Source organism: Balaenoptera acutorostrata, chromosome 1 (genome assembly GCF_949987535.1).
Source record: "Balaenoptera acutorostrata chromosome 1, mBalAcu1.1, whole genome shotgun sequence".
Classification (NCBI taxonomy): domain Eukaryota; kingdom Metazoa; phylum Chordata; class Mammalia; order Artiodactyla; family Balaenopteridae; genus Balaenoptera; species Balaenoptera acutorostrata.
In genome coordinates, this window is record NC_080064.1 from 97,148,508 (window position 1) to 97,217,595 (window position 69,088).

General features: G+C 51.7%; 3 protein-coding genes and 1 pseudogene across 6 annotated transcripts; all 4 read right to left on the reverse strand.

The window, feature by feature from the left end:
• Window positions 1-3,076: 3,076 nt before the first annotated feature.
• LOC103006828 (glutathione S-transferase Mu 3) lies at window positions 3,077-6,340 on the reverse strand. Of its 2 annotated transcripts, XM_007169452.2 has the most exons (8): window positions 6,206-6,340; window positions 5,732-5,807; window positions 5,327-5,391; window positions 4,172-4,253; window positions 3,994-4,094; window positions 3,774-3,869; window positions 3,574-3,684; window positions 3,077-3,274 (listed from the first exon to the last, which is right to left on the reverse strand). In XM_007169452.2, the coding sequence occupies exons 1-8, from the start codon at window positions 6,251-6,253 to the stop codon at window positions 3,176-3,178; spliced, it is 678 nt and encodes a 225-aa protein (XP_007169514.1). In that variant the 5' UTR covers window positions 6,254-6,340; the 3' UTR covers window positions 3,077-3,175. The 2 variants fall into 2 exon arrangements, with proteins under 2 accessions (XP_007169514.1, XP_028019123.1); XM_028163322.2 differs by lacking the exons at window positions 5,327-5,391; window positions 6,206-6,340.
• A 2,151-nt stretch (window positions 6,341-8,491) lies between these two features.
• EPS8L3 (EPS8 like 3) lies at window positions 8,492-28,986 on the reverse strand. Its single transcript, XM_007169451.2, has 19 exons — window positions 28,931-28,986; window positions 20,045-20,098; window positions 19,822-19,886; window positions 17,926-18,084; window positions 17,492-17,641; window positions 17,348-17,403; window positions 16,793-16,932; window positions 16,590-16,705; window positions 16,195-16,327; window positions 16,048-16,109; window positions 14,572-14,646; window positions 14,103-14,251; window positions 11,044-11,125; window positions 10,774-10,808; window positions 10,086-10,269; window positions 9,772-9,900; window positions 9,394-9,467; window positions 8,973-9,105; window positions 8,492-8,721 (listed from the first exon to the last, which is right to left on the reverse strand). Exons 1-19 carry the CDS (start codon window positions 28,944-28,946, stop codon window positions 8,710-8,712), a joined length of 1,824 nt encoding a protein of 607 aa, XP_007169513.2. The 5' UTR covers window positions 28,947-28,986; the 3' UTR covers window positions 8,492-8,709.
• A 22,572-nt stretch (window positions 28,987-51,558) lies between these two features.
• On the reverse strand, window positions 51,559-52,547 carry LOC103006246 (L-lactate dehydrogenase B chain-like; annotated as a pseudogene).
• A 3,785-nt stretch (window positions 52,548-56,332) lies between these two features.
• On the reverse strand, window positions 56,333-59,031 carry LOC130704635 (uncharacterized). 3 transcript variants are annotated; one of them, XR_009005086.1, is made up of 3 exons: window positions 58,960-59,031; window positions 57,617-58,728; window positions 56,333-57,357 (listed from the first exon to the last, which is right to left on the reverse strand). XR_009005086.1 is itself a non-coding variant. In XM_057526949.1 (2 exons), exon 2 carries the CDS (start codon window positions 58,315-58,317, stop codon window positions 57,280-57,282), a length of 1,038 nt encoding a protein of 345 aa, XP_057382932.1. In that variant the 5' UTR covers window positions 58,318-58,728; window positions 58,960-59,031; the 3' UTR covers window positions 56,333-57,279. The 3 variants fall into 3 exon arrangements, 2 of the variants coding, with proteins under 2 accessions (XP_057382932.1, XP_057382935.1); XM_057526949.1 differs by having other exon boundaries at window positions 56,333-58,728; XM_057526952.1 differs by having other exon boundaries at window positions 56,333-58,675; window positions 58,960-59,025.
• Window positions 59,032-69,088: the final 10,057 nt, after the last annotated feature.

Below are 69,088 nucleotides of genomic sequence, written 5' to 3' on the forward strand. Positions count from 1 at the left end.
AGCCAAAAATAAATAAATAAATAAATAAATTTATAAAAAAAAAAAAAAATTTCTTATTGATGCTACTTGCACAAACCCATCACTAGTCTACTAGTTTCACACTTGCGCGATCTCTGTGCCTCTGGGATGATAGGGCGTCCACTTCCCTTCTTTGCTTGAAGGCAACCACTGTGCGAGTGTTCTCTTCTTGTCCGTCTTAGAATTAGAGTTAAGGGGCAGTTGGGACCTGGGGGAGCCACAGCTCCTGTGGAGTGCATCTGTTCCTCAGTGACCTTCTCTGCTTTCTTGGTTTTGGATAACCGTTAAATGGATTTTCCCTAACAAACATAATAACTAGAAAAATTTGGAACACGTGATTTTTCTACAGTCTGTCTGGAATTCAGGTGCAATATGGACCTATGCTTTTTTTTTTTTTAATTTTATTTATTTATTTATGGCTGTGTTGGGTCTTCGTTTCTGTGCGAGGGCTTTCTCTAGTTGCGGCAAGTGGGGGCCACTCTTCATCGCGGTGCGCGGGCCTCTCACCATCGCGGCCTCTCGTTGCGGAGCACAGGCTCCAGACGCGCAGGCTCAGCAATTGTGGCTCACGGGCCTAGTTGCTCCGCGGCATGTGGGATCTTCCCAGACCAGGGCTCGAACCCGTGTCCCCTGCATTGGCAGGCGGATTCTCAACCACTGCGCCACCAGGGAAGCCCCTGGACCTATGCTTTTAAAAGCTCTCCTTTACAATTGCCATGGTGCTCTCTTCTGTCATCACTTTTCCCAGGATTCTTTTCTCAGGGGACTGCAAGGCCAATTTCTCATCTCCTTGCCTCTTCCCTGTGGTGAACAGACTCTAAAATGGCCCTCATAATCCCACCTTCTGGTACTCACGATCTTGTGAAATCCTCTCCCCAAGTGTAGGCAGGACCTATGATTTCTTCTAATAAACTGCAGCAGAAGTAATGGGATGTCATTTCCTTGATTATAGTACATAGGACTGTAGTGTCCCTCTTTCCAGGAGACTCTTTCTACCTTACTGGGTTTGGGAAAGCAAGGTCATCTTTGTTGGGCCACAGGATATTTGAATTTTAGAAGATATTGACAAATTGTCCTCCAAAGTAGCTATACCAATTCACAAGTTCACCAGCAAGAAATCCTTATCAATTTCCCAAGCTTTGCCAACACTTCACAAACTTTGAATTTGTTCAGCTGAAAAATGGTCCTCTTACTGGTATAATTTGCAGTTTCTCGGATTATAAACATTTTTAAAACTTTCTTTGGCCATCAATATTTCTATTTCCATAAATCATCTGTTCATAGATTTTTGCCCATTTTTTAAAAACTGAGTTGCCTCCACAATGAGGTATCACCTCACACCAGTCATAATGGCCATCATCAAAAAGTCTACAAATAATAAATGCTGGCAAGGATGTGGAGAAGAGGGAACCCTCCTACACTGAAGGTGGGAATGTAAATTGGTGCTGCCTCTATGGAGAACAGTACGAAGGTTCCTCAAAAAACTAAAAATAAAGTTTTTTATTGATCCAGCAATCAATGATCCAGCAATCCCACTCCTGGGCATATATCCAGAAAAGGTGAAAACTCTAATTCAAAAAGATACATGCACCCCAATGTTCATAGCAGCACTATTTACAACAGCTAAGACATGGAAGCAACCTAAATGTCCACTGAAAGATGAACGGATAAAGAAGTTGTGGTAATATAGACACAATAGAATATTACTCAGCCATAAAAAAGAATGAAATAATACCATTTGCAGCAACATGGATGGACCTAGAGATTATCATACGAAGTGAAGTAATAAGTCAAAGACATATATATCATTTATATGTGGAATCTAAAAAAGATACAAATGAACATATTTACAAAACAGAAACAGACTCACAGACATAGAAAATAAACTTATGGTTACCAAAGGGGAAAGGCGGTGGCAGGGGATAAATTAGGAGTTTGGGATTAACAGACACTCACTAGTATATATAAAATAAACAGTAGGGACTTACTGTATAGCATAGGGAACTATATTCAATTAAAAAAAAAAAAACTCTGAGTTGCCTTAATGATCTGAGTTCTTTATATAGTCTCTATACTGGTCCTTTATCTCACTTGTCATTTCATTTTGTCCCAAAAAATTTTTATGTGGAATAACGTTGAATTTGTAAATCTTTCCCTTTATAGCTTTTTAAAATGTCTTAGAGAAATGTTTCCTACCCTATGATCACAAACATTCATACGTTTTCATTAATACTTCTAGAGCTTTGTGTTTAACATTGGGCCTTAAACTCCAGATGACTTAATTTTAGTGAATGGTATGAAGTATGGGTCTATTATTATTATTTTTAATAAATTTATTTATTTTTATTTATTTATTATTTTTGGCTGTGTTGGGTCTTCGTTGCTGCGTGCGACCTTTCTCTAGTTGTGGCGAGCAGGGGCTACTCTTTGTTGCGGTGCGCAGGCTTCTCATTGCGGTGGCTTCTCTTGTTGCGGAGCACGGGCTCTAGAACGCACATGCTTCAGTAGATGCAGCGTGTGAGCTCAGTAGTTGTGGCTCACGGGCTCTAGAGTGCAGGCTCAGTAGTTGTGGCACACGGGCTTAGTTGCTCCGTGGAATGTGGGATCTTCCCGGACCAGGGCTCGGACCCATGTCCCCTGCTTTGGCAGGCGGATTCTTAACTACTGCGCCACCAGGGAAGCCCAGGGTCTATTATTTTTAATTGCTAAGTAACTGTCCCACTCCTACATATTGGTTAGTCTACCAGTTTGAAATATCATCTTTATCACATATATAAGGGTCTGTTTCTGAACTCCAGTTCTGTTGAGTTCATAGTACCACACAGTTTTACTTATCTTCACCAGGTCTTCACAAGGGCTCTAGTCTCATTTAACACACTTGTCATCTACAGCTGTGCAATCTCACCTTTATTTCTAGTACTCTGAAGGGCTGGGCAGGAACCTCTAGCCCTTAAACTCAGGTGTGGGGTGGGGGAATGTCAACGTTGCAGTGATTGAAATAACATGTCCTTACTCTCCTTTGGCCTTTACTCCCAAGAGACATCCAGCTGGACACCAGTAGCCTCAGTGCTATTTATTGAAAAGAGCAGAGAAGAGAAAGTACAGGTCCCCTAGGGACAGGATGGAACAAGACAAGCAGTGCAAGTATGCCTCCTGCTCAGCATATTCTCTTGTTGCCCCACTGGGCCATCTTGTTGTTGATGGGCATCTTAAGGAAGCGGTCAGACTGCATGTAGGCAGCTATTTTCTCCAAGGCCTGAAGGGAAAGCACACCAAACCTTATAAAGACTCTAACCCAGCCAAAAGACCCATTCCAAAACAGCAACACTCACATGCTGCCTGACTCCACCCCCAAGCCCCTCACCCCTGCCATTTCTTGTAGACAATGCCTTCAAGGTATAGAAGCCAGGGCCTTCCCAAGACTTAAAGGCTTAGAGGTGCCCAACCTTGATCCCTTTAGGCAAAAGCTGGTGTTGGGCAAGAATCTACCACAATGGGGTCCCTCGGGGCCCGGGGGAGTCTGTTTTTGTAAGAGAAAGGTGCAGGGAGCATCACCTCAAAACGGCACATGAAAGCCTTCAGATTTGGAAATTCATCCAGGCACTTGGGCTCAAAGATATGGTTCTGATCTAACACATCATAGGTGAGGAAATCCACAAAGGTGAGCTAGAGGGATGATAAGATCATCAGGTCTGGGGAGTTCATTAACATCTGCAGAGATAGAAAGGGATCCCCTCCTTTTCCTTTCTTCCTACCTTTTCCCCTGCAAACCATGAGTATTTCCCCAGGAACAAGGAGAACTGTTTCAGTTGTCCAGGTAGCTGTTCCAAGTACCGAGGCTTCAGTTTTTCCTGGGAGAGAGGTAAAAGGGAAAGTGAGAATAGCTGTCATCATCTGTATGCGAATGGAGCAGAATTAACCCTTGGGTTCCTAAATGCTCCTTTTTCTTGATGCCTTCCTGCTAAGGAAACTCACGTGGTCAGGGTTGTAGCACAGTTGTATCAGTTGCATGCGAAAATCCATTATTTGGTTCTCCATCATGTCCACTCGAATCTTTTCTTCTTCAGTCTCACCACCTGTAGGCCAAACTGTCATTTGGCCTTATCCACCCCCAGGTGAGCAGCCCTCACCTCACCAGCCCTACCCCACTCACACATATTGTGCTTGCGGGCGATATAGCGCAAGATGGCGTTGCTCTGGGTGATCTTGTTCTTACCGTCCATGAGATAGGGCAGCTGGAAGGAAAAGGACAGGCCAAATGAACCACCCGACTCTCTCTTGCCTACCTGCCTCTCTCTCCTGAAAGATAAGACTTGCAGGGAAGTGAACAGTAGAGAGAAGATGCTGTGTCAGGAGAAAGAAGAGAGTAAGTAAAAGTTAGTAACTAGGTCTGCACCTGATTCTAGACAGGGGTTCTTAATCTCTGTGTGTGTGTGTGTGTGTGTGTGTGTGTGTGTGTGTGTGAGTGTGTATGCGTATGTGCAAGCCATGACACTTTTTTTTTTAATTATTTATTTTTGGCTGCATTGGGTCTTCATTGCTGCACGCGGGCTTCCCTTAGTTGTGTCTAGCGGTGGCTACTCTTCGTTGCAGTGTGTAGGCTTCTCATTGCGGTGGCTTCTCTTGTTGTGGAGCACGGGCTCTAGGCATGCGGGCTTCGGTAGTTGTGGCACATGGGCTCTAGAGCACAGGCTCAGTAGTTGTGGCCCACGGGCTTAGTTGCTCCGTGGCATGTGGGATCTTCCCAGACCAGGGCTTGAACCCATGTCCCCTGCATTGACAGGCAGATTCTTAACCACTGCGCCACCTGGGAAGCTCTGGACCCCTTCTTAGAATAAGGTTTTTAAATGCATAAAGCAAATTACATATATTTACACGATTTATATAATATTAAAAGAACAAAATTGTAAGAGCAATATGTGTCTATGAATGCATTAAATAACGAGAGGTAATAACTATCATACTTTCAAATTATGATAAGTACAAATAATATTTATAACATCTGCAACACATTAATATAATACAAAAATATCCATTTTCTACTAGTGACAAAGTCACAGGCATGGCTAATAATCAAGGTCACTGATTGCCTATAATCACATCAGAAGGAATTGTTAACTTTTAGTTAGTAGTTAGGGGAAATGAAAATGTAATTTTTTCTCCATCCAAGTTCAAGGACCCCTGAATTCTATCTATTCTACCCAGGTTAAGAGCCCATATTCTAGATCCCCCTAGAATAGAAAGGAAAGGTGCAAGGATATACTTGAAGGCCTTCCCTTCTGTACCCTCTTCTCCTGAATCCACCTACGTTAGGAAAGTCCAGGTCTAGTTTGAATTTCATATCCAGCCACTGGCTTTTATCATAGTCAGGAGCTGTAAGAGAGAGAATGAAGTGGTATCCAACCTCCTTAATATCCGACCTGAGGAGAGTGGAAAGATCTAAAGACACACCCTAATTCCAATACCTCACATACCTAGGCCCCCAAAGCTTAACCATTACTCATAAAGTGTTAAGACAGGGTTGGGCTATGGCAGAGGGAGAATCCCCAGCTCTCTCCCCACAATGTACACAGCAGAGAGCTCCCAGGTGATTGGGGCAGAAGTCCCACCCGACCTCGTCGTGATGCCACCCTCAGGGCAGAAGAAGACAGGGACAGTTGGAGGGCCTGCTCGGCTTAGCGCGGCGTCGCACTGGCACCCAGAGGGGCATTACCTTCCCCGCACGTGTATCTTTTCTCTTCATAGGCTGTATCCGTGAACTCCAGGAGCATGCGGATGGCATGCGCCAGCTGGGGAGTAAAAAAGCTCCCCGTCAGCACCTGCACAGCTCCCAACGGCACCCCCAAACCCCGCCCGCCAATGCCCCGCCCCCTTCCGGCCCAGGGTTGCCCAGACGCTGCATCCCGCCGAGGGGGTAGTTAAGCGGCTCCTGAGACCTACTCCGTTGGGCTTGCTGCTCTCAGCCCCTCTCCCCCAGGCCAGCGTGTCCAGAGGCGGGGCAGGGGTCGGCCTCCGCGGCCCGGGAGCTCGGCTGGGGCCGGCCGCGCAGCGTTAAGCGTCGCGGAGTAGGAGGTTTGGCCCCCGAGTAGAACCCCCCCTTCTCTCGGAGACCACTGACCGTGAGCCCCCGGCCACCTCCGCGTCCGTCTACCAGACCGAGCGGCTTGGCAATTGAGACGGCACTCACCCCGCGAATATCCCAGTAACCCAGAATCATGGTCGACTTCGACGACATCTCGATGCTGCATGCGGGCCTTCGCGGACTGGGGGTAGATGGCCAACGGGAGGGGCTTTATGTCCGACGTAAGTAGGTGGCACCAACGTGCGCGCCTGACTCCGCCCCCACCGTCGTCTTCCCCTCCCTCCGAGTGTCCGCCTGGCCAGGCGCATGCGCGACTTCTATAGTCCCTGGGGTAGGGGGCGGACCATCCCCGGGCTAGGCAGAGGAGGAGAGTGACCCGGACCTGGGTTTGGGTCTCTGCATTCTCCACGCGTGAAGCCGAACTGTGTTTGTTTACTAGTGCCAATTAGGGTGGGAGGAGCCCTAACAGCCTAGGCGGTGAGGGCCCTGGTTACCCTGGGAGAGTGCGATTCATGCCATAAATATTTATCTAGCGGGGGGTGGAGGGTTTCGGGGGAGGTGGGCAAGAACCAGGAGGGGACTGAGACTGACCACCAGGGAATCTCTATCTTTGGCGTGTGCATTGGGGGTGGATGGGGAGGAGTTCGGAGCTGCTCGTTAGGTGTCTGGCCTGGCCTCTACAGCACAGCCACTTAGAACACAGAGCCCCTGTGTTCTAAGACGCCCTAGCCTGGGTTTGGGAACTCACATTTCCCCCTTAGTTTGGCTGAAGCAAAGATGAGGCTTTTTAAAAGGACAGTTCACTAAAAGAAGAAAGGAAAAAGTACAAACACATTGGGACAGACGCATTTATAATGCCTGGATTTCTCTTCCTAAGATAACAGGCCAGTCACAAATTAACTTGTGTATAAGACTAACACTTGCGGAACACCTATGATATGGTAGTCAATAGTCTAGGTATTTCACGTATGTTACTAATTTATTGCAATTTAAGCTTCACAACAACTTTGCGAAGTAGGTTTTATGCCCTTTAAGATTATTGAGGCCTGGAGAGGTTGGGTGAGTTGCCTTCCTAGGTTCAAGTTTCCATGGGTGGCCTGGGATTCAAACCTAGGTCTGTCAGCCCAATTTGTGCTAGTTCCTTTGCGCTTGCATATCCAGACAGTCTCACCTCATTTCAGTCCTTGCTAGGAAATCTGGGGAGCATACTTTTTTTATCTGGTTCTGGAGGGTTTCCCTGTTTCTAGGACTCCTTCAGCTCCATGAAGCCCCAGAAGGCAATGTGTCAATATCTCCTCTCCCCTTTCCCCCAAATTAACTTTTCTGGTTAACTTTTGCCCTTGACAGTCAAACCTTAAGGGTCTCACTTTTGTTCTATTTTGTGAGGGAAAATGTTTGCTTTCTTATTCAGTGTTACTAGCTAAGAGAGATGATTTTCTGAGGCCAGGAACTTGAGGGGATGACATAGGCAGTCGAAAAATACAATATTCTGGCAGTGTTAGGGTCATGGACAAATTCAATTAAGAGAGACTAAGGGAATATCTTAAGGGCCCTTAATCCATAAGTACATCAAGCCTTATCTGTAGACTAAATCAATGAAAGTACAACCTCCGTTTTGTAGGGAGGGCAGTCTGTGACAGTTCTGAGATTAAAGAAGACTATGCATACTAAATATTAGAAGCCACAGACAGTCCAGGCTCTTCACTTAACGTTTGAGAGAAAAGGAAACCAGAGAGTGAAACGACTTGCCAGAGTTCACACAGGCAGTCCAATGTTGCAGTCCAGTGTTCCCTATGCTCTGCCACTAAGGAGACAAGCTGGGGAGGGGGCTCAAAGTTAGCTCACCGAACAGGAGGGGACAAAAGTATTAGAAGAGAAAGTTGCCAAGTAGAGCGTGGAGCACCTGACATGCTTTTTTTAGTGCGTCTCTGGATCATCAGCCAGTATGGCTGATCAAAACCTACCACTGTCAACCCCGGTACTCCTTGCTCCTGTGAAGTGTTGTGCCCTCAACTGTGCTGGGTGCCTTGGAATATACTGGAAGAAATGTACACAGAAGGATAAAGATGTTGAGTATAGCCTTATTTTGGAGTTTGTTTAGAAAGTAAGGAGAGCTTGGACCATAATTCTGAAATTCTGGCTCAGCTCCAGTGAATTCCCACTCACATTCAAACAGTCTGGCCCAGTGATGGATGTAGGCCTGCTGCTGTTTCATGCCCAGCGTCCCAGCTCTTCCTGACTCTCTGCCTTTGGCCTCCATCAGGGCCAGAGGAAGCTGCAAGAGAGGCGCGTGACAAGCTTGAAGATACTTTTATTGGGGAGGAGGGGGACTAAACAGAGTCCTGACAAACCTAGGCTTAAGTGCTCCAGGCTCAGGAAAGAGATGCAATAAATAGGTGGCAACTGCAGAGAGCTCTCAACACAGCAAGAAGGGGCACTATTTGTCTCAACCTCTGGGCTTGCTCATCTTCTTTGCTGTGTGAGCTGGGGTGTGGGGTTCGCTGCAACCTGGGGGCCTGAAAGAAGAATTCTTGGGGCTCTAAAGAGTTATCAGATCCGCCATCTTGCTTGTGAGAAAGTCTTGGTCTTGGAGGTGTTTGAGTTGCTGCCTAAGGGTTCATCTGAGGAAAGAAAAGGTTGAGGTGAGGCTGGTGGCAGGTGAGGGACCCCAGAGCTGACGCCAACAATCAGCTAGGAGCTTCAAGGCATGCCTGAGCACATGAAATCAAGCTCCTGGGGAACTGTCCTGTGGCCAGACCTGACACATTGAGTGCCACCCCAGGGTTGGGGCTGCTGGCTTGTCCACCTGACACTCTCACTCAGGGATCATCCCACATTTCCAGCGGGGGTCAGGATCCCAGGGTGGCCTCACCCCCAGCATCCTTCTGACAGCCTCCAGCCGTGCCAGGACCTGTGGGGCCTCCTGGGGACACAGCATCTGTAGCTCCCCAGGTCTCATGTGAAGCAGCTGGCGCCCCGTCATGGACCCGAGTGTCTTCACGGTGCTGGGAACAGAAACAGCAGAAACTGTCAGTGGTGGGGCGGAAGGACCCAGGCCTGGGTGTCTGGGTGGAGAAGGGGCTGTTTGGGCTTGGAGACTGGGGTGACAGAAGAATGCACGGAAAGGGTATCTGGAGGTCAGGGAGTAAGAGAAACATATTGGCTGAAACTAATTTCATAGCTCCTGAGGTTGAAGGGAGAAGTGCCCTGGAAGAGACTCTTGTGATGGGGAGGGGTGCCTGATTATTATCTGAGACGTTTACAGAGGTAAAGCCATGGGACTTGGCACTCACACAGTGCAGAAGTTCTCTGCCCGCAGCCAGGCTGTGACCTCCTCGGGCCTTGAGCTAAGTCGAAGCCCTGGGGCCTAGAATCAGGGGAAGTGGGGGTCAGAGGCCATTTCATCTCAGAGCCACCTACAGCCACCATCATCTGGGTCCCTTCTCTGGGCTTCCATCAGATCACTTGTCTCACTCCATGGTTCGCTTGTCTGATAGGCACAAGGCTTGTTCTCTGCTCTGGTCCCACGAATAAACTCAGGATACAGTAAGCGTGTGATAATACTGATTAAGTTGAACCGGGACCATCTCCTCCACTTGTCACTGAATCCTCCCTGCCCCCACCTCTGACTCAGGCTTTATAGCTTCTGAATAGTCTAGGCTGGGTAGTACCCGAAGGGGTGACTCGCTCTGGCTTCCAAGGAACCCCGACTGCAGGGGCAACAGGATGTTGCTGGGGATGTAGCCACTCCGTCCCACTTCATTCTTCACCAGCCACCACCGCTTGCTCTGGTCCAGAACCTGCCAAGAGTCACTCCAGCAGTGACCCGAGCCTCTGTCCGACCAGCCTTGCCCCTCCCCGACCAGGCTTTCTCCCTCCTGGCCCTTCCCCACCTTCTCTCTCCCTCTCTAGGCCACCCGCTCCATGCTCCCAGCAGCTCCCACCAACCACCACCTCCTTTTATCAGCTCAAGCCCATGCCTCACCTCCAGTACCTCTCCCCGGAACACAGTCAGTTCCCGTGGGTTCCTAGCTTCAAACTCATATAAGACTTGCATTTTCAGGGCTGGCTTGACAGGTCCGGGTCTGGAGGGCACTGGGTGGGGTCCATGGTTGTGTGTCTCCTCTTGAGCAAAGTGCAAGTTGCTCCCTAACCTAGGGCTTCCCCCACTACCCCCAGAGACAGAGTCAGGATGGCTGGAGAGTGGGGCCTCAGAGACTGGGCCCCTGTTTCAGCCCCAGAGCCCCAGATATCCCCCCGCCTTGGAGTCTAATGGTGACTTTTGGGCTTCCACAGATTTTGAGGGCAGGTCCTTGTTAGGTGGGCTTGGAGTGTGGGTTTCTACAAGCAGAAGGGGTCTGAAATGTTGATTTCTCAAGACTCTTCCAGCAGTGGAATTTTCTGTATCTGAGCTCTCCTTTGAGCACTTAATACTCAAGCTCTGGGAAATCAGAGGTATGTGTGGGGAGTATTGAAAGAAGAAGGGGTTGGAGCCTAGGAAGGTAAAAAACTGCCTTTTCACCCAAGATAAGGGAGGGGTGTGCCTGTACATGTACGTGCCTGGCTGAAAGAGAGCCCAGAGGTCAGTGACATGTAGAGTCCACAGATCCACAGGATCAGCCCTGTCCCTCCCTCCCCAGAACCATATGGTCCTGACTAAACCCAGGGCATACCGGAAGGAAGTAGAGTCTTGGTATCTCGAAAGTGCCTGTAGAGGCAGAACAGAGTAAGAGCAGGATGTCAGCCAGCGTGGTGGTAGGGAGGTGGGGTGTGAGACCACAGACCCACCTGCACACAGCTGCCTCATATCCCCTCACCTGTCTGCCCACCACACAGAACCCACCTACCACTTAGGTGTCATGTGACCATGGTTTGGACTGAGATAGTGGAAACCAGCCAGAGACTAGGGCTTTGAATAGGACTCTGTGCTAAGCTCCCCTTACCTGGTAGGAAGGTTCTGGAATCTGCCAACCATCATAGAATGTGGGTTGGTAGGGCAGGGGCTCACTGCCTGTCCAGTTGGCCCTGGGGAAAGAACAAGGCTGAGTCCACTCTGTGCCAGGCTGTGGGATGTGGAGAGGGCAGAGATGACAAGGCGTAGCCTGGGGAATCTTCTAGGTAGTGGAGGATGTGGCCCACGTGCACTGATCAAAGGCCCCAGGACACCCACATAGGAGCGAACAGCTAAGCATGTACAAATCCCACAGTGCAGGTATCCGTGGGCCAGCCTCACCTCGGCCCGTGAAAGTGCAGACATATCAACACCAGAAGAGATGAGTACTTTATCTCACTGATGGGGGGTTTGAATGAAAGTGGTAGAACCGCAGAGCATTAGGGCTGGAAGACCCCCACGGGGTCTAACTGGTTATAGTTCCCCAGCAGCAGATCTCTTTCTTTCTAGCGGGTTAGTATGTGGAACTCCCCCTTGTGATCACAGCAGAGCGCTCTGGCTGGCTCTAGGGTGGGAGCTGGTACTTGCCATTCAGCCTCCCCCTCACCCATCACCTAGCACGCAGGAGGAGCAGCACAGTTTGTGGTCTCCAGTCATGCTCTGCTTGCCGGCCTGGGGAATGCCAAGTCCCCTCTTCGAAGAAGTCCCCTCCCTACGTCTCGGAAGCAGAGGTGAATGCTTCCTCTTTGCATGCTGCTGAACTCCAGACACCCTGGATTATTGCTCCTCTCACGCTGAATTGCACATGATTCTCACATGTCTGTGTTTCTTACTTATGTTGAACTCCTTGAGAGCTGTATCCATAGTACAGTGCATGGGACACAGGAGGCAGCTAATTTATTCAACGGGGACAAGTAAATTATTCCCCTTTCTGAATCTTTTTTATTGGCTCCTTTTCTTTGCCCTAAAAACATGCTCAAGTCTTCCCTTGACTCTGTTACTGTGCCTTTTAAGCTGTCATTCTATTACCTTATCTTTGTCCAGTTTTTTGAGGATGTGTCCATATGCCCTGCCTACATTTCTTTACCTCTGGTTCTTTCATTATTCCTTGCAACCTGACTTTTACCTCTGCCATTACTCTGTTGAAACTAGTTCTTCTAAAGTCCTGATAATCTCCTGACTGCCAGATCCAAGGGCCTTGTATGGTCTATATCCTTCTGGATTACCACAGAATTTAGGGTTATTTATAGTTTGGGGTCAATTTGCCTAAAATCAAATAACCTGAATAAAATTTACCTGAAATTTAACTATTTTGAGAGTTTTTACAACTCTTTAGTTATTCTATTTTCTGTGTTTCTGTCTTTCATTTCATTCATTCGTTCATTTTTGGTTACTTTAAGAAATGAGAAAACATCTTAGGCCACATCTGACTTAATTTTATATTTAAAATAATAAACAGAGACAGAAAATAGAATAGAGGTTACCAGGGGCTGGGAAAAGAGAGGAATGGGTACAGAGTTTTGGTTGATTGTTTAATGGGTACAGAGTTTCTGTTTGGGATGCTGAAAAATTTCTGGAAATGGATAGTGGTGATGGTTGCACAACATTGTTAATGTACTTAATGGCATTGAATTATACACTTAAAAATAGTTTAACTAACTTTTATCCTATGTATATTCTACCACAATAAAAGAAATTGATTACATTAAGTTATAATTTATGGCTTTAGATGAATTGGACACAAAAATCCTTTAATGGGGCTGAATTGGAAAAAGAAAAACTGCTCATTAGGCAAAAAGAATCCTAGAACCACTGGTTTTTTCCCCGTTGATTTCTCTTTCTAAAACCCTCTTCTTGGACTTCCCTGTTGGCACAGTGGTTAAGAATCCGCCTGCCAATGCAGGGGACACGGGTTCGATCCCTGGTTCGGAAAGATCCCACGTGCCGTGGAGCAACTAAGCCTGTGCACCACAACTACTGAGCCCACGTGCCACAACTACTGAAGCCTGCGCGCCTAGAGCCTGTGCTTCGCAACAAGAGAAGCCACCGCAATGAGAAGCCCGTGCACTGCAGTGAAGAGTAGCCCCTGCTCGCCGCAACTAGAGAAAGCCTGCATGCAGCAACGAAGACCCAACACAGCCAAAAATAAATAAATAAATTTATATTAAAAAACCCAACCCTCTTCTCTCTTGGTTTTCATGCTTCTGCTTTTTTGTTTCTCCTTTTAACTCTCTGGAATTTCTCTTTGTCTCCTTAACCCTGTTTCCTTTCACCACCTTGAAGTTTCCCCAGGCCCTTCTCTCATGGGGAGAGCAGACCATGCTCGTTAAAGTGAGCTCTGGGGCTCCCACTGCAGTGCTTACCTCCAGGTGGCCCCAACTATCACTTCTGTACTGACTGTTCTCAAACTCTTGTAGCCAGGCCGGACCTCTCCCCCAAAGCCCAGGCCACTCTGTCTCTGCGAAGTTTCCACTGACACCTCAGCTCAGCATATCCAAGCTGGTTTCATCCTCCCCTCCCCACAGCTCTCATCAATTTGGCCTTGCCGCCCAACTGCCCATCTCATGGTTCCACCCGCGTGGAATATCTCTTTCTCTCTTAGCTCCTTGGCTGGTTGGTTGCAACTCTTATTGATGTTACATTTGCAGCATCTCTTACGTCAGTAATTGTTAAAATCTGGGCAGGAATTGAGACAGAGTTTTCACTTTGTCCTTGACAAAAATGAGAAAAATTTTAGTAGAAGGTTGCCAACTCTCCTTCCTTGGGAAGAATTGTTCTTTTTTTCTGAAATAATGCTTCCCTTCAGTGGTGGGTGATGGTAAGTGGTGGTTTTGTTTTGTTTTGTTTTCATTGTTTGTACTTAGCCTAATTAAAAGTTGGACACTCCAGGTAGTCCTTCAATTTGTTTTGAGATATTTCATAGAATAGAGGTTACCAGGGCCTGGGGAGTGGGAGGAATGGGTACAGAGTTTTGTTTAATTGTTTAATGGGTACAGAATTTCTGTTTGTTTTAAGACACAATGTAGAGCCTGCCACCTCCTGCCCTGTGTGTCCTGCCCTATGCCCCCATGTCCCTTGCCTCTGATTCATTCAGGCTTTGTTGTCACTTACTGGCTGGTGGTCCAGGCTATGCCCAGCCCCTTCCAGAGGTTACTCTCAGGTGGGCTTAGACAGGACTGCAGCAGGTCAATGGCCTTGGTGGTGAGGAGGGGTGAGATCACTTGGGCTGCTAGGCCAGGCTCAGGGCACTGCTCCAGGATCTGAGGAGGGACAGAAGGTTTCAGGAAGTCTGGGCTCTTGCAGGGCCAGACAGGAGTGGGAAAGGGCCCGGGGTCCCTGGCTTCCCACTTTTGCAATACCACGTTGCCCCAGGCCTGCTCCTTGCTGTCCCCATTGGTGTCCTTGGGGTCAAGGACAGTGCATAGTGGGGATGGTGTCTTGGGGTCAAGGAGAAGAATGTGCTGGGGTGAGCAAGGGGGAGACCCACAGACTCCCTCTGCCCCCTACCTCCCACCCTGGCCTCTGTCTGATCTTAACTTCAGCAGGTCCCTCTGCACCACCCTCTCCTCCCCCGACTCACGGAGTTCAGAGTTTGGAAGAGGAGGTGTACCAACACGGGGCCGCTTGTATCCTGCAGCATCATGGCCAGCTTTCCCTGAGGACACAAGGCGAAACCTGTTACCACCCTTCCTGCCACCCTACCTTCACCAGGACCCCAGGGCCCCATTGTTCTGGGCCTTGTTGGGGAGCCTGGCATTTCTCCAAAAGTCCCAAGGGTGGGGAGGGGTGGTTCCAGGGGAGAAGCTGGAGAAGCTTGGGAGCTTGTGTCCGTGAGACAAGAGAGGAGGGGACTGCTGAGGTGGGGCGGGGGGAAGGGCTGGGGAGCTTGTGTCCGTGAGACAAGAGAGGAGGGGACTGCTGAGGTGGGGCGGGGGGAAGGGCTGGGGAGCTTGTGTCCGTGAGACAAGAGAGGAGGGGACTGCTGAGGTGGGGCGGGGGGAAGGGCTGGGGAGCTTGTGTCCGTGAGACAAGAGAGGAGGGGACTGCTGAGGTGGGGCGGGGGGAAGGGCTGGGGAGCTTGTGTCCGTGAGACAAGAGAGGAGGGGACTGCTGAGGTGGGGCGGGGGGAAGGGCTGGGGAGCTTGTGTCCGTGAGACAAGAGAGGAGGGGACTGCTGAGGTGGGGCGGGGGGAAGGGCTGGGGAGCTTGTGTCCGTGAGACAAGAGAGGAGGGGACTGCTGAGGTGGGGCGGGGGGAAGGGCTGGGGAGCTTGTGTCCGTGAGACAAGAGAGGAGGGGACTGCTGAGGTGGGGCGGGGGGAAGGGCTGGGGAGCTTGTGTCCGTGAGACAAGAGAGGAGGGGACTGCTGAGGTGGGGCGGGGGGAAGGGCTGGGGAGCTTGTGTCCGTGAGACAAGAGAGGAGGGGACTGCTGAGGTGGGGCGGGGGGAAGGGCTGGGGAGCTTGTGTCCGTGAGACAAGAGAGGAGGGGACTGCTGAGGTGGGGCGGGGGGAAGGGCTGGGGAGCTTGTGTCCGTGAGACAAGAGAGGAGGGGACTGCTGAGGTGGGGCGGGGGGAAGGGCTGGGGAGCTTGTGTCCGTGAGACAAGAGAGGAGGGGACTGCTGAGGTGGGGCGGGGGGAAGGGCTGGGGAGCTTGTGTCCGTGAGACAAGAGAGGAGGGGACTGCTGAGGTGGGGCGGGGGGAAGGGCTGGGGAGCTTGTGTCCGTGAGACAAGAGAGGAGGGGACTGCTGAGGTGGGGCGGGGGGAAGGGCTGGGGAGCTTGTGTCCGTGAGACAAGAGAGGAGGGGACTGCTGAGGTGGGGCGGGGGGAAGGGCTGGGGAGCTTGTGTCCGTGAGACAAGAGAGGAGGGGACTGCTGAGGTGGGGCGGGGGGAAGGGCTGGGGAGCTTGTGTCCGTGAGACAAGAGAGGAGGGGACTGCTGAGGTGGGGCGGGGGGAAGGGCTGGGGAACTTGTGTCCGTGAGACAAGAGAGGAGGGGACTGCTGAGGTGGGGCGGGGGGAAGGGCTGGGGAGCTTGTGGGGAGCCACATACCAGGAGGTTGAAGCTGTACTTGATCTTCTGGAAGCAGTCGATGTAATGTGCCTCTGTTATCCCTACAGAGAGAAGTGGGAAGGTGGCGAGTCACAGATCATCCCAAAACTCTCCCCCCACTCCTCTCCCCTGGCCCTCAGCACTCACCCCCCTGATTCTTTATCTTTTTCTTCATCTTTTTCTTCCCCTGTCTCTTCTTCTTACGACGGGTGTTTGACTGGGCCTCCTTCAGCTTTCCCATGAATAGCTCGATGTCGCTTAGGATGTGGTTCAGCACCTCCTGGACCCCAAACAACCCATGGCCTGAGTGGGCAGTTAGGCCCACCCTGGAACTCACAACCCTGACCCCCCCGCCACCTCCTACCACAAGCCTGAGCCTCAGGCCCAGCCCAGGGTCTGACCAAGGCTCCGTGTCCCTCCTCAGCCCAGGCCCTGCCTTGGTCACCCTGGCACCTGGCTCGTTGGGGTGAGGGAGACGACTGGTGTCCTCCCTTGGGCCAGGACCAAAAATCCTCAACGATCCCAAGACAATCTGCAGTTACCTTATCCCGTTCTGGGTCCCCAGGGGATGGGGACCTCCTCGAAGGAGGCAAAGTGAAGGCACTTGACTGTTGGATGCTGGAGTGGTGTGGCAGGGGCCTTGGGGTTGGCGGTGTGTCTGCAATGGGAGGGGACCATGGCCCAGAACTTCTTTGATCTTTGATGGGAATCCTCTCCTCCCACTGGCCCCCACTCCCAAACTTACTGTGCTCTGGGGTTGTCCAGTGGTGCTGTTCTGGAAGGGGTCCACACTCCAGAGGAGGTACCTGCTCCTTAGGGATCGGCCTTTCCAGGAGAGGCCCCCTGCATCTGTCCTGACCTGGGCGAAGGGCTCCGAATCGGGGTCTGTGAGCACATGGTGGGGACACAGCTTTGACAGGGTTCTTGGGACAGAGGCACTGCCCACCCTTCTGCCCCAGGACCCGAGGGTACCACTCCCTGTCTCCAGGAGCCCGACCAGCCCTGCTCCCTGGTCTCCATCTGAACCCTTCCCTGACTCTTCCCTGCCTCATGTGCCTGCTCTCTGGGACCAGTTCATCCCACATCAGCCTCGGAGGCCAGCCTCCAGAATTCCCTGGGACCAGCCCCAGCCCCTTCCCCATGCCCATCTGTGCCCTATTTCAGCCTGGCCCCTCCCCAAGTCAATGACTATGTTATTGGGCCACAGGCTCCTGGGCTCCCCCAGATGTGGGGCAGGATCTGGCCCACCCAGACCTGAGCTCTGAGGTCCTGCAGGTGGGCTGGGGCAGAGGCTGCCTACCTTTGCTCTAGCTCCTCCTCCAGAGCCTTCTGCAGGCTGGTCTTCAGTCGCTCTGCCTGCAGGAAGCAGCAGTCAGACAGGCTGGGGATGGGGGGTCAGGGAGGAGTGGGGGCGTGATGGTTGTTGGATTCCACACCTACTCACCCCCACTTCCTGGCACTGGAAAAGCAGAGTGCTAGTGGCTCGCGGGCCTGAATCCTGCACAGTGATGGACAGGACAGAGTTGTAGGAGCAGGTGTTGAGTGCCACGTCCATGACCTTGATGCTGTCCAGGCAGTAAGATTCCAGTTCCTCCTGGGCCAGGCAGAGAGGTCAGCTGTGAGGTCACTGAGAGCCAGGCTGACTCCTGGGAGCTCCTGACCTGGGTTGCTCCACCCTTCTAGTGGTCTGGGGTGGGGCATCGTCTCCCCTGACCCTGTGCCTCTGTCCCCCGTGTCTTCCCAGTCCTGGGTATGTATTGTGTACGGGAAGGGGTGGTTGCCGTGTGGGACGCAGATCGATGGTGTTCATGCCTGGTGCTTGCTTTCCCACGGCCTGGGTCAGCTATGATCCCTTGCGGGGAATGGTGGGAGGCTGACCTTTGTCTCGATGTCCAGCAGCTGGAGCCAGCCATCCCTGACCTGCAGGAGCAAGTCCTGGCTCCACACCTGGCCCTGAGCATCCATTTCCTGCAGCTTTTGCAGGGCATCCTTGGGCTCCTGGACTCCCTGCGTCCCCAGCTTACATGTCAGCAGGTGCTGAGGGGAGAGGAGGAGATGCAGGACTCGGAGAAGGTTTGGAGAAGGGGAATCACAGGTGGGAATGAGCAGGGCTGGGGGCTGGAGGAAAGGCAGCAGAGGGGGAAGACATGTCCCTGGCCTCCTTGTTGGGAAGTGCCAGGCAATCCCTATAAAGCAAACTTCAAGGGCCAGTGTGAGGGCCAGAGGCAGTCAGGCTAGGATGGGGCCCCCAAGTCAGGATCTGATGGGCTGTAGGAGGGGGTTTAGGACTCTGGAGGAAGGACAGTCATGGCCTTTAACAGTCCAGGCCAGCTGAGGGGGCTAGATCGTGGTAGATGTGGGCTTCAACTACCCAACAAATAAGTCTGAACTTCTCTGGGTGGGATATATATAGGATGCTCAAATTCTGCCCCTGGCTTCCTCTGCCCTCTTTGGAATCACCATCCCAGCCTGGTCCATCTCCTCCCTGACCTAGCGTTCCTGTCTCCATGCCTTTTCTCATGCTGTTCCCCATGCCCAGAAGGCACGTCCCACTTCTGCTAATCCATCACCTCCCAGTCTCTCAGGAAGAAGTCAAGCCCCCCTTCTCTCTGATTCTTGCCTGGAGAGGTCCATACTGACCTCTGTCTCCACTCAGGCCCTTGCCCCCTGCTAGTCTGATCATTCCAGCAGTGTTTTTATCCTTGAGGAGACCCCTCCCTTCTCTTATCCAAACACTGCCTTCACAGGTCACAGTCCTGCCCCTCACCCTCCCCACCAGGCCCTTGTTGGGGGGAGGTCGTCTGCCTCCTGTCCCTTGATCCCACCACGCTGCCCTCTGCATAGCTCCCAGCTCCTCTCCCTGTTCACACGGCTGGCTTATTCAGGAGCTCTGACATCATGAGCAAATGCCCTGGCATCCTGAACATGCCTCCTCTTGCTCTTGCCTGCTAGAACTAACCGAAGCCGGTTCCTAACCCCCATCCCTCCGTGAAGCCCAGTGCTCCTGGGCCCAACCCAGCTGGCTGGGGGGCCCTGACCTCTGCCGCCCTCTGGAGCCTCCAGACGGTTGCTCCAGCATCCCTCGCTGCTTCTTCTGCTTCTTCTCCGGGAGGGCCCTAAATCTGCTGCTGCCCAGGGGCGGTTTCTACCCCAGACCTTCGACCTGACCTGGTGTCTTCTCTTCTCTGCCACACCCTTCCAGTCTGAGCTTTCGCTGTGGTGTCAGCAACTCTCCAGGCAACTAGATGTGGCAGAGCCAGTGTTGTCTTCCCACGCAGGGCCAGAGCTTCCATTGTAGGCCCTAAGCTGCGCAGGCCTGCCCGGGGAGCTCAAGCCCAGAAAGCTCCGCTCTCACACAGTGGTCCTTTCAAGTCCTCACACAGGGACCGCTAACCTCACACATTCCTTCCTCCAGCTGTGCCAGATCCTGGGCAAAGAGCAGTTTCCTGGGGCAGGGGGTGGACTGGGAGACAGGGGGGGATGGGGTGGCGGCAGGTGCCTCCTGACCTGTCCCTCTGCTGCTTTTTCCTGCCCGGGGATAAGACGTCCACCACCTCAACCTCTAGCCTGGCCTTCCCTGCCCATCTTCCTTCCCCACATTTAGCAGATGCTGTTAGGCTTGCTGGGCCCGAACCCACCTGCTCTGACTGGGTCAGGCCATTGGCTTCTGTGGCAGAGACTTATCTCAGATGTCTGTTTTTTTGTCAGGGCAGTGGACACATGGGAAAACTTGGGTTGAATCAGGAAACTGTCTGGGGCCCCTGGGTTACTCACCTCCACCCTGAGCTGCAGGTGGGTGGGCTCTGAGGTGAGATTCTGCAAGTACTCCTTCCGGTGCACTGCCGTGGCACAAAGCAAGGATGTGGGGGCAGAAGAAGGAGGTGAGACATATACAGCAATAGGGGGTGGTGAGCATGGTGAGGGAGAGAAGGGAGGGCAGGGGGTTCAGGGAGCTCAGTGGGAGGGAATGGGAGAGGGCACTGGAGGGACGGCTTACAGTAAATGGCTCTGCTGCTGGGCCGGGACATGTTGACGCTGCTGAGATGACTCGCTAGAACCCAAAATGAACGGAAGAGACAGCAATCAGGGCTGGGGAGAGGGATACCGGGGCAGAGCTGGGTGGGAGAGCTGCTGTTGCAGCCCATCCCTGACCTGGGCCTGAGGCTTGGACCACAGGTCTTTCTGGATCCTTCTCCAGACGTACCCTCTGCTGAGGAGCCCTCCGTCTTGGCTGGGCCTTGGAGACCCCCAGGCAGGCTCCCAGTTTCCCATTATTTGGCCAATAAAGCTCATTCCAATGGGCTCAGGAAAGCTGGGTGGACAGGACCTTGGGACCAGATCCCATCCTGGGCCTGAGTGTAAAAGATGCCAGATGGGTGTGCCTAGCTTCTGGAGGGAAGGAATTAGGGTCAGCAGCCTTCCGTGCCAAAGCAAGCCTCTTGTCCAAGCCTGTTTCAATTCTGCAAATTAGGAGGAGGCCAATGTTGGCTCTTATGCTGGGGACCTGCTCAGGAGGGGTGTGTGTGTGTGTGCATGCACATGCATTTGTATGCACGTTTATGATGGGGCTCTGTAGGATGTGTCAGTGATCTGCACTTTCCTGAATGTCTTACTAAATCTTCTGTCTCTTTGCCTTTCCATCCTCTGAACCCTCTGCTCAGAGGCCCTCCCCACACAACCCTTTAAATTCCAGCTCAACGGAATAGACATTTTCCCAAAGAAGCCATACAGTTGGCCAACAGGCACATGAAAAGATGTTTAACATCACTAATTATTAGAGAAATGCAAGTCAAAATCACAACGAGGTATCACCTCACACCTGTCAGAATGGCTATTAACAAAAAGGCAAGAGAGAAAAAAAAGTTGGTAAAGAAGTGAAGAAGGGCTTCCCTGGTGGCGCAGTGGTTGAGAATCTGCCTGCCAGTGCAGGGGACACGGGTTCGAGCCCTGGTCTGGGAAGATCCCACATGCCGCGGAGCAACTGGGCCCGTGAGCCACAATTACTGAGCCTGCGCGTCTGGAGCCTGTGCTCCGCAACAGGAGAGGCCGCGACAGTGAGAGGCCTGCACACCGCAATGAAGAGTGGCCCCCGCTTCCCGCAACTGGAGAAAGCCCTCGCACAGAAACGAAGACCCAACACAGCCATAAATAAATAAATAAATAAATAAATTAATTAAAAAAAAAAAAAAAGAAGTGAAGAAAAGGGAACCTCGTGCACTGTTGGTAGGAATGTAAAATGGTGCAGCCACTGTGTAAAACGATATGGAGACTCCTCAAAAAATGAAGAATAGAACTACCATATGATCCAGCAATCCCACTTCTGGGTATTTATCCAAAGAATATGAAATACACACCCCTGTGTCCATCATGGCATTTACAATAGCCAAGATATGGAAACAACCTTAGTGCCCATCAACAGATGCAGGATAAAGGAGATGTTGTATATACAATGGAATTAGCCATAAAAAAGATGAAATCTTGCCATTTGCATGGACCTTGAGGGTGTTACGCTAAATGAAATAAGACAGAGAGAGAAAGATAAATAACATATGATTCCACTCTTTTGTGGAATATAAGAAACAAACAAACAAAACAAAATATATGAACAGACCAAACCAAACGAAAATGTAGATACAGAGAACAGAGTAGTGGTTACCAGAGGAGAAGGGGCAGGAGGGAGGGGGAAATGGGTAAAGGGGATCACTGTGTGGTGATGGATAGAAATTAAATTTTTGGTGAAGAGCATGCTATAGTGTATACAGAAGTAGAAATATAATGTTGGGCACATGAAACTTATACAATGTTATAAACCAAGGTTAACTCAAAAAAAAAATCTAAATAAATAAATAGATTCCAGGTTAAGGATCACCTCCTCAGTGAAGTCCTCCTTGACCACCCCACTCCATCCTGCCCATCATCCTAACGCCACACCAAACCTTGTATGTTCCTCTCTAACAAGAGCAGCCACCCTGGTTAGTGCTGTGAGCCTAATGCCAAGTGCCTTATAAACCTTATATCATTTAATTTTCACTACCATCGCTTATACTTCCTTGATCCTATGTGCTGAGCACTGTTCTACAGATGTTACCCCCATCAACTCATTTAATCCTCAGAACAACCTTGCTGGATGGGTTCTGTTATTATGCCATTTACCAGATGAGGATGCTGAGGTTCAAAGAGGGTAACAGGCCTGAGATCTCAAGTAAGTATTTGATAGAGAATGAACCCAGCCGTGTCTGACTGCAAACTCCATGCTTTAACTGTCTATATATGTGCCTCTGTCACTGGGCTGTGACCTCCTGAGGATGGACTTATCTTGCCACTGCTGTCCACACAGCGCCTTCCTGGCATAGAGGAGCTCTAGAATATGTATATGTTGAAACGGAATGGAAGTAAATGAGGTGCGTGTGTATGTGCAGGGTGGGGCGGGAGTTAGCTGAGTGTGTGGGTCGAGGGACTGTGTTACTTTAATGATGTAAGTATGCATCACGAATAGGGTGTCAGTTCCGTGGGTGTCCGTGCATCTGCGTGATGCCTCTGAGTTGTTCAGAAACCCTGGAATATCCTGGGCAAAGTGTCAGAGAGCAGCCCACACCCCTGTTACTAGGACTGTTATGAAAATAGCAGAAGATCTGATAAGATGACTCAATGCTGGGGAAACGGTTGCTAGTAAACAATTAAGGGATTGTGGCTAGGTCTCTGTTTTCCTTGTTTGGGAGGAACCCTTTCCTCTCCAAGGGTAAGGGGGTACTAAAATTCTGCTCTCCCTCTCCCCAGCTGCACCTCTCAGACTGCAACACTTCCTGCTTCTAGATCCAGAAGACAAAGAAGAGAAAATGAACGGCGTTTCGGTTAGCTCCCCTCCCTACCCACCAGCCGCCTCACACAAGGATGGTCCCTGTGGGTCTCTGTGGGCAGGTCCAGGGAAACATCTGCTGCTCAAGATCCTGATGACACAGGAAGGGGGTGGGGGGATCCTCAAGGTGGGGGTGGGGATGGGGGGATGAAAGGTGGGGGGTGGAGGAGTGGGGGCCTCCTTGCCCCTGGGAAGGGGGGATCTGTGGCAGCCCAGTTTCCCCATTTATCCCCCAAATTTAGGGACCTGGAGCAGGGAAGGGGTTCGTGTCTGCATCACGGACCCTGGGAGAAGCAGCCCAGAGATGCGGCTGGAGCCCTGCCCTCCCTGCCCTGCTTTCTGGCCGGCTAGCCCTTGGCTGAGTCCCAAGCTCTTCTTAGGGCCTCTTGTCCTGGCTACATCTGACAATGGGCAGGAGATCCCGGCCTGGGAAGCCTCACTGAGTTGCATCCACCGCCCCGGCATCCCCCGCGGCTTGGCTGGGCCCTGATCTCCCCGAGGGCCAGTCCCTTACCTGGGTCCCAGTGAGGCCTGGTGGCTGGTCCCCCCGAAGGGGCAGTTGTTTGAGCTGGTGGTCCGGCGCTGGTGGCGGGAAGGCAGCGGCTTCTCTGCTAGAGGCGCAGCCACAGGCAGAGGCCCTGTGACAGGTGAGCCCCGACTGCGCAGACGGGTCTTAACGCTGGTGAGGCCATGAGGCAGCCACACCCGTGCTCTTTGGACTCTGATGGGTGGGAAGGCCTCCTAGGCCACCACCTGCCCAGCACCAAAGCCTGGGCCTGTGGCAATGCCTGCGCCGACATGTGTCCCAAGCTTAGCCCGACTCCTGCTTCCCAGCTTCCTCCTCTGCTTGCCTCTGCCATTAGTGTGTGGCCCCCTCTTCCCTCCCCCTTTGGGTACCTCCTCTGAGGCCCCAGGTCAGCAACAGGCACCAGGGCTGGGACCAGAAGGAGAGGGCGCCCATGGCTCGGGAGAGTCTGGCATCTGTGGTCAGGGCACAGGCGGCTGGAGGTGGGCCCCAGGCTTGGGGGCAGCTGTGGGCTGGCACGTGTGCCTGTGTGTGCTGCGCATGCGGGTTCGTGTGGGTTCGTGATCGTGTGTGCCCAGGTGGTACCTGCAAGCAGAATGTGGAGTTTGTGAGAGCAGATGAAGGTTGGGGACCGGGACCACCATGGGCATTAGGTGGAGGGATAAGACTTCTTCCTAGCAGGGCCCACCTCATTCTGCCCTTTCTTCTTTCCCCTCTGAGCCAGCAGGGAGCCCTCCCCCTCATCAGTCTTGCTCTTCCGCTCTTCCCTGCCCTCCCTTACCCCATGCCCTCAGACCTCTGGTTGAGCCTGGGTGGCTTCAGCAGAGATAGGAAACTGAGTTCTGCCTCTGTGTCTATTCATGAACCTACCCAGTCCTCGTGCTTCATGGTATTTAAAAGCCTTCCTTGGCACCCAGGCTGCCTGCCCTCTGGGGGTTCACAGTCTAACAGGGGAGGTAGGGTGTAAACAGGGAGTGAGGCAGGAGGGGAGAGGAGGGAGGGAAATGCCCGTGTCCATGTGGCGGTGGGTCTCGTGGGCAGAGACCTGGGCCCTGTCGGGTTAGGATCTGTGCTGGAGAGCCCTGTGGTCTGGGAGCAGAGCCAGCACGCCCACCCTTCGCTTCCTTGGGTCCATTCCAGGAGATCTCAGCCTCCTCCCCTGCCCCCACTCCAGCCAACACCGCCTGGATGGCCTGGAGTCCAGGAAGGGGATCCTGGCCAGGGGCCTTCCCCACCTAAGAGAGTCTACCGGGCAGCCAGCTTTAGGGGCCCAGGGATCAGGTGGCTGCTGAGCCAGCCCCCAGCCGTGGCCACATGGGACCAGCTCTCCTGACCTCCCTGGCTGTTCTGTTCCCTGGGTCTCAGCCTCTTGGTCCTTCAGCTTCTTTCCAGATAGGACAGCCTGTCCCTTCGTTGCCTTCCCCAGTCCTGGCCCCAGCCCCGGCCCAGGTGCCCAGCCAAGACTGTGTCTCTTACTCAGCTCAGGCCAGGCCCTGTCCTTCCCACAGTCTTCTCCCCGTTTTCACATTCAGGGGCCAGCACAGGTGGCACTCTCATGGAGGATGGGGGAGGGGGCTGGGGGAGGGGCGCAGCCCACTGCAGAAATCCATGTGAAATCTTCAGGTGGAGAAACAAAGAGCTCCATCTGCATCCTCAGCATCTTGCATCTGCAGGGGCCTGTACGAGTACCCTTGGGAGCAGTGTGGGTCTCCTCAGACAGGAGCCCTTTGCAGCTTGGGTGGGGCTGGGCCTGGGGCTTCTTCAGTGCCAGGCATTGTGGAACCACTCCAGGGAAGAGGAGCATTAGGAGAGATGGAGAGGCCAGGCCCCTCATCCCTGGGGACTGGGGGACCAAACAGATGCTTCTGCACAAAGAAAGCTCCAAGTGTCAAAGCAATTCTTTGGCAAAGTAATCCTGGCTGGGGCACCAGGAGCCAGGACACAGGTGGGAGGGGAAGGGATTAGGGACTCATTTCATTCATTCATTCATTCACTTATACATTCACTCCACAGCTATATACTGAGGGCTTCCTCTCTGCCAGGCACTGTGCTACATGCTAGGGACACCTTGGAACTCAGCTTGAGTTCAGTGTCTCCCTCCAAACCACCCAGCCTCTCCTCCCATGTTCTCAGCTCAGCAAAGGCACCGACACCAGCCAACCATCCAAGCAGGGCACTGGGGCCACCCCAAGTCCTCCCTTAGCCCCTGTACCTGGCCCATCACCCATCCTGTGGGTCCCATCTCCTTAGCAAGTTTGTACAGATCCATCTTCCTCCCACCCCACTGTCAAGGCCTGAGTCCCCACCCCCCGCTTGTCAAATTGTCTGCCTGTGACGGTGCTGGAGTCTCCTACCCTCCCTGCCTCCAGTCTTGTTATTAGTTCCCCTCCTCCTTGCAGACAGGGGATCTTCCTTAACTGGAAATTTGATCATTCACTCCTCTGTCTAAAGCCCATCACTAACTTCCCGCTCATCTCCAGATAAAATCCAAATGCCTTATCATGGCACTTAAAAAAGATGCACAAATTTATTAAAACTTGAAGATATCTAACAATTTATTGGATAAATTCTTATTAATTCTGGGAAACCTAGAAGGTCCAGGAATTCAATTTCAAAGGATTTAGAAAGAATTCCTTCTAAAAGCTTTCACTATTACATTCTTTGTTAAACTGGGACTTGGATCACTTTGGGCATCATTTCGCCCCTGAACCGTCGCCTTGATAAATTAGTCAGCAGCAGCGCATGAAATGGTGGCTAGATGAGAGACTCGTATTCTCTCTTACCCAAATGTAGCAAACAGCGCCATAGGTCCTACTTAATGGAATAGGAACTTCATCAACTTCAGGCTCCTGCCTCTGATTATGGCCTTATCTCCCCCTACTTCTTGCCACTTGTACTTTACACTCAGAGAATGATTTGTGATTCCTAGACACGTCATGCCTTGGTACCTAGCTACCTGCTGTTCTCTCCGCCCATGGGAAAAGCCCACTATCCTTCGTGTCTACCCGTAAGCTCTGCCTCTTCTGGAAGCCTTCCCACTGCCTAAGACTGGTGGGGACTCTGGCCCTGGGTTCCCAGATGCCTTGTACACACGTCCCTCCACTACTGCAGGTGTCACCTTGAGGGGTATGTGCCCATCAGACTGGAATGCCTGAGACCCCAGGGCAGTTTATTGCCACAGTCTATAGAGGAGAAGAGGACCTGTGGACAAATGCATACACTGTGGCATCCCAGGCACAAAGGACCATACTCTGTTTGGGGGCATCAGAGAAAACTTCCCAGAGAAGGGGATGCTGGGGTCAGTGCTTAAAAATCATGTAGGAGTTTGGCCCAGCAATGAAGTGGGAAGGGAATGCCAGGTGGAAGGAGTAAAAATCCTGTTGGATGGATGGGTGAAATGGAGTATTAGAAACTGGGAATGGTCAGAGTGTGTGTGTGTGTGTATGTGTGCACGCATGTGTGTTTGAGTATGGCAGGCAGGTGGTGGCAGGTGACAGGGGATACGTGTGTCTTTATCATCTGGTGTAAGTGGAGTCACTGAACCCTTTTTTTTAAAAAAAAATTAATTAATTAATTAATTAGGCTGCGTTGGGTCTTCGTTGCTGCGCGCGGGCTTTCTCTAGTTGCGGTGATGGCGGGCTACTCTTCATTGCGGTCTGCGGGCTTCACATTGCAGTGGCTTCTCTAGTTGCAGAGCACGGGCTCTAGAGCGCGGGCTTAGTAGTTGTGGCGCATGGGCTTAGTTGCTCCATGGCATGTGGGATCTTCCTGGACCAGGGCTGGAACCCGTGTCCCCTGCATTGGCAGGTGGATTCTTAACCACTGCGCCACCGGGGAAGCCCCTCATTGAAAGCTTTTGCATAAAGGTGTGACAAGGATGCAGCTGGTCCCTGCCTCCCGGGAGGGCCCTGCCACTTGCTGGTTCTCAGGGCATAGAGAGAGGCTGCTGAGGAATGGGGGGTAGGGATGGACCCAGGTGCACAGGTTTTAGACTGAAGGGGTCAAGGAGCCCCTCCAGGCTACCCTGGCCTGACCCGGGAAGCAGGCCTGGGCTTCTCGGAGATTCCAGAGCAGACCCTGATCGGTAGGGGGGATCTCTGGAGGGCTCTGGGGAAAGAGAGCTCTGCTTTCATGAAGAGCAGTGAGGGAGATAGGCCAGGGCTCTGGTTATTTGGGGAGAGAGGCCTATTTGTGGCTGAAAGGCCTCCAGCGGTGGGGTGCCAGCTAGGAGCACCTCAGGCTCGTGGAACTGAATGCCAGAGCAGCGTCCAGCCCGAGCTCTGGCTGGCTTCCTTCACAGACGAGGCACGGCCTCCACGTCAGATTGGGGGCCTGGGGCCTGAGTCATGGTGGTCACGACCAGGGGCTGGTGCCTGGCCCCGGGGCTGCTGGGAGTCACAGAAACAGACCCCATCTCTGCTGCCCCCTGTGCTGGCATGCAGGGCAAATTACTTCTATGAGCCAGACAGAGTAAATAAGAGCGATGACATCCCTGCACTTGGAGCTTACATTCCAGGGGTAGAAGAAGCAGACAGATATAGAGTGGGGTCCAGGGAGTAGCTGGACGGGCCGACCTCACTGGGAGAGAAGGGGCCTGAGCCAGCGGAGGATCCCGCGCACACGGCCTCTGGCCTGGTTCCCCGGGGCAACTCTGCTGTGCTCCTCACCTCCACCTCCCTCCCAACAGAGGCCGAGGAAGGAAAGGGGTCTGGCAGCAGGAGGGGGCTGGGAGGGGGTGATCTGAGGGCAAATGGTCAACTCTGTGGGGCCTGTGTGGTGTCGGAGGATTAAGTTTTGAGGAAAGAAGGCTGGGCCTTAGGTGCTCCTAGAAACAGCCCCATCCAGGGACTGGGAGACTGGGCTTAGAATCTCAGGCCTGCCCCCATTTGCCTAGCTCACCCTGAGTTCCTCAGTCTCCTAACCCCCCAAGCCTAAAGCCAGTTCTCAGGCCTTGTTTCTCCTTCCTTCTCCTAACTGTCCATGGCAGCAGGATGTTCTTCTAGATGACAATCTAGATGACATTCTCAGTACCCCTCACCCCACTTCTGGGCAATTGGTTCCGCCTCCATATCCAGCCTTGGATCTGTTGGGTGACACTCCACACATGCCTCCTCTTCCCTCCCCTCCATCTTGCATCCCACCCCTCATCCAGGGAGGTAGGTGGTCCCAGGGGCCCAGATTCATCCAGCCTCCCCTTACCCAGACAGCCCTGGCGGAAAGGCCCTCAGGGACGTCTGGAAAGCTCTTCACCAGAGGCCTGAACCTTGGACTGTGATTCAGAGCAGGCTTCCAGAAAAGCTGGCGTAAAGAGGAACCATGGGTCAGGCCGGGGAGGGCTGCTTAGGAAGGCGCAGTCTCTAAGAAGGGCCTGCCCTTGATGATCTCAAGGGAGGGGACGGACATGGGCCCAGCTCACTGCCCCAAGAGGGACAGCAGCCTGGGTCGCCCTCCCTGGGCCTGACCTGGCCGCCTGTCATGGGTGTGCAGGGGAGGGGGCTCACCCAGCGCCTCCGTCATGCACGCCTGCTCCTGTCTCCATTTCAATCCACTGCCCAAGGCGACCACAATGCAGCCATTCAAAACCGCGTGTAAAAGTCTACTCAGTGATGCGCGGGAAAGTTCACGGTGCAGCATTAGATGGAAACAGCAGGCCACACGATGGTAGATACTGTAAGATCCTAGTTTTGTGAAATAAACAAAGAAGTACATAAATTGAAATCATACAAATGAAAACATAGAAAAAATCTAAACAAAACTTGTAACCATGTAAATCGAAACAGAAAACATTGCCATTGTAAATCTAAATATAGAAAATGTTCATGATTTTGTATTAGGTGAAAAAAAGCTTGTTACAAAATGGTAATACTCAATTTTGTAAAAAAAAGAGTTGTAATCACGAAAATCTAAACATAGAAATAAACGTCAGCATGTGAATCTAAACATTTATTCGGCATCCATTCTGTGACAGGCACCTATCTGTTGAATGCTCACAACAACCCTTTGAAGTAGGTTCTGTTATTTTCATCTCCAAGTTAGATAGGGAGAAACTGAGGCACAAAGAGGCGAGAGGTAATTTATCCTGGGTTACAGCCCGGAGATGGCAGGAGTGCCATTGGAACCTATGCAGCTTGGCTTGAAGAAAAGGTACTAAAGGAAACAATGTCAGTTATCTTTAGGGCTTTTTTGCAGGGGGGCTTCTATGTGGTTTCTTCTTTGTGCTCTTCTGTATTTTCCAACTTTTCCCCAAAGAACACGTTACTTTTATAATCATTGTCTCTCCATTCCTTCTCCACCCCACGCAAAATAAATGGGAATTCTTAAAGTAACAAAACAACACAAAAATGTCCCAGGAAGGTGCTCCTCCTGCAGCCCTGGGACACAGTCCTGCCCAGGGGTGGCTGCTGGTGGGTGAACTCAGTAGCCTGGGGCCCCAGGAGGGCCAGCAGGAGGGCTCAGCCCTCCCCTCTGCGCCGTGTGGTCCCCGAGGGTCCCGAAGGCCTTGGGCTGTGCCCCTGAGGAATCTCAGGTCTCTCCACGGAGGCCACCCAGCGCTTGGGCTGGGGCCAGGCCATACCCTGGTTGGCCTTGAGAGGTGTTGGACATGCTGTGCTACCCCTCCTGAGCCTTGGGGGGGGGATGGGTGGGAGCCTAGGGCCAGCTGAGCAGTCTCCGTGGTTTCTTGGCCCTCACACCCCCGCCACATAGTCCCACCCCACGTGGCTCCTCCACAAGAAACAAGGTGCCCTTCTGCAGCATCCAGCTGCTATTGGGACCCTCTTAGTGATCAGGGCCTCACTACCTCCCCAGCAATGCAGCCCATGTGGGACCCTCCACAGTCCAGAGCAAGGGCCGCCGAGCCAGAAACACTCAGTGTGAACGCTAACTCTGGCTCTTAACTGTGTGGCCTTGGAACCTGAGTTCGCTGAACTTCAGGTTCATGGTTCGTCCAAAGGGCTGATGATGACTGGGAGGATTACACAAGACAACATGGGTCACACGTCTGGAGTAGGGGAGGGGCTCTGTAAATATGCTCCCCAGCACTGGCCTCCCTGTAAGTCCTTCTTGCTGCTCCCAGCTCTCCCTGCAGAGCCACACAGAGCAGACCCGATACCTCCAAGATGTCTGTTCCCTGGCAGGCCTTCCCCAGCTCCCTCAGCGACACCAGCATAGCACGGTGCTAGGCAGGCTGCCACCTTGGTCTCTCTAGAGCACTGTCTCAAGTACCTGGCTCCGTGGGAATCCCTGGGAAGCCTGGTTGAACATACAGAGTCCTAGACTCCACCCATGGAGAGTCCAGGAACGAGTCCCAGAATCCAAAGTTTTGCAGTCTCTCCAGCGGTTCGATGGGAGCCAGTGGGCAATGTCCTGCCTTAAGTGTGTCAGCCAGAAGAGACCAGTGCTAGGCTGCTGCCTGACCAGCTTGAACCTGAGAGGCTGTCCTTCTGGCTGCTTCCTACCCTCCCCACTCAGTCCCCCCCGGGTGTATCCCGTGGGGTGCGCCTGTGCCACAGACAGGCAGCATCTTTCCAGAGAAGAGTCCCACCATGCTCTGCTCTGAAACCGGACAGCAGCTCAGGCCGGAACCCCAGCCTGCCCAACTCTGACCCAGAACATTTGTCCAAAGAGAGGCCTGAGCGCCAGCCTCACTGGGCTCCCAGAATGAGCCTGATCAGCCTGATCTGTGGCTGCACTGCCCTCCCCAGCAGGCTGGCAGGGCCGTAGCCTTGTGAGAAGAGCACAGAACTCAGGCCACCAAAGACCCTGCCCTGAGAGGCCTGCCCTGGATTCCAGAACAAGCCTCAGAGGGAGGGGCCAGCTGCGGAACAGCCAGTGGGGGGCTGCCCCTTGGCCTGGGACTGGGATCCAGAGGCCTGCAGAGAAGATGCTGGGCTTCTCCAGCCCTGAGGCTGACCGTGTCCCAGGGAGAGTGTGGACAGCTGCAAGGCTCCAGGGGGAGCTGAGCCCCAGAAGGGCAGTGGCGTCTGTGACTCAGGGCAGGCACCCACTGTACCAGGCCCTTCAGTCCTCTCAGAATGTGGTCCCCTGGGCTGGAGGGGGCCTTAGGGAGACCCACCACCCCTTAATTCCTGGCCCTCTGAAACACTCCCTTGGAGAGTGTGCTCACAGTCAAGGCAGTCCCTGTTCCAGCCAGCCAGCCCTGACCGTTAGAGCATTCTTCCTTAGGCCAGTGTCAGGCCTGCATTCCTGGAACAATCACCTAGTGTGTCTCCTCTTTTAAGGAAAGCTCTTCACATGTTAAGAGATAGTATCACGTTCTCCCGGAGCTGCCTAAATAGTCATCAGTGCCTGAACCCCTGGGGGCAAATTTAACTCTTGGAACCTCAGTTTCCTCATCTGCAAAATGGACACAACCATGGCTACTACTTATTGAACGCTTGCTCTGGCCTGACACTGCACTAAGCATGTCCCACACCCTGAACAGTGGTGATTTAGTAAGAAGTTTTCCTCACCCTTGGCCAGCCTCCCAGGCCGAGCTCCGCGCTGGCTGGGAAGAGGTGTGGGCTCCCTCTGCTGGTCAGTAGGTGAATTGCAGACAGGAAAGGCGAGGACACGGTGGAATCATAGGCAGTCTTGGTGAGTGGGACCTCAAAGGTGGCCTGGCCCCGCCTGGTATCTTACAGATGAGGAAACTGAGGCCAGGGCTGCCACCTCATTGAATGAAGTTTGCCTGCATGGCCTCTGGCTTGGGGAGCTCCCCCGCCTGCCCCCCCACAGGGAAGCTGGGCAGTTCAGTCCTAACGGGCTCCCTGACTCGTCCACTGCCCCGCACCTTTTTATCCCATCCACCTCACTCAGTCTGGGGCTGCCCAGAGGAAGCGCAGGAGCTTGTGTGGCGGGGAGGACACAACTGGGCACAGACACAGGGCAGAGGCTGAGGCCCCAGTTATGCCGTTCCACCAGCAAGCTGCAGTTCCAGGGAAGTTCCTGAAGGGCAAGGCAGGGGTCAGGAGGGGTGGGTTGTGGTGTCCATCCAGAGAACACCATCCCTGGGGAGAACAGGGGGCCCAGAGGGCTGGGTCTCCCAGCCTGTACCCCTCAGGGACACAAGTGGGAGCTTCAGGGACATCTATATCCTGCTTGTTAACAAAATTGGCAGGTGAGGCTCAAAGGGGCTTCCAGTTAGGCCCACTAGCAGACTTGGAAGATTCTGGAAACTTTGCAGCTTCTCCATGTTTGCCATTTATAATAGTGGCTTTCATTTATTGAACATCTCTTTGCCAGGAGCTGTGTGATGTGCTTTATGGGTATCATTATTTTTCCTTTTAATAATGCTACAAAGTAGGTATTATGAAGGCCATTTCATGATTGGGGAAACTGAGGCTTGGAGAGGTAAGGAAATGGTCATGTATCTGGAAGAGCTAGAATATGAATCCATGTCCTCTGATGTGAACGCCTTTCCACTAACCACACTGCCTCTAGTTTGTTCTCTCCTCCCTGTCCCTCGGTGATTAGCTATAGCACCTCTAAAATGAGCAGGACCTTCCATCTCCACCTCCCTCCTCTCTCTTACCCACTGTCCCTGGGCGAGTGCAGCCACTCCCGAGGCTTCAGCCATGGTCTGGGAGATGCCTCCGCTGACGGCTCAGGCCCAGGCTCTCGGCACCTCTGACCCAGCTCTGGCCATCTCTTAGTCAGCTTTGGCCGATGTCCCCCAAACATTTCAGGCTCATCATGCTCCAAACTGAGTCTGTTCCTCCTCATGTGTCCTCATGTCAGTCTGTGGTCCCACCATCCACTCCCCATATCCAGTCACTGAGTCCTGTGTTTTCTTGTTTAAGACTCCAGAATGTGCTCACGGTTTTCCATCCCTGCTGTTACTGCCTTAATTCAGACATTCCCCACCTCCCCGCACCTCATCCCTTATTCCACCACAGCCTCCCAAACCTCCCACGTGTCTCCTCCCCAGGGATTCTCCCTTCTGCTGCTTGCCCACCTCTGCCCAACAGATCTTCCTAAACTTCAGATCTACACACATCACTTCACTGCTTATAAATCCTTCAGTTACTCCCATTGCTTTAAGGGGAAAAAAAAAATTTTTTTTAGCTTCGCCCATGGCTCTTGAGATCTGCTTTCTGCCTTCTCTCCCATTCACACCCGTCCCACCCTAAAGCCATCTGCACAGAAGTACCTGGAAATCCAGACCTTGCTTCACCTTCTGCCACCACATCTTTCTAGCCTGACTAATGCCTATTCCTTCTTCCCATCTCACCTCCAACATGCCCTCGTCCTGGAAGGCTCCCTGGATTTCCCTTGCCTCTCAGCTGGTTCAGGGGTTGTGGTCTGAGAGGACATGCTGCTTCTTATATCTCTGTCAGAAACCTTAGTCCAAGATATTGGTGAAGACCTTAATTTTCTCTTCTATTAGGCAAGGAAATACTTGAGGACAGGGTTTTGTGTCTTTTCCGTGTAATACCCACAACCAAGCCAGTGCCCGCCACCTAATAGAGGATCACTGAGTGAATGAATGAGTGAGTGAATGAATGAATGAAGGTAGACAGGAACCAGAAGTTAGGAAAGCAGAAGTGGCTGTGAGTGGAGGGAGTGCCCTGGATCCTGCTCTGAGGAAAGGGTCGGTGTCCCTTGGGCACATATTTCTCCCAAGTCTAGCTGCATGTCAGGGGGCCTCCCCCTCTTTCCCACCTCTCCCTGACAGCTGGCGCTGCCAGAATACTAGTTCTGTGAGGGTAAGGGGCCTGGAGGATGATCAGGGACCTACAGTTTAAACTGAGACCATCCTTCCCCTCCCGAGGGACCTTGCCAGCCTCCTCAAGGCTTTGGGGGCTGATGGGAGAAATGGAAGTATGAGATGCTGGGATTGATCACCTGCCCCACCCAGCACTGATTATGCACCGACTGTGTGCAGGGCCCTTTGCTGAACCTCTGAGCTTGTGCACATTCCAATGTGACCATCCTTTGGTCTAGTTGCAGATGAGATTAGTGTGAGCACAAGCTACAGGGGACAGGAATGAGCTCTGGCCGAGTGCTGGAGGACATTCAGCAGGGTGAGGACGTCTGAAGCTGGGGCAGTCAGCCAGGAGGTAAGACTTGACCGATCTTGAAGCAGAGAGAAAAGGCCAGGGCATTGCTAGAAGGGGGATAGTCTGCATTGAGGCTGGAGGTCAGCACACACTGGGAAGTGTACTCTAGGGACAAAGAACAGATGCTTTACCTGGGGCCAAGGTTTAGGGAGGGAGTGGTGGGAAATCAGTTTGGAAAGGGACATTGGAACCAGGTCCTGGAGGACTTTGCCCGGCCAAGGAGTTTGGACTTGAACAGTAAGTAAGGTCGAATGGTGAGACCCACAGGGCAGTGGGAAGGTTGGGGCTGGGGGGGGGGTCTTTGTCTTTGGGAACAATGCCACGCAGGGAGGCCAGGCAGCCCCCAGCGCTTTCCCCAGCCTCATCAGCCGAGGGGCCATTTTCTCCGAGGCCAGCAGGGGGCAGGACAGACCCACGATGTTTCCTTAGCCTAGGACTGGGGTGGGGTGGCCCTTCTGGGAGTGGGGAGGAACACCAGGCCCAGAGGAAACAGGCCAGCTGCTTACAGCTCCGTGTGTGTGTGTGTGTGTGTGCGCGCGCGTGTGCGTGTGTGTGTGTGTGTGTGCGCGCGTGTGCGTGTGTGTGTGTGTGTGTGTGTGTGTGTGTGTGTGTGTGTGTGTGTGTGTGTTGGGGTAGGGGTGGAGGCAGGCCGGCTCCTTTCCTTAAAAGGCCAGTGTGTGGCCATTGAAGCTGCCAGGTCGGGTGACCTGATGGGACAGCCCTGGGTTGGGCACCCACCCTTCTAGGGCATACGCACCACCCGAGTCCAGCTCTCCAGCTGTGCCCCTTGCTTTTGGTATCCCCAGTCCCTCCCCCTAATGAGGGAGCCCCAGGATCATGAAGCGTCTGAACTGGGCCCCTGAGGGCACCCCAGCTCCTTTGGAATCAAACCAAATCCAGGAAAGCAGCTAGGGAGAAGGAAGTCCCATTCCCCTGCTCACTCCCTTCCCCAAAGTGGAGGAGGGAAGGTTGTCAGGACAAGCAGAAGTCATTCACGTGGGCATTTGACAAAGATGTTACCCAGTGGCCTCTGTGCTAGAGAGAGGGACACAAAGATGGGAGGGCAGCATCTCGCCAAGGCAGCATCCTGGCCCAGAGCCCCCAGTGCACAGGGCCAAAGACTCCCACGACTTAGCTGGTAAGTGTTGAGGGACTATGAACAAAGTGCCCGGAAGCCCTGAGGAGGAGAGGATACTTCTGCTCATTCAGGGCTGCAGAAGTTTTGACAAAGGAGGTGATACTGAAGCTAGGCCTTGAAACATGAATAAGATTTTGCCAGATGGAGAAAAAGGAAAGGCATCCTAGATGGGGAACCAGCAGAGCGAAGGCACAGAGGTAAGTCTGTGTTCAGAGAACACTGATGAACAGATATGGTTATATATGATCCTCACCCCCCAGCTTTATGGAGATATAATTGACATGTAACACTGTGTAAATTTAATATGTACAACATAATAAATTGATATATGTATATATAGCAAAGTGATTACCAAAAAAATGTAGTTAACTATATGCTTCTTATGTGGCAATCATCGTGCTGTAACATTTATTTATATTATGTGTCTAATTCTCACATCAACCCTCAAGGTGCCATGATCTCCACTTTATGGATAAAGAGACAGATGGTCAGGGAAGCAAAGTGACAGCCCTGGAAAGAAACTTAGGAGCTGACATCCCAGTCAAGGACCACATGACCCTCCTCTGCCTCCATAGCACTGGAGTTAAGGTGGGGATGGGTGGGTTGGAGGAATATCACAAAGACCAGAAAAGTCCTCCTCCTCCAGAGGACCCCACCCTTGGCCCCAGCATCTCTGGCTAGGCTGTGACATCTCTCGGTCAAAAACTTGTTCTCAAACAGCCATCTATTTGCCGGCCTTTTCACCTTTTCTTTTCCTTTTAGAAAAGATCTTGTGCAAATTCTGTTCTTGTGGGTTAGAGATTTTGTCAGGCCTGGGTCACACAGAAAGAGAAGAGGAACCCTGGGGTGTAGGGAGAGGAGGAGGGGCTGGACCAGACCCCAGGGTAAGTCAGCCTGCCCCTCCAAGGCTTGTGCTGGTATCTAAGGGCTGGCTTCTCTCCCTAGGCTCCCTTTGTCTCCCCTGCCTGAGTGGGATGGAGGTGCTGAGAGAGCAGACCTCCCTCCACGGACCTCCTCTTGCAGATGAGAGAGAGGCCTGCTCCTACAGGGCTTCCCTCCTCTGCAATGGACTGTCCAAGCCTCCCCTCTAGGCCTTGGGACAGCCATCCTCACATCCTCCAATGGCCCCTTCTTAGAAATCACCCAGTGCTTCTAAACTGGGGGCTGTCATCTTTTCCTTGCCAAGGGCCCCTTAAAAAATCAATTTATAAACATATATTGAATTGTTATGTTGTATACCTAAAACTAATATGTTATATGTCAATTACACTTAATAAAAAATCATTAAAAATTATAAAAATCTTGGTAAATAATAGAAGATCAGAGGAAGGCATATGAAAATTAAAAGCAGGGACTTCCCTGGTGACACAGGGGTTGGGAATCTGCCTGCCAGTGCAGGGGACATGGGTTCGAGCCCTGGTCCGGGAAGATCCCACATGCTGCAGAGAAACTAAGTCCGTGCGCCACAACTACTGAGCTTGCGCTCTAGAGCCTGCGCTCCACAACTACTGAAGCCCACGCGCCTAGAGCCCATGCTCTGCAACAAGGGAAGCCACCGCAATGAGAAGCCCGCGCACCACAACGAAGAGTAGCCCCCACTCGCTGCAACTAGAGGAAGCCCGCGCACGGCAACAAAGACCCAACACAGCCAAAAATAAACAAATAAAAAATAAATAAATTTATTTAAAAAAATAAATAAAAATTAAAAGCATTCCATCCACCCTTGCTCCTTGCCCCATCCTATTCCCCAGGGAACCACTCTTAACAATTTCTTTTTTATCCCTAAGACATGTTCCTTATAAACAAGCATATCTAGCTACACGTCATTGTATGTTATTTTTTTAATACAGATGAACTATATCATAACTGTATTTTTCTACAGCTTACTTTTTTTCATTTAATGTCATATCTTGGGCATCCTTTTCACGTTGACACCTGTAGATCTACCCATTCTTTGTATTGACTGCAAAGTCCATTGTAAAGACTCGAGTAACCAGTTCCTTTTTTTGCTGGACATTTAAGCTGCTTCCAGTTTTTACTATTACAGACAGTGCTGAGATGAACAACTATATTTGCAGATTGTCAGCTGATTAAAATTTGAATATATGCTACCAAATTGCCTTCCAAAAACACTATAACAATTTATAGTTCCACCAGTAGTGTATGAGAATGTCCATTTTCTTGCATCTGCACTAATATGAGTATTATCAAACTTTTAAATCTTTGCCGATGTGATAGGTGAAAAGTGATATCTCATTAAAAGTTTTTAAGTGTCTTTAAGAGTGAGGTTGAGCATATTTTCCTATATTTGTTGGCTATTTTAATTACTTTCTTCTCTTTTTGTGAATCCCATGTTACCGGCCTTTGACCATTTTGAGGGAGGGCTATGCATCTTTTTCTCATTGATTTGTAGGAGCTCTTTGTATATTAAGGAAATAAGCATCTAAGATCCATTTTATTATCTGCTATATACTCAATGTTTGGAAAAAATTTGTTAAATAGAGATTGTTATTACTTCTTTCTCCATTTTCTCAATCTGATTCTGGTACATGGACCCTCGGAATGCTTATCAGCACGAGATGGTCTGCATTGAGCTGATGTAATTCCAGCCAAAAGCAAAGCCTTAGACTTTTTGTTGATCCCAGAAGCCTCACTGTGGCTAAATGTGGGCTGTCTGTTGGCTTTCTGAAATACTTTAAGTGGCTTGAGGAACCTTAGGGTCTGGGGCCCTCACGTGGGAGCTGCAGCCACAGCTTTGGCCCCTTTAGCGCGGCTCTCTTGAGCAGCAGTGTAGTCTGCACCTGTGTGCGTCCCTCGGTGCAGCTGTGGATTCTTATGTTCTGGTGAGTGGGCTGAGTGTTTGCATATTTGTCCTTTGTTTACAGACAGTGTTGTGGGTCCCTCTTTTTGTCAGCAGAAAGTCCCTGAGGCAGGACTGAGCCTGCCCCCAGGCCAGGCCCAGTGGGACTTTACTGGTGCTGAGTCCTGGGGATGGAGGAGAGGATGGAGGAGGAGATGGAGGAAGGCAGGAGGGGGGGGGCAGGAAGAGGCTCCCAGATGGCCCCAATCCCTCTGGCCTCTCCACTTCCTCAGAGGGATCGCCTCAGAGCCACATCCCATTCCCTTAAGGTGGGGTGTGTAGAGCCCCGGGCAGGATGAGAGCTGGTTTGCAGAGGCTGCAATTGGGGAGTGGGGTGCTAGACACCAAATATAGAGGAGTGGGGGGACACAGATTTGGGGGGTTGGGGGCAGGGGGACGTGTTTTTCAGTCTTCTGGGCACCCACCCACCCCCCAATCTAAAGGTGGTTTCACTGGGGGAGGCACTGGTTCCTCCTAGTCCTGGGGGGGGTGTGGGAGGGTGGCTCTGAGATCCCAGTGGGAGCAGGGACTGGCGGTGGGCAGGGGTGGCGGGAGAAGGAGAACCCTGGTGGAGCCTTGCAACGGACTTGAAGCCTCCAGTTTGGTTTGTTCGTTTAACCCAGGGCTGACTTTTATGAGACCGCCACATTCCTGGGGATTGGCGAGTGAAAGTGATTAATGGGGTTGGCTATGGTAGCCGGAGCAGCAGGAAGCAGAGGCGGGAGAAGCCCAGAAGAACCTGAGCTGACACCCCGAAGCCCCAGATTCCCAGAGCTGTGGCGGGTGCTGGGGTGGAAGGGACTTGTGGTCCTGCGGAACCCCGCATCCCACCCCCCAGGGCTGGAGAAGGAGAGGTTCTCCTGCCTCTTCCAGGGTGAGAGCGCTTCTCTGCCTGGTGAGCAGACCCGAGGCTGGGTGGGGGCAGAGCCAGGGCAGGGTCAGAGGCAAGCCCACCCAGGTTCTGTCCTGGAACTGCGCCTGAGGCATGTGACTCATCACCGGAGCCTGAGCTTCCTCTGGAAAACAGGGCCAGGAGGTAGCTTATAGATAGCGCCTGGCTCCGCTCTCCTGATACCTCCTTATCTCGTGGGCTCCCTCAGCCAATGAGGCCTGGGCCCACACGGAGTCTCTGAGGAGGCAGTGAGAAAGCACCACCCCGTCTTCCACACGCTTTACTTTGGTTCTGCAGAAGTTTACCTCACTGAGTAAATACACAAATCTACCACGATGACGAATTTGAATGCTGCTCCCGTGTACAGTGAGACTAGGTAGGTGAATTAGCTTCTGTTTCCCTTTCATGCCTGTCAGAGCCAGTGATGATGTAAGCAGGTAGGGTAGGGGGTCCTGGAGAAAGAGAACCAGGCATGGCTTTCTTGACATAAGATAAGCCATTTTTGGCCTAAGCCATTTTGGTATCTAAGTCTGGCCACGATGCTTGCCCTTGAACAGTTCTCAGTAACTAATGATCTTAAGGGAAGTGAGGGAATGCAGGAACAAAGGGAAAGCAGTCAAGAAATAATAGTTCAGGAAAACAACAAAGTCCTAGTTCCTCCTCGAGGATATACATTACAATCTGATACCTGTCTTTAATTCTGCAGGAACTAAGGCCCCCCACCCAGGTGGAGGAAGGAATGATGTTGACCCTCCTGACTTCGGTCAACTAAAGCTTGGACTCCGTTGACCTTTGCCCCAATTCTACGCTGAATTCTCCTCTGCTCAAGCCCCTTCATGAATATGCATGCACCCTTAGCTTAAAACTTCCCTAATTTGCTGTTCGGGGAGACTCGGCTTTGGGAAAGGTCCCCGGTGTTCTCCTTAGTTGCGGCAAGTAACAATAAATCCTTCCTTCTCCCGACCTTTGGCTTGGTTGTGTCTTTTGGTTCAACACCTAGCGAGAGGTGAACCCAGTTTTCGGATAACAATGACACTCAGAACATGGTGGTGAAGAACGCAGCTTCAGAGCCAGAGCCAGAATCAGACAGATGAGGAGAGAGCCTGCCTCACCGGAGCAGGCTTTGTGGGCTGGTTCCACATCTACACATGCAGCCTGGCAGGATCCACTGCTCCTGTGAGGGTCAGGTCACCCTGGTGTGCAGTGCTCAGAGGAGGGCTGAAGGGCCCGTCTCCTTCTCCCAGCCAGGCCCTGCCCGCCTAAGCTGGCTGGGAGGAGGAGTCTGACTTTAGGCTGGTTGTTCTCATCTGGAACATGCACGGGTCTTGAAATCCCTTTCAGCTCTTAAGTCTGATACCCGAAACTACCGCTAGCTCCAGGTCTGGGCTGTCCAACTCCACGATCAGTTTAGCGGGCCCAGTTCAAAGAGTAGGCTTAGGCTGAGAACTCAGGACACAGCCGTTTGTGGGCAAGAAAGGTGGATCCTTTGGGGTGTCAGAAAAGGCCTAGAACGTGAAGGAGGCCCCAGCTGGAGGTGAGAGAGGAGGTGCTTGAGGGTAGTTGACATGGGACATGTGTGTGCATGTGTGTAGCGGTGTGCGTGCATGCATACATGTGTGTGTTTGTGTGTGGTTTTGTGTGTGTATATCTTTAAAAATAACATCTGTCCCATTTCCCTGTTTTTCTAGAGCAGGCCTGATTGGGGCAGGGTCTGTCCTGGAACTGCCAGGGCAGTATGTGTGTGTATTGGGGTGGATGTGATAAAATGTGGCTCTTGATAAAGCCACAACAAAGGCCTCTCAATTTCTTTGGTGTTGTTTTGGGGATTTTTTATGCCTCTGCCACCCATGAAATCAAGAGTTTCTATTTAATTCATTTCCTCAAGGAATGTATTGAGCGAGGCCCAGGAGACTGTACTCTAGGTCAGAGACTGGGCCTGAGGGTCCCAGAGATAGAGGGATAATAAGACGTGGCTCCTGTGGCCCCTGAGCCCACAGCCAGCGGTGCACCGCAGAGAGCAGGGAGGCTTGCTGGGATAGCCTGGGCCGCGGGCTGCAGGGGCACAGAGGGCTGCTCGTTCTGCCTGGGATGGGCAGCAGGAGACGCCACCTCCAAGGTGGCCTTGAGCCTACAGTGAAGAATGGATGAGCGTCAGCGAGGTCCCCACGGTGGAGACAGGCTCCTTGGCCTGAGGTCCCACTTGTGCCAGAGGTGTCAAAGAGCCTGGGCTGTCGGAGAACTAGAAGTGGTGTGGTGTGGCCAGACCTTGGGGACAGAGGGCGTGGAGACAGACAGATGAAGGTGCTCATCTTGAGGGTTACTTCTCTGAGTTTTCTGGGGCCTGGCGGAGGAGTTTGGACTTTAGTCCACGGCAGGGGTCACCTGCTCAGCGGCCTGCAGGGCGGGGATTGGGGGCGGGGGGTGCGAAGATGCCCGTGCAGCAGGCTGCTCTGCGGAGGGCAGGTCTTCTCCCCAAGGTGGGCCGGCACACCCAGTCGATGTGTCGCCCAACTCAGTCTTTAGAGAAGCTGGAAACCCATATTTTTATGTGGGCACTTTTATTTTTAGATGTTAGTAATTAATTCAAATTTAACACATAACAAAACAAAAACACACACGCAGGCCAAACAGGAAAGGTCTGCGATCCTGAGGCGGCTCAGAGGTCGCTAGTGTGACCCCAGCCTGCGGTGGGAGAGGAAGCACCCGAGGTTCTGAGTGGGAGCGAGGGGGTCAGAGCCTGCTTGCTGTGGACGCATCTTGGAGACGGCCGTAAGGAGGGCAGGGTGCAGGTAAGCCGAGAGACCAGCTGAGAAGCTGAGAGAAAAATCTCCTTCCTCTCTATTCATACATTTACCGAATGCTGATTGGGCACGTGTTCCGGGCAGGCACTGTTCTGGGCGGTGCTGCTAAGGGGACGCCCAGAGGTGGAGCTCCGTCCTAGATAAGAGTTCTACAGGCTGCCAGAGGGCTCCAGCCTTCAAGGTTGCAGGCTGGTGTTTTTGTTTTCTGGATTCTTATGCCTCCTTTAGCCTCATTTCCCCACCTGCTGGCCGAGGTCCAGGCTAACTCTCCTGTTCCCTCCCAGGCATCCTTTCCTGTCTCTGTGGGCCCCGGGGCTATACTTTGGGTCCCAGGCCAAAACCGCGCTCGGCAGGGGCTCCATCACAGCCTATTTTCTGCATTGTGCCTCCACTCCAGTTGTACCCCCCTTCCCTTCTGGAGTTTATCGCTGCCTCTTTTGGAACTCACGGTTTCTCTGAAAGCTCCCCTTCGCACTATAGCTCTGCCCTCCACACTCATCCTCCAGTGACTAGATCCCGGTGGGGGAGGGGCCTCTCTCCCTGTTCCCCAGTCTTCGCATCAGCAGGAAAATAGCAGAGCTTTTACTCTGGACCCAAGCAGACAATGCCTGTATTCATGCATCTAGCTGAGCAACCAGTCTGGGCCTACGCTAGTCTAGGAGTGCCCACATGAGACCTGGTCCCTGTCCTCAAGGCAGTCCCAAGAGAGGAGAGTAAGGCCTGTCCACCACCAACAGAAAAACCACTTAATGTCTGAGAGATGGTCCCTATGAGCCAACGAGGGCTGTGGGAGAGCAGGGACCCAATTCTTAGTGCTAGGCATTTGACCTGCATGGACTCATGGAATCTCACCACAACCCATTAAGGTCAGCCCTGTTATTGTACCATTTTACAGATGAGGAGACTGAGGCTCAGAGAAGTGAGTAACCAGCCTGAGATGGCATAGCTGTCAGTTGCAGCAGCACTTTGTTTTGACCCCAGGGAGGTTGACTGCCAAGCCCACTTCCTTCATGGGGTTGAGGCTTGGGGGGTCAGCTGAGAGCCAGCCTGAGGTGGTGGTGGAGGCTATTTCAGGGGTGGGGTGGGAGAGCTGGGGGGCTGCTGAGGCACAGCCCCAGTGGCATCTGCTGGACTTTTCTGGAAATGAGGAGTGCTTCAAGCTGACTGATACATTATTTGTGGGAGAGCCTGGCTGCTGGAGGGGTCCAGCAATGCCCCCACCCTCCTCAGGCTCTCGCCCAGACCTCTCTCAGGTCTCTGAGTCCATGGCGCATGCCTCTCCCTTCTTCTTCCAGACAAAGGATGAGCACTGGATTAGGAGCCAGGGTACAGGAACTCACCCATGACCTTGACTCTGGGCCTGTAAAATGGGCATAAGTACTGACTATCCTGCAGGGACTTAGTAGAGATCAAAAAATTGAAGATTACAGAAGGAAACTGCTAGAAACCTTTCGAGGTGCGATTCACCAGGTATTTATTGAGCACGTACTCCGTGCCAGGCCGTGCACTGGATTTTAGGAATACAGTTCCCAGGAAGACAGACACAGTTCTTACCTGCATGGGGCTTAGAGTCTACAGGGGAGGCGGGCGTGAAGTAGTGGCACCGATAAATACGTAAGTACAAAATGAATCGTGTCCTACAAGATTGTTTAACCGGGACCAAATGTGGGGTCAGGGAGGTTTTCCTGAGGAAATGGGATTTAAGCTTAAGCTGAAGGATGGGGGTGGTCAGCTATGTACAGGGCAGGGAAGGGCCCTCAGGTACAGGGCATGAATGCAAAGCCCTGGAGTGGGGAGCGAGCCAGAGGCTTGTGACAGGACATGAGGGGGTGGGAGGACTGACAGCTGGGTTAGGCATGGCCTTGTGAAAGGGAGCTAGCGAAGGAGTTTAAGTGACTTAACAACAATAAACCTGATCTCCAACCCTTGTCTCCTTGTCCTGGGGCCCTAGAACTGCTCCCTGTCTTCTTTGCCCTCGGTGTCCACTCTGTGTGATGAGAAACTGGGCTTGGGAGGGGGTCTCAGCCCCCGCCCCCTCCCTGAACCAAGGGGCAGCTGATTGAAAGCAGATGCCTTGCCCTGGTGTGGCCCTGGTGGGAGCGGTGAGGCTGGCTCCCCACTGCTGACCTCAGACCTGCACCGCTGGCATGTCCAGGCCGCAGACTCTCTGTCAGCAAAGCCGCATCCGTCCTGCACAGAGACGGTCACTGTGGCTGCCCACACCCCCAACCCAGCAATTTCCCTGCCCCGGTGAGAAACCTCCTGTGCTCCTGGGCCAAGGCCCAGCCTCCTCTAATTGGGCCTGGAGCCCCGGCTGGAGGAGGGAGACATGCCAGGAAGGTTCTTAGAAAGGCACGAGCCTGGGAGAGGTCCCTGTCACCCTTACCTGGTTCCTCAGCACACCTGTACCAGTGTCATGCCAAGTGGGGCACCATTTTCCTATGTGCCTCGGGCTAGGCTCTGGGCTAAATGCTTTACGTCCTCCTACTAAATCCTCACAAACAGCTCCATGAGGTCCATACTGTTGGCAAGGTGCGTGACTGAGGCTCAGAGAGGGTGCTTGTCACATAGCTGGTAGATGGCAGAGCTGGGGTTTGAACCCAGGTATTAGGCTCTAAAGGCTGTGACTCTAGTGGTCCAGTGGGCTCTGGCTGTTCCTGTCCCCTCAGACACTCCCCGTGTCTGCTGCTCCTGAGGGAGCCCAGCTCAGCTCCAGGCTGCTCAAGGCCCAGAGGCTCCTGGAGGTCTTAGCACAAGGCACTGAGATGGACCCAGAGAATGCTACAGCAGCCTCTGTGTGGTGTGAGCCCCTCTCTCAAGCAGCCTGAGCTCTGGCCACTGTCAAGGGCAGTATGCTTGCTGTTGATTCAGTTTGAACCATGCCCAGTGGTCCCTTCAGAGAGGGGAGTTACAGTTTTGATGGTTGCTTCTGAACCCCCCCTGGGAGCACCTCTGGCACACCTCCCCTTCACTAGGTCCTGCCATCACACTCCCCAGTCTCCACTGTGCACCTGGAGGAATTCAAGGATCTCCCAGAGATGCCTCCTGGGTCTTTCAGCAAACCTAGTGCCACCCTGACTGCCCCTCGCTCTTAGGCCACCCTAGAAATGCGCCCTCTTTCCTCTGTTCCCACAAGGCCTCCCACCCCTCCCGCGGGCCCATCTGTTCCCCCATTACCCTGATTTCCCTGGTCCGTTTCCCCCTCTTTTGTCCAACCCAGCATCTCTGCTGGATCCCCTCCTTCAGATAGATCTTTTTGCTCTCAGTCAGTCGGTCAGTCAGTCAACAAGCATTCATTGAGCCATATGGACAAACTGACAAGAGCTCAGGTGCTGGAGCCAGCCACCAGGGATACCAGAACGCAACCCTCTCCCGCCCTGTTCCAGGAGCGCACATCTGGTGCTCCTGGAGCATGAAGAGAAAAGGTTCCCCTGCTGCCCTGGCCTAAACTTTGGCTTCTCCCTGCTGTCTAGTTACTGAGAAGAAAAATGATGCCCCATGGGGACCACTTTTTTCTTTGTTCTGTGTGAGAGTTGCCTTGGTGGTCTGTGGGCAGGTGAATCAGCACTGAGGCTAACTATGGAGGGTGGCCAAGGTGTGCAGCTTTCTGGGGACTTTCAGACACAGAGGAGTAGCAAGATCGTTTGTGCTTTAGGGTCTGGAAATGAGAAGTAGCTCCAGCCCCAGCACGGATCCTGGGGAAGGAAAAGGGACTAAACTCCAATCTGTGGAGAGTGGACCCAGGAGCCCTGCAGATTCAGCATGGGAATGGCGGTGTATGGGCAGGAACAGCATGAGTGTGGGTAGTAACTCTGGGAGCAGGACTGGGGACGCTTTGGGCCGTACCTGGAGTTATCCCCCTGGAAGATCCATGTGGCGTGTGGGGCTCTGGGTGGCACAGGACCAGCTTCTCCTTCTGACCATGTGGGAATAGTGTCAACAGGCAGCGGGACTGGTCAGAGTTCCAGGGCTCCTGGCCCCCTTTGGGGAGTTGACCCCCTACTTCGGAGCACATAAGACTTGGGGTTCTTGGACAATTCAAAGGGAGAGGAAGCTTCAGGAGGAAGGTATAGATTTCCTTCAAGTATAGTAGACTGGGTCTGCATGGTTTTAATTAAAATTCCAAAATCAAAGAAATGCAATAGTATTTGCACCCCAATTTTCTGTTGCCACTCATCATGGTTACTAAATAAAACAGCAGCTTCTATATCCCAAGAACTTACTGTGGGCCACATATGTGCCAAAACTTCCATATACATTATTCTATTTGATCCTCAAAACAAGAGAGGTGCTTTTTGTCACCATTTTACACATGAGGAAACTGAGGCACAGAGAAGTTAATCAACTTGCCCAAAGTCACACAGCTAGCAGAGCTATGAACTGGGCTTATAATCCACATTATCTCTCACTCCAGAGTCCTTCAACCACAGATCCCACCCTACGTCTGCATCTAGGGGTTCCCTTCTGTGGGGGTCCCAGGAGATCTGGGCCTGCAGGCAGGAGTCCTGGGGTCTAGAGGCCCCAGGGCCTAACATGATGGGGCCACTGTCAGGTGCCTGTCTCCCACAGCTGGATTCCATTACAGTGTGGATGGCCGCCTTTAGAAAGCAACCTTCTCCTGGGCTGCGAAGGAACAGGGTGACCACAGCCAGTGAACCCTGGGGCCCCTTGAGTTTCCACTGCCCGCCCGGCAGGGTTTCACAAACCCGTTGACGTTGACAGGGCGGCCTGTGTGGAGAGAGCAGGAAGCCTGGGGGCCCTGTGGTCTGCCGGCATTGCTCAGAGTTTCCTTGGCTGAGCTCTTCCTGCAGGGCCCTCTTCAGGGCTCTGCCAGGCCAGCACCCCTGCCAGGCCAGCACCCCCTGTCCTGAGGGCTGCTTTGGCCTTGTCTGGCTCTGAGAGACAAAGCCTACTGACCCCAGGGTCTCTGAAGGGCCAGGAAGGCCCTGTCCTCTGGGCGCTGAGCCTTGGGGGAGTTTTGAGATTCTGGCGATTGCCTCAGGGTGTCTGAAGGTTCCTGGGGACCAGCACTGTGAAGTGGGACAAGGACAGTGCTACCTGCAGTCAGAATTCCCAGCCTCCACGCTCAGCTCCAATGCAGACTAGGACTGTGACCTCTGGCAGGTGTCTTACCTCCCGGAGCCCCCTTCCCTCATCTGCCTTACAGGGGTGTAAAACCCTTGTCAAACAGGAAAATGCTCTGCAAGAATTAGTGGCCCTCACCTGGCCGTGGCCTGACCTTAGGACCCATTGGTCCTCCCTTGTGGAAACTGCCAAGTCTGAATTAACAGGTTCCCACAGAAAAGGGGAAAAGCATTCTAGGTAGAGGACAGCCTGAGCAAACGCTCAGAGTCAGGAACACACACACGCATGTGTGCGCACACACACGCTCACACACACACGTGTTGAGCTCTTTGTGCCAGGCACTGTCTTAAATATTTTACATACATGAACTCATTTCTCTCTCTTAATATCCCTATAAAGTAGATACTAGCTTGCCCCCATTTTACAGCTGAGGCAATGGAGGCCCAGAGAGGAAAAGTAACTTGCTCAAGATCACACAGCTGGAAGTGAGGAACCAAGATTGTAACCCAAGCAGTCTGCGATGAGAACATGAGTGCAGACAAGGCAGTGGACCTGGAAAAGACATCAGGGATTTGGGCACATCTACCTTGTCCTCTGTGGTAGGGCCAGTGCCTAGTATGGTGCCTGGCACACTGTGGGTACTCAAAGGTGTTCCTGAAACCTAGGCTCTGCAGAAGGTGTGGTCGGCTTGTTTATCTGGGGACACTGAAGTTTTGCACGATCAGGGGAAGCTGGACTTACTGGGTGGGGGGAAGTATGGGCCCAGGGCTGAAGCCTAGACTGTCTCATTGCCTCTTTGGCTTGAGATTTGGTCCCTGCCCAAGCCAGTCCTGGGGCAGTAGTCTCCTTCTCAGTGGGGCTGCTGGACCCTCACTGGCAGGAGGGCCCACCAGGTGGACAGGCAGGAATTTTAAATAGTTCCTCAATCCCCCTCTGGGCCCCTCCGCTTAGGCCCTGCCTCTCCTCCCTTCCCTCAGGTACTGGCACACTACCTGCTTCGCTCCCTGTGGGATGTTCTTCGCTCCCGGAGCTCAGGGTCTGGGGTGGGCTGGACTTCTGGGGGGACACACACAGACTTGGAGGAGCGGAGCGTGTTTGCTGCCGGCAGAGGCTGCTGAGAGACCGGCCTGTGTGCCGGGCTGGAGAGCTGGGACGCTGGTGAGAAAGGAAGTTTCCGTGCTCTGTGGCACTCAGACCCCACCAGGAATGTGGCTTTGGGCCAGGATCCCTCTGGGCAAGAAAGGATGACTCGGCAGAAACAGCATCCTGACCCCACAGGATAACTGGAGCCGTTGCACTGGGGGCGGATGCTAAGCGGCGGGGCTGGTGAATTTATGACCCCTCCACCTCAGCCTTCATCTCCACCCTCCCCCCAGCCCGCCTTTAGATGCCCTTCTCCGGGCTGCGGTTTTCAGACTCTCAGAGTAACAACTTTCAGACAGACTGGATGGGGGGCCCCCAGCTCTTCCCACTCCAAGGGATGGAATTGAGAAATGATGGGGAGGAAGCAATCTGCCATTGAGGCCCCAGGTTTGGCCAAGGGCAGGCGCCCAGCATGACTCAAGGTGGGGGGCACTGGGCAGTGGAGGGAGCTGGCCTGGGCCGGGCACCGGGGAATTCCAGCCCAGCAGAGCCAATTGGAAGCACATGTGTTTAGACAGGCATGGAAACCCACAAAGCTGCTTTTCCGTTCCTTGAGTCCAGCTTCTGAAAAATGAAGCATCTATCACCAGGAACCCTGGGAAATGTGTCCCTTTGTCACCAGAAGCTTTCATGGAACAGGCCAGTCACTACTGGGGAGTATAAGGGCACTCTAATTGGTGCCAGCCTTCTGCCCACTTGAACCCCAGGTCCTGAGCAGAAATGGATGATGGTGGTGGTGAAAATGAGGATATTATAGCCCCAGCCGCTGCTGCTGTTAGAATTCATCAAGTGTTTCGCATATACACTGCTAACCATTTTTACCTGTTTAATCTCACGCATTCCTCATAAATACCCTATAAAGTACGTATGTACTGATCTCCTAATTTTAAGAAAGGAAACAGCTTTGCAGAAGATTAACTTGCCTGAGGTCACCCAGGTACTAAGTGGCAGAATAAGCTTCCAAGTCTGGGATCTTAATAATTGGCTTGATTCATGACCCCCTTCCTCTGCCACTTGGGGGAAAGAGGAAGGCAGAGTGCTTATGGCTCTGCCCCCTTCCCTGGGTGCCACACAGTGACAGAGGGTCACCAGGGTTGGCCCATGGAAACACTGACCCCTTTCTGGGAGCCGTTGCAACACTTGGCGGTTTCCTGTGCAAAGCATCTTGGGCTCTTGGGGTCTGGTGAGCAGTGAGGATCCTGGGATTTGGGGCTACACGACAGGAGTCTGCACTTGACTTACTAGCTGTGCGGCTTTGACACTTTACTCTGTCCCTCTGACCTTGTCTCCCTCACCTGTAAAATGAGAAAGAAGAACACAACGACTTGCCCTCCGTTACCTGCCCAGCGAGATAAAACGTAGACCCTAAGGCCACTGCAGCCAGAGGAGCCAGCCAGACAGCAAGCAGAGGCCCTGATGGGGGCGTCCAGAGGGGAAGAGGTAGGCGGGGCTGGCATCACACGGCTTGGCTCCCTGGTCAGGAAAGAGGCGGGCAGAGATCAGGAGTTCCTTTCTTAACAGATGACAGCTGCTTTGCACTAATTCAGCTGCCTCATAGAGATCACCTGGAGGTGAGGCCCCACAGCAGAATGGCTGCATCTTCCCAGGAAAATCCCATGGGCAGAACTGGTCTAGGCACCAGATGACAATCAGTTCCTTGCAAGGGCCCTGTTTTCTGACTTCCCTGTTGATGGAATCTCTTGTCCTGCTCTAACGTGGGCTTCTGTTAGTTGACTGGTTCCTGTTGCCCCAGCAACAGAGCAATAGTGGAGGAGGTGGCTGCAAACGGCTGTTAAATCACTTAATCAACTGTGACACACAGGCACCCTGCCAAACAGGGGTGGTTACAGCTATGCCAGACTTAGTCATTGCCTGCAACTTAATGTGGCTAAGATGGTCATAAACATGCACGGAACAGGCAAATAGGCCCCCAACAAATACATCTTGGTTGATTGATTTCAGAATCATGAAGACATTATATTATGTCCCTTACAGTTTTATCCCTGAGTTTATTTTGTTATATTCAAGACCTTGGCAAACCAGTCATTTCCGTAGAAGGTGTATGGCCAGGCTATCCTCCCAGTCACCCCATCCCTCGGCTCTTCGTAAGGATTTATCAATAACAACATACCCGTTCTGTTTGGGCTGTTATTATGGTTCTATTCTGAAACATCCTGTAGTGGTTATTTTTTGGAAACATCATTTGGCTCATAATCTCTTAGCAACAGAACTTGAGGGCTAACAGCCGATGTAACTCCAAGTGAGATGATTGTACCTCGTGCGTGGGCAAACAAACCCACAGCAGCCAAGTCCGAGCACTCTCTGATTATGGGTTTCATTGTTTTAGGTCATCGAACGTCACCAGCACCCACCACGAGCCAAGCTTGCTTTGTTATATGCCCGAGAGCATTTGCTGTGGCAGCCACGCACCCAGGTCCCGGGAGAACTTTCAGTCACCAGGTGCCCAAGGCCGTCATCACAGCCTCGTCTCCTCCTGGTACAGGTCCCAGACTGTGTGTCTGACTTGGAAGAGGAGGAGGGCAGGGGCAGCGGCCCCTCACTCTGTGCGTGCCTGCACATCATGTCCTCACAACCCCCCCTGTGCAGCGGTGTCAGGACTGTCCTGCTGTGTGACAGCCGAGGAAGCGGCAGCTCAAGCAGGTGAAGCCACCAGCCATGGCCACAGGTTGGCAGAAGCAGGATTGGAATCAGGACCTGTCCAAGCCCCCAGCCTCCATCCTTTCTTTGTTTCCTTCCATCCTTCCTTCCTTCATTTCTTCTTTTCCTTTTTTTAATAGTCAGTATTCTTAGTTCAAGGGTTCCTATTGCAAACATAAAACCAAACATGGGCTTTGATTCTGTGAACCTGAATTCACACATCTAGGAAGAGAAAAGCAAACTGTGATCCATGTACATGGATTAAAACCAAAGGATCATGGCTAATCACATTGGAGTTTTTGTTGTTGTTGTTGTTTGTTTGTTTGTTTTTTGGCCCCTCCGCGCAGCATGCGGGATCTTAGTTCCCCGACTGGGATGGAATCCGTGCCCCCTGCAGTGGAAGCGCAGAGTCCTAACCACCGGACTGCCAGGGAATTCCCTCACATTGGAGTTGTAAAATTTCTACAGCCTAGAAGCCAGAAGCCACAGGTCTTATAGGTCATTCTGGATGTCCCACGGGGTATCTGTACTTTTCTTGAGTTGAGCAAACTTATCAGCCTTCAGCTTCTGGTTGATAACACTGGTTAACCCCCGAGCATTAAGGATATATGAACAGCTCCGGAAGACTTCATTCTCAATGCCGTGCATCCCCTTCACCATTGTTGACACCGGTTGAATCCTGGATAGATTTTTCACCATGGATTCAATGAGATCAGTCACATTTCATCCAATAGACCAGCTGGTTATCTTTTTAGCTTGGTGATTTCACACGCACTTTCCACCACCGTCTTACACGCTTCCTTCCAATTTTCACTATTGAAAATTCGTTCTTTCCCATTTTTGGACTCAGTTCCCAGAGAGAAACGCTGGCCACATATACTCCAAACAGCCACACTTGAGTTGCCATGTTCTCTCCAAATCCATCCATGACAGCTGCTGGCATGAATGCCAAGTTTTCAGCCATAAAATAGTGAAACCTAGCAGAATCCACATTTGACACCCACTTTCAATCACACAGTGCTTAAGTAATCCACTTTCCAGGTAACGTATGTGAGAATATCCACTGGGTTGGAAACCACAATTATGATGTAATCAGGACTGTACTTGATGATCTGAGAAGCAATGAATTTGAAGACAACATTCCTCTGCACCAGATTAACATGACTCTCTCCTTCTCACTGGCGGACTCTTGCAGTTACCCTCACAATCTCTGAATTGGCAATCACAGAGTAAACTGTATCTGCCACAAATTTTGGTGTCTGAAGAAAGAAGTCCCCATGCTGCAGATGCATCATTTCTACTTTGAGTTTATCTTTTCAAGCATCCACAAGGGCAAGTTCATCAGCCAGGGACTTTGCCAGAATGCTGATGTCACATGCCATACCTACATGTCCAATACCCACTACAATGATTTTATTATTTGGGCCTGTTGCCTCTTCTTCTGCGACCAGCGCAATCAGTTTTTCCTTAAGAGATGCCATTGTGCACAGGAGAGAGAAGGCTTTGGGGACAGTTGTAATAGTCATGCAAAGGATACAAGGTCAGCCATGTGCCCAGCCTCCTCTCTTTCTATTCATCCTGTTCACGCATCCAAGTCCATAGGGACAGCTAGGCCTTCACGAGATGTGCGATCTCCATAAGGCAGTTCTCCAGAGTGTAGCACATGAGGGCCATTGCCGCACGCCAGTTCCATATGGGAGCCACTGACCCCAGCATTCACAGGCAGTGCAGGGTCTGCCTGCCACTGGGGCTCGTAATCCCTTTTTTATTTTGGTCCCTCTCCAAGGTTGAGACCATGGTTCTCCATGGTAGGAATGCAAGTTAAAGTAATAGCGACCACTTACTACTATGAGCCAGGAACTTGATTTATATGCCTCTATTCACTCCTTAAAACTTTATAAGGACATTTACAGATCAGGAAATTGAGGGTCAGAGTAGTTGAATGACTTACCATAAGGTTCATAAAACAGGTTCTTTTGGTGACACCCACAGTCTTCCTCCTCCCCTTCCCACAGCTCTGTTACTCGTGAGCAGAGGTGGGTTTACTGAGCAACCCTTGACGCTTATGCTCTGGGTCCCCTTACTCACAGCTGCCCCTTCCAAGCCCTAGAAATCTATTCATATGGCCACATATTTTTGTGAAATTTGAAAAAATAAGATGTTTTAACTTTTATCTTCTAGAGGAGAGCCTCCCTCAGGTTCCACAGAACCTGGATCACTTGTTCATGAGTATATACCTTAAACAGCCTATCTAAAAGTTTGCTTCTTCCTTCTGTCTCCTTTCCCTACTTTATTTGCTCTCCTTGGCACTTTCACTAACACACCATGTACTTTATGTATTTATCTTATTTACTGCACGTCATAGGCACCACTCACTAAGTGTTTTTGGGTGAATGAAGGCAGCCATTGTCCTTATACATACAGCCATCCTGTGCAGTAGGTTGTTTCCATATTATAGAAAAGATATAAAGATGTGAGAAATGACTTACTCAAAGGCACCCACCAACAAATCCAATCCCCATTCTCCTGCTCTGAGCTACCTTTGGACTTGGCCATGTCTAGATTCCCTCTGGCCATGACATCATAACTTACTCATAGACCAGACATCTCCCTGGTATTTCATCCTTGACTCCTCCCTCTCTCAACAAGTTCCCCCTACCCTCCAAATACTATCAACCGCCTCCCAAATATCTCTCAGACCCAATCACTTCTCTCCACTGCCCCCACCACAGACAGGGTCTTAATCAGCTTCCTGGTGGTCTCCCTGCCCCTGGTCTCTGCCCCCTACAGCTTCCAGAGGCTGACCTGATCAAGTCACTCTCCTGCTGGAGAACTATTCCATGGATTCTTATTTCTTAGAGGTCAGATCTGAAATCCTCAGCCTGACCCACAAGACCCACATTGGCTTTTATTTTTTCCAGTTCCTCAAACTCACCATCTCCTTCCTGACTCAGAGCCTTTGCACGTGCTCCACCTACTTCAGCGCCTGAACATTCTTCCTCTCCTCCCTCCCTATCATCCTACTTAACTTCTACTCACCCTTTTGGTCTCAAAGCAGCATCACTTCCTCAGGGCTACCTTCCATGTCCATCCACACTGGGTGAGAGCCCCTGTGAATTGTTTTTACAGCTCCCTGTATATCTCTGCTAAGAACTGATTACAACTGTCATTAAATAACCTATCGCATTGTTTTGGGGGGTGGGTTGACCTGCTGTTGTGACCCCTCCCTCCACCCTCCTCTCCAGACCAGGTGTACCTTGCTCACTACTATATCTTTGTATGGTATTGTTCGTTTGTTTGTTTCATATTGGAGTATAGTTGATTAACAATGTTGTGTTAGTTTCAGGTGTACAGTATGTATTGTTTGTTTGGCTTAAGGGATAAAGACATGTATTCCTCTCTCACATATAACCCTCAAGGTGAGTGTTTCTTATCAGCTGGCGGCAGTGTTCCACGTGGTCCTTTGGGGACCCAAGTTCCTTCCATCCTGTGGCTCTGTCATTCCTAGGAGTTGTCATCTGCATAGTTGAGGCTGGGTCATTGCCACATCTGAGTTGGAGCCAGCAGGAAGGGGGAAGAGTTTTCTAGGTTTTGGCTTAGCTCCAGTTATCTACTACAGAATAACAAACCACTCCAAAATAGTGCTATAAAATATCAACTATTCCATTATCCTCATTGGTTCTGTGGGTCTGTGAGGAATGCTGGGGATTTTGGACAGAATTCAGGGAGGATGGCTTGTTTCTCTGCTCTACAATGTCTGGGGCCTCAGCTGGGAAGACTCAGGTGACTGGGGGTGACTCAGATGGTTGGGGGCTGAATTGTCAGGAGACACCTTCACTTGCCTGGTGCTTCGCTAGAAGACTGGGCTCAGCAGGGCTTGCTCCAGGGCACTGACATGGGGCCTCTCTAATTTGGTGGCCTCAGGGGAGTTGGACTTCTTTTATGGAGGCTCAGGGCACCAAGAGCGAGTGTTCCCACAAGGTAGAAGCTGCCTACCCTTCTATGCCCTAGCCTCAGAAATCACATTACTTCCCACTTTCCTCCTGGGTGAAGACTGCCCAGGTTCAAATGGAGGGGTCATAGACACCCACCACTTGGCAGGTAGAGAGTCAAAGACTTTGTGTCACGTTTTAAAACCACTATATCTGGAGGGGCTAATGTCAGCTTTACTCACATTCCCCTGGTGAGAATGCAGTCATATGGTCCCTTCTAAACGCACAGGGCTGGGAAACGCTGTCCCTAGTCAGGCAGCCATGCGCCCAGCTTCAAGTCCGTTATAATGGAAGAGAGAAAATGGATTTGGGTGGACTCTTTGCAGTCGGCCACGGTCTACTCTGGCTACCAAATACGTGTATACCCCTCTTCCCACATGCAATACACCTCTCCTCAGGAAAAAACCAAAGTTCCAGTGACTGAATCCACCGCTGCCTATTTGTTGAACAACTAAGTGATTGAATGTCTGCAGAGCCTCTGTGTTCACCCATCCATTATGGATGGTCCATTTCTTAACCTAGAGCCTTGATGTCAGCTAGTTCTAAGTGGGGAGGCAAAACCACATAGCTGTGGCCTGTTAGGAATGAAGAGAAATCTGCTTTTCCTTTTATGTCAGTACTTAATTCAATCTACTTACGGAGCAGGAATATCAATAAATGTTCATTGAAAAGAATATCTGTCTCACACTGCATCTAAAATTAATTCCAGATGGATCAAAGATTCAAATGTAAAAAGTAAGCCCACAAAATGCTAGGGTTCAAAAAGGGTAAGAGCAGACAGCTTACAGAAGAAAATAAACAAGAGGCCAATAGTGGTATGAAAAGTCGTGTTCTCAAGGATGTGGGGAGACAGAAACTCTCGCATGTTGTTTGTTGGTATTTGAGTTGATCATATGTAGATGATGGAGGGTTGGCAATATCTTTCAAGGTGTCAAATGTTCAGTACTTTTTACCTGGAAACTCCACTTTGAGGTATTTATTCTACAGAAATACAGTATTCCCACAAGTGAGCAAAACTATATGTCACAAATGTTCAATGTAGGCTTGTTTAGAATAGCTAAGTCTCTGGAAACCACCTAAATACCCATCCATGGGAAACTATCAAATAAAGTAGAATCTCATGCAGCTGTTAAAAAGAACACAGTAGATTTATTAGTACTAACACAGAAAAATGTCCAAGGAACAGTGACAACTGGAAACTAAAGGCATGTTGGAGAACATTATGCATAGTGTAAGCGCACATGTACAAAGAAAGGAAACAAAATAATATATTCATATGTATTAAAAGATACCTGGAAAGATTCATAGAAAGTTTTAACAATAGTTACTTCAGGGGGGAGTGACTTTAAGGCTGGCAGTAGCAGGAAGATTTTTACTTTTTGCTTTATACCCTTTTCCACTATATGGATTGCTTTACAATACCCATGTATCACTTTTATAGGGGAACCAAATTCAGAATAGTGGGTACCTCTAGGGAAGAAGGGAAGGGCGTGGGAGAGAGGTCATAGGGCCCTTTAACTGTATGTATAATGTTATGTTTCTAAAAGAAATTGAAATGGTCAAAACGGTAAATTTTGTGTCAGTGTATCTAACCACAACAAAAAGAGGAAAAACTGTGGCAATCTGTTAAGAATTGATAAAGCTGGTAGGTGGGTACTAGGGGGTTCATTTAATAATTCCCTCTGCTTTTCCATATTTTTTAAAAAATTATTTATTTATTTATTTTTGGCTGTGTTGGGTCTTCGTTGCTGTGCGAGGGCTTTCTCCAGCTGTGGCGAGCGGGGGCCACTCTTCATCACGGTGCGCGGGCCTCTCACTGTCGCGGCCTCTCCCGTTGCGGAGCACAGGCTCCAGACGCGCAGGCTCAGTTGTTGTGGCTCACGGGCCTAGTTGCTCCGCGGCATGTGGGATCTTCCCAGACCAGGGCACGAACCCGTGTCCTCTGCATTGGCAGGCAGATTCTTAACCACTGCGCCACCAGGGAAGCCCCCGCTTTTCTATATTTTAAAAACATTTCACAACTTTAAAAAAGTTTTTTTTCTAAAAAGGATTCATTCAATACACAAGATAAAATCAATGAAAAAGAAACCAGAAAAATGAAGCAAAAGGAAAACACAGGCAGTAAATAAACGACTTCATGGCCCACACTTTTTATAAGCAACGTGGTAGATTCAATCACAGTCTCATCGGAGATGTGGACACAACGTTTCCCACGCTGAGCTCAGGATGCACCTGAGCCGCCAGGAGCACAAGAGATGGTGTCGCTCATCAAAGGGAAACATGCCACCGTGGCGCGAGGCTGGAGGGGGGCGAACGTTAGGGGCTGTCGCAGTGGAGGCAAGAGCTGGCCAGCGCCCCGGCCACGCGAGCTGCCCCCCCTCAACCTAAAAAGCAGTGGGGCAGCCCTGCCCTCCTTTCCCTCGGCGGCCTCCCTCTCTGCCCCTTCTCCTGCTCCTGCCCTGGAGAGCTGGGAAAGCAGCGGGCTCCCCGCGCACGCGTGCACACCCTGCCCTGCCGCCCGGCCCCTTGCCACCCTGCAGGGCCTTAATCTGCTGTACCTGCAGTTCTGTGATCCTTTTTGGTTTCCTTTCTTTTGAAAATACTGACCGCAGTGCCATCCTGACTCTGAGGCTTTGAAAACCCTCTTCCTGTGAACTTGAAATGCAGGTGATAAAGAAATAAAGGGCAGAGGGCTGTGGGTTTCACCAGCTGCCTTTGTTCTGGACACGGAAGCAATGTCACAGGCAGACAGAGGTGGGGTGGGGGCCTGGAGTCTGTCCTTGAGGCTCGGAAGACTGTCCTGGCGGGGCCTGGGCATCCAGGGGCAGGGGGCTGCCCGGCTGCCCGGGGTGCCCTGTGAGGTGGTGAGCTCCCTCCCCGTTGCAGCCGGGGTCCCACCTAAACGACTCGTGTCTAGGGTGCCTGGAAGGATTTCCACACAGGGAGGTGCACTTGTTCTGCCAAGTTCCATTCTAGCTGGGCCCACGGGCAGGGCTTCGGGGCCCGGTCCTGCTGTCTGTCCTTCCACCGACCTCAGCCATCCCGAGGGCAGACCCTGGGCTGCGACAGGCCTACTGCTCCTTCTCTCCAGAGGGGCCAGGAGGCGAGGCACTGCCCTTCCTGCAGCTGGGGTGTGTGTGTGTGTGTGTGTGTGTGTGTGTGTGTGTGTGTGTGTGCCACTCAGGCCCCTGCAGAGAGAGAGAGTTTCTGGGTTCCAGGCCTGGCAGGGCCCCCAAGACCTGCTGATCAAGCCTCTCATCAGTGCAGTGTTCAGATGTCCAGCGTTTCTGGGATGGATGTCCAGGGTGTCTGGCTCCTCGGTGGCCTCGATTTTGTGTTCTCTTTGCCGACGCTTAGAAACCAAGTGCTGGCAGCCAGCCAATGCATGCGGGGCTCCAGGCTGGAATTCTTAAATTCATCACTGAATTTCAAATTCGGAACACACTCACCGTCCTTCTTACAGAGAAGGAAACTGAGGCCCAGGAAAGTTGAGTGGCTTGTCCAGACTCCCCCGCTGGGAAGGAGTGGAGTTGGGACTGGGCCTCTCCTCGCTTCCGGGTCTGCTCCCCATCTTCTCCACGCTGCTCTGCAGCGCCCTGGGAGGCTGACCTGTGGGACTGCTTCAACGGTACACTTACCCTCTGCCTTGACCACTGGAGAGCACCGCCAGCTTATGGGAGGCAGAGAGGAGAGAGAACAAGGGCACTTATTCCCCCTGATGCCCTCTGTGGGGTTGCCACTGTCTGGCTGCATCCCTCAGCTGAGACCTTAGATACTCTCAGGCAGCCTCTCCACTCAGGGCCCTTCTGGTCACCTCCCCGGCCCCATCAGGCTTAGCAGTGGAACAGACGGCTGCTGTTGGTTCAGGTTCCCGCAGTCCTTTCCTACAGCTTGCCCTTACCTTTGAAAAGAACCTCTTTATTGAATGCTCCTCAAATGGTCCAGTTTGAGTATGCTGCCTGCTTCCTGCCGGGACCCTGATTGAACCATACCATCCTGCCAGCTCATTGGCAAGGATCCCTGGGTCTGCTGAGTCATCACAGATTGCAGCTGGGCCTGTGTGTGGGGGGGGGGGCTTTCTAATTCCTGCTCTTCTCTCTGCCTCTGCTCAAACCCTCCCCCCTCCCCATCTGCTTGCTTTGCCTCCAACCCTCACCTGTCATTCTTCCCCTGCCAGATATCTGTGGATGTTTAAGGGATGAGAATGACGGCTAAGCAACTTTCACCCCTACCCTGTCTACCCATGATACATCCAGGAAGTAGTGCTCTGAGGTCTTGGATGTCACAGGCCAGTCAGACAGACCCTGGGTCCTTGGGACAAGGTGTCTTGGAAGTCAGTGCACAGAAACAGGGTGACTTCACATTGCTGGAAGAGGCCTCTTCCCTGGGGACCCTCGATCAGGAAAGCTCACCCACTCACTCACTCACTTGCAATGCAGAGGCTGACTCCCTACCAAGCCCACCCGCAAGGGACCTGCGTGTCACTTACTCATGGACACTATCCCTGGCCCTTGGCTGAGGCTGGCTGTCCCACTACATGTTCCCAGTACATCCCATCCCTCCTCGTTTTGTAACCCTCATCACAGCGATATCCCTTGTCCATTGTCTGCATCCTCCACTGCTCCATCCTCTCCCTGAAAGGAGACCCTGTGTCTGCACTGCTGACCGCTGTAGCCCCAACATCTGGCACAGCGCAGGGCACACAGTAAGGGTTTAGCAGGTTGTTGAATTGAAATGGAAAAACAATATTTCAATCAATACCATGCAGATTACTCCTCTTGTATCTAGGTGGACACTGGGAGAACAATGACCAGCGTGGCAGGTTGGGTCCTGGAGAGAACATCAGCCCGAGGAGGCTGGAGGCGGGGCTCTGGTCCCTGCTGTGCCTTATCCTAATTTGGGGACTCTGCTCAGCCTCTGGGCTTCAGGTTTTTCATCTGTAAGATGGGGCTAATACTTACATTAATGTTTTCTACCGCTTCATAACGAATTACCACAAACTTCCCAACTTAAAACAGCACACATTTGTTATCCACAGTGTCCCTGGGTCAGGAGCTGGGCACAGCTTAGCTGGGTCCTCTGCAAGGCTGCAGTCAAGGTGCCTGCCAGGACTGCATTCTCGTCTGGAGATTCTAGTGAGGATGGATTCACTTCCAGGCTCACACAGGTTGTTGGCAGAATTCATCTCCTTGTGGTAAAAGACTGAAATCTTGCTGGTTGGTGGCGGGGGGTGGGGGAAACTGTTCTCAGTCCCTAGAGGCCACCCACAGTTCCTTGCCATGAGACTCTCTCTATAGGCCCTCTCAGAACATGGTAGTTAACGTCTTCAAAGTCAGCGAGAGAGGAAGTCTCTAGCACCAGTCTGCTGGCGAGACTGGGTCTTTACAACATGTAATCATGCAAGGGACATCCCATCACCTTTGCCAATATTGGTTAGATACTGGCATACTGGTTATTCCATTGATTAGAAACAAGTCCCAGGTGCTGCCCATACTCGAGGGGCGGGGATTACACAAGGGAATGAACGTGGGGATATGGGGATCATGGGGACCACCTTAGAATCTGTCTCCTACGATATTAATCTCTCAGAATTCGTGAGGGAGTTAAATGAAAGAAAGCACAAAAACACTGCACACAGTGCCTGGCATTTAGCGAAAACTCAGAAAATGCCATAAGAGGCAGCTAGAAGCAGCTGTTTCTTCTTTGGCCCACTTGGAAATAGGAAATGTTGATCTATAATTGGTCCCCAGGCCCCACCATGTCCTATTGGCTTCCATCAGGCTGCTTCAGCCATTTATATCATCTGTCTGGATCTTGAAGGCAGTTGAATTTGTCATGTGGTATTAGCTAGTATGATCAATAGGTGTTCTTATTATTGTAGTTTAAAGTTCTTGGAAGATAAGTTCTGTATCTTATTAACTTTTCTAGCCTCTGGTGCTTAGCTTTTTGGGTTTAGGATGTTGAGTTTAGTCTGAATGTTTCACAAGCGTTGAGCCACAGCACTAACCAGAACGACTTGAGTCCGAGCTATAGCCCCAGAGGGCACGCGGTAGTTGGTGGGAGGGAGGGAACAGGAGCAGGTTGGATGGACAAGTCAGGAAGGACAGGTAAATACACGTCAGGCCCTGCTATGGGGAGCCCCCAGCTCCTGTTGCCATGTTTGCCCACCTGCCTCCACCCCAGGCTTTCTTCCCTTCTTAGCGTTCAACTCCCCTCCCACACCTCCACCCCGCCTCGCCCACTCTGAGCAGGGTCTCTCTGGGATCTGGGTGTGGTGTGCCCTGCAGGTTTTAGTGGGGGAAGAAAAGATGGATTCCTTCAGAGACATAGAGCATCTGGGCTGGGAAGAGCCTTAGACCCCTGGGAAGGGGTCAACAGCCACCTTTAGGATACGGGATGAGGACTCATGTCTGTCAAGTGCCTACTCCTGCCTCTGGGCTCCACACTTTACGTATTTCATTTCCTCTGTTTCAATCTTCAAGGTAGATAAACGGAAGCCCAGAGAGGGGAAGCGGCTTCCTCTGGTCACACAGCTGCTGCGTGGCAGAGTTAGAACAGAACCTACGTATCCTGGCTGCTGGTCCGGGGTTTTCTCTCAACAGTGCTCCTCCCTCAGGGTCTGTGGGCCCCTGGTGTTGCTAGGGCACCCTTGGCCCTGGCCCAGTTCTCTCTACAGAGCTCTGGCTCCCCACCCTCGATTCTTATTTCCCTCTACCACTGCTTCCAGCACTTTCTCCGCTTGCGGGGGCTCCAGACTCCTGCTGACTCGGTAGCACCTTGCTCATCCTCAGCCTGGCACCAGACCAGCCCATGCAGCCCATCCAGACCCTGAGCGTAGACATTCTTTCCCAGCAGGGGCAGAAGCAGTTTGAGGCTCGCATATCTGGGCAGCTGTTGCCCAGCTCAGATCTGTAGAAGACAAACCAGGGGGGGCCTTTTCTGTCATTTCTGGGTAAAGCCATGGCCCTCAGAGCTGGAGTCTCTTCAGAGAGGCAGAAGGCCCATCTCAGCTGCAGGAGGTGGGGCTGGGTGGTGAGTGAGGGTCCTGCTGGAGCAGGGTCACCTGCCCTGGGCCAGTCAGATGGGAGGTTCACCCACCCTCCTCAAGTAGAAAAGTGGAGGCCAGAAGCCCAGAGGCAGTAGCCCAGCGGCCAGGACTGTAAGACCCTGTAAAGGTCTGAAACATTCCTCAAACCCTCATGTGGGATGCTTTTGTTTCTCCCTCTGCTTTCCCTGAAGGAGTTAGGGGTGAACCCCTTGAAAGGCATGTCTTCAGGGTGGGAAGGGAAGGAGAGCTGGGTGCCTGTGTTCCTTTTGCGCCCAGATGAGGTATGGGGAGGGTTGGGGGCAGATGTCCAGGCTGAGAGAAGCTGGCTGTGCCCCTGCACGGGGGAGGCTGCCTGGGCCTGAGCCAGGCCTGTGCTGGGACTCTGTCTGTTAGCACTGGAGCTGCTGTGAGGGCTCAGACAGGCTGGCACTACCCCGAAGCCTGGCCTGTTCCAAGAAAACGCTCTAAAACCAGTCAGTGACCCAGGGGAAGAACATCCTGCAACCTAGTTTTACTTCCTTTCAAAAGTTACAGCCTCCTCCGGGGTAGAACCTAGAAAAGAAGAAAGCACACCACAGACACAGACTCACACACACACACACCCCCCTCTCCCTCCCTTACCATGGAGTGTGGGCTGCAGACCCCTCACCTCCCTGGGCCTGTGCCGTGGAACACACACGGGGTCTTGAAGACTTATACGAAGCCCACCCAGTCACACACAAGCATCCGCAAACACACTCCGTCACACACTGTGACTGTCAGCAACACGCAGCCACAGAGTCACTCATAACCACAGGTGACCGTGCATTCACACGCCGGACACCCGAGCACGTGAAACCATTCACATCACACACAGTGGGGCTTCACCGCACACACTCACACTCACCCGTTCACCTGCGTGTGATCACACACAGCTGGGCACTGTGACACAGGGATTCTGAATCCACACAGTCACGCACAGACTCATACCACCCTACACAACCACAGTCACACTCGGGCACACTCATGGGTAAGTGGAACGCACAGTCACAGGCAACTGCACACAACCAGACACCGTCACGGGCAGTCCCACGGAACACGAATGACAGGGAGGCCCCAGATGGCGCTTTAACACAAGCAGCAGGGGCAAGGGGCTGGGGGGGCCTCGTTCTCTGAAATGGGGGTTGGTGAGGGTCTGGCCGTGACTGAGTCGGGGACAGAGGGGTCCACTCAGCCCCCCAGATGGTCCACTTCCCGGTCACCCCTTCAGAGTAGCAGAAACTGGGAAGTCAGTCGGCTCCACTTCCCGCCCAGCAGGGCATTCCTGGGTCCTGATGCAGTGTCCGCAGCCTCCTCGCTCCCTCCCCTTTAGCCCCGCTGGGTTTCTGGCAGGAAGCTTGGACCAACGAAGGGACTGCGGTGAGTCAGCAGGAAAGGGCTCAGGGAATGCGGGTGGGTGACCAGTGGGGCCTGCAGTTGCTGAAGCTTCTGAGGGAGGAGCGGCTGCCCTTCATCGTGAGGGGCTGCGCACTGGAGTCACTCCTCCAGGGGAGAGAGGGTTGCGGGCTCGGGACTGGGTGGTGATGGCCATTTCTCAGGCAACCCTGTGTGCAAGGAAGCAGATGAAAGGGGCCATGCTCCCCCAACAGGCTGCCCTCGGGCCTCCCTTGCCTGCTGTGGGCTCTGCCCCCGCGTGGTCCTCAGCTGGGCTTGGCCCACACGCAGCCCTGTGGCCCCAGCACCATACCCTGCTCTCCACCATCACTGACTCATTCATTTATTCAGCCATTCGTGGAGCACCTCCCACACCAAGCTGCATGGTCTGTGCCTTCCAACGGGGAAGGTCACCTAAAAGATGAGTCCAGGGCAATGTAGGGACAGAGATGTACACACACTATTGGGAAGGTGCTGGGGCTGGCTGCTTGCGGTCCTTGACCTCCAACCCCTGCAATGGAGGCCAGGATGGCTGCTGATGGTGGTGCCCTTCCCTTAGGGTGTTCTTGACCTCTGACCTCTCCCAAACCAGGCAAGCAGCACAGCCAGGATAGCCCTTTCAGGGAAGGCATGGGTGGGCACGACTGGTAATAATATGGCCCTTTTCATTTTCCCAGGAATCAGGGAAATACTTTTCCAGACCTGAAGGACAAAACTTTAAATGCCACATCTGAAGGAAACCTTTATAAAACGACTTTCCATCTCCTGCAGCCTGGCAGAGTCCCCACAAGCATTCTCCTTGCTGTCTCAGGGTGATTATTATGAACTTCCCTTACCACCAGACCAGATGTGGCGATCCTTTCTTGGGCTCAGAGTAGGTGGCCAAAAACACTCATGGAAGGAACACACGCTAATGAGCCCAGACCTCTGGGCAGAAAGATTGGAAAGAGGTGGCAAAAGTACAGAATGCTCCCCGGCATGGGGTATGGGGTTTGGGGAGTGGTGGATGCCGCAGGGGTCTCTCTCTCGCTCGCTGAACTCTTCTCAAGAGGAGCATGACTCTTCGTTTCCTCCTTTCTTCTTCACTGCAGGGCTCAGCTGCTTCCACTCCTCTGGGTACGACACCGCATCCTCCCAACATTGTCTGAAGGCTGCATCCCAGTCTCATTTCATCCCCCTTTCCTGGCTGTCCCTGAACGTGAAGACAAGCACCAGCCATGTTCCTTCTAATCTCTTCTAATTGCTCCATGGAAATGATAACAGCAGGAAAGTTATGAAAGTTCTGGAATCTCACAGAGTTCTTACATCCCAATCTACTATCCATTTGAAAAAATAGAAAATTCATCACTGCTTCACATATATAATGCAATTTTTAAAACTCCAGATAGGTGAAATATTTAAATATAAAAAGACACCCACAGGTGACCATTTTTTTGTTGTTATTTTAGGGTGAGTGAGACGTTTTAAGCAGAAAACCAGAAAAGCCTGATATGTTGAACCACATAAAATTTGTAAAGTTCTGACAACAAAAGCTCTATATACAAAGTCAAAACACAAAGAACAAGCTGGAGAAAATATTTACAACAGACTGAACAACGGGTTTATACCCCTAATCTACAAAGAGCTTTCACAAGTCAACAACCAAAAGATAACTCAGTAAAAAAAAAGAACAAAGGACCAGCAGGTAATCCATAGAAGAGGAATTATAATTAGTTAATAAGTGTGTGTGTAAAGATGTTCACTCTACCTTACAGTTTTAAAACAAGAAATTAACTCTGTTGGGATACAAACATTAGAAAGATGGGTAATATTCAGCATGTACTGACAAGAGGTGAGTTAATGGGTCTTTTCATAGGCTGTATTGTTGGGAGGAGATGTGGGTAAATCCTTTGTGGAGGGTACCTTAGCAATGTCTATTAAAACTTGAATATGCAAGCCCTTTGTCCCAACAGCTCTATTTCTAGGAACTTATCCTAGCATACAGGTACGTGCTCACACATCAGGATGCTCATGGTGCGTTTTGGGGGAGCTGGTGTGAAGTTGCTCCTCACACACTTGTGCTTGGGCTCTGCCCCCTTGGGACGCTACAGGCACAAGGGTGTGGGCGTTACACAGCCCAGAAAACCCACCTGTTTTTCCCTAAGCCAGGCTGCTTCGAGCCCATTCACTCTTAACGATGCTCATGAACCCCTGCTGGTTACCTACTCAGTTCCCACTCCTCCCTATTTCCCCTTTCCCAACCTCCTAATTTTTATTGGAAAAAAATCCCCCTACTTTGGGAAAGCCATCTGCTCCTCTAATCCCAGAGGATTAAGCTCTCTGGAAACTCCAGAGCTCGGGGTGGAGGGAGACATGACCTAGACTAAATCTGTCAGGACATTCCGACTCCCCACCACAGTGATTGGCTCAGTGATGAGCACATGACCTAAACTAATCCAGTCAGGATGCATCTCAGGAGTTTTGCTGGACAGAGTCTAGGACAGAGATTTTTCTTTTTCTATGAATAGTGTCATGAGTGAATGTGGGCCCTGAACTGCTCTAGGTCTTTTCACTATAAGGAAGAAAATGATTTTGTGGACAAAGCCAACCTACAGAGCAGGACTGAGCCGAAAGAACCACAGAAAAACGGAACCAGAACCTAATGATATGAAGAACCTCTGGATCAAACTACACCTGAATTCCCACTCAGCCCCTAGGCTTTTCTGACACAGGAAGCAATACATTCTCTCTATTGTCTAAGCCAGTTGGATAGGAGATGTTTGTGTGCTTGCAGTGGAAGGTCCCCACAAACACAGAGCCCCTCCCCCTCTCTGACAACTGGTTCCTTGTCTCTGTGAGGCTCAGTCTTAGAAAACAAAGGCCTATTAATTCTTCCTAGGAGTTAGGGAAGCCCTGACTTTTTTTTACCCAAGGCTTGATTGCTTTGGAGTGAGTTGGGATGGAGGGCGAAGGAGAGAGAAAAATGCCTCCCCATCTTTGTGAGCTTCCTGTAGCAACGTGGGCAAGTCAGATATTAATATCTCACTGAATTATCTCACCCTATTTGTTTCAGCTGAAAAATTAGAAACAATTCAATTGCCCATCAATAGGGTAACTACTCATGGTCCATCCTCAGCAGCCTTTAGAAATATGGAGGAAATGGTACATGTACTGCCATGAAAGGCATCCTAAATACATCATTTATTGAAGAAAACAGGTTGAAGGACAGGATGAGTAGTATAATCCCACTTCCGCATGCTAAAATTATAAGTATATGGGTCTATCTGAATAGAAAAAGTTCTAGAAAGAAGATCACTTTATACAACAATATTTTAATTATCTCTAGAGGCTGGGATTCTTGAAGGATTAGCATTTTCTATTTTTTTCCATTTCTTTATTGAGTTTTTATGGTTCTGGCATCTGGTCTATAGTTCCCTATTTCCTTCTGTGGTGGTAACTGGAGGCCTTATGGGAGCTCTTATTGCCTGAGTGTGCAGTCCAACATCCCCACTCCTCCCAGAAACTCCAGGCCTGGCCTGTTCGTAGATCCATACAAGACACCTCCAGGATGGGCAGGACATCAGATCAGTGCTGAGTTTTCAATTGTTCTTACCCTGGTGTATGGTGCCAAGGAGAGAGTGATAGAGTAGCACGCCAGGGCTGAGTGGTGACCTGCTGTCCGATTTTGTTGGAGGGAGACATTGGCTTGGATAGTAGGCTGAATAATGATCCTCAAAGATATCATATCCTCATCCCTTGAAAACTATGGATGTTACCTTATAAAAAAGGTAACCTTTTTTTATAAGGTTACCTTATAAAAAAGGAAAAAAGTTCTTAGCAGATGTAAGGTTAAGCTGGGGGTCCTGACACGGAGGGATGCTTTTGGATTATCCAGATAGGTTCTAAATGCAATCACAAGTGTCCCTACACGAGAGAGGCAGAGGGAAATTTGACACAGATAGAAGAGGAGAAGGCAATGTGACCATGGAGGCAGAGGCTGGAGTGATGCAGCCACAAGCCGAGGAATGCCAGCAGCCACGAGAAGCTACAAGAGGCAAAGAACAGATTCTCCCTTAAAGTCTCTGGAGGGAGGATAGCCCTACGGACACCTTGATTTGGGCCCAGTGATACTGATTTTGGACTTCTGGCCTCCAGGACTATAAGAGAATACATTTCTGTTGTTTTAAACCACCAAGTTCATGATAATTTGTTACAGCAGCCATAGGAAACTAACATAGCTTTAGAAAGTGAAGCATAAGTGTAGCTGTACAAAATGCTCTTCCCTGCTGATTTGCCTGCCTAATTAGACACTGCTCAGGCTGAAAAGAAAAGAAGGTTGCTTTCTCTAGACACCCTTGAGAGAGTCCCAGAGACATCTAGGGGGCTCTGGCACTTGGGACGAGGAATCGTGGGGTTCCGTGGAGCCCACCCTTGGCTCTCTACTAGGCCTCAGCTGGGGTGGGAGGCCAGAGGGTTTGCCTAGCAACCACAGAAGCATAGCAAGACACCCCACTGTGCCCTGGTTTCTCTTCAGAGCCCCTATGTGTCTGTATTGTTAGAGTGCAGAGGCTATTAAAAACGTAACAAATATCAACCCTCTGCTCAAAATAACTTCCCAGTTTCTAAAAATGGGATTATATCCAGTAGTACCATTTCTTACTCCCACAATAGTAAAATTTCTCACCCCCTTGTGCTCTGTGGGTTTGTGACTGGCCCAAGAGGGAACTACTATTAATGGCAATTTCCACCTGATGTAACACCCTTGATGACCCATCTGCCCATGGAGGGTGACAGTCCCTTGCATAACAGGCCTCTTCCCTTCCTCCCATGGAACCTCTCCGAGGACATTTTGGTTTTGCTTGCTCTGATATCCATAGTCTCTCTTGGGATATAAAATAATGATAGTAAGATAATTGTAATAATAAATCAACTGCTTATGTAACTCTTACAATGTGTCAGGCATTGTCTTAAGCACCTTACTTGTATTAACTCATATATTTCTCATGACTATCTTATGTAGTAAGTACTATATTACTGTCCTCATTTTATAGATGAGAAAACTGAGGCACAGAGAGGTTAAGAACTTACCCAAGGTCACACAGTTATCAGGTAGCTGAGCTGGGGTTTGAACCCAGGATGAAGGGCTCCAGGATATGTACTCTCCCTTCCTATAGAATGCTGCTGGCTGGAGCTGGGGTGGGGAGGCTAATCTGGCCAGTGGCCAAGGCCTTTTCCCTGGGCAAAGTGAGCTGTCTTGGGCAGGACTTAGGCTGAGACTTGGGGCTCACCAGGAGGGGAGTCATTCAGCTTTCTCACGGTCAGGGCCGCAGTGGCCTATAGAGGCCAGCGCCCACCATACTCTCTACCTTGGTGCCGTCCATCTTCTCTTCCTGTTGGGGGCTTTGCAAAGGCTGTGACCTTGAGCAAGGGGGTGAAGAGGACCAGTGCCCACACTGGCTGCACCCACACAGGGCCAGCCTGGCTGGTTGAGATGAACTTGAGAGTTTAGAACTTGAATGAGGAGTCCTGGTTCTCCCAGGTTTGAGATGAGGCATTACTCTCTCTGCATCCCAGACTTCCCCTCTCTAAG

Excerpts from the sequence above, each read along its gene's own strand:
- LOC103006828 (XM_007169452.2), bottom strand. The coding sequence starts at position 6,253 with ATGTCGTCGAAGTCGACCATGATTCTGGGTTACTGGGATATTCGCGGG. Across the intron at positions 5,808-6,205 it reads GTTACTGGGATATTCGCGGG|CTGGCGCATGCCATCCGCAT; the intron begins GTGAGTGCCGTC and ends TTTACTCCCCAG. Across the intron at positions 3,275-3,573 it reads CTTTCATGTGCCGTTTTGAG|GCCTTGGAGAAAATAGCTGC; the intron begins GTGATGCTCCCT and ends CTTTCCCTTCAG.
- LOC130704635 (XM_057526949.1), bottom strand. The coding sequence starts at position 58,317 with ATGAGAGGCTTGATCAGCAGGTCTTGGGGGCCCTGCCAGGCCTGGAAC.
- EPS8L3 (XM_007169451.2), bottom strand. Across the intron at positions 10,270-10,773 it reads CAAGACTCTACTTCCTTCCG|TGGGGGAAGCCCTAGGTTAG; the intron begins GTATGCCCTGGG and ends CTCTGGGGGTAG. Across the intron at positions 9,468-9,771 it reads AGAGCGAGTCACCCCTTCGG|GCCCCAGGGCTTCGACTTAG; the intron begins GTACTACCCAGC and ends CCCTGATTCTAG.